The sequence below is a fragment of the Triticum dicoccoides genome, chromosome 7A (genome assembly GCF_002162155.2).
Source record: "Triticum dicoccoides isolate Atlit2015 ecotype Zavitan chromosome 7A, WEW_v2.0, whole genome shotgun sequence".
NCBI lineage: Eukaryota > Viridiplantae > Streptophyta > Magnoliopsida > Poales > Poaceae > Triticum > Triticum dicoccoides.
In genome coordinates, this window is record NC_041392.1 from 578,156,610 (window position 1) to 578,228,698 (window position 72,089).

The window sequence follows — 72,089 nt, forward strand, 5'->3', positions numbered from 1 at the left end:
TTGACGCCACTCCATGATAGCATGCCAAGTTTCATGAATTTTACACGAGTTTTGGATTTACTAGAATTTAAAAACCAGGTATCTCAATCTTTGCGGCCGAGTGAAGGTGGCAATGTGTTTGACATTCATTCCCATTTCTTGCATGGGACCTAATTAAGTAGGCAACCAAGGACACATATTTAAATTTTCAACTAATTTATATGCATTAGAGCATGTGCACGTAGTTCAAATTTGAATTATGCACATGAATGCACAGAAAACTCAGTTAATGTATAAAAATGTCCAAGCGAACCCCGAAAAATCCCAAAAGTTGACACAACACTCCTGTTGTTCTATGTTGACACTAGGAAAAAAATTGAAATCGAGAAGAGGCAACGGATATCGTTTCGTTCAGAAAGTTGAAATTTTCCCTACCGAAACCATCACACTTGTTGTGTGAGAAACTATGGTTTATGAGAATCTTATTCCCAAGCCTGCCCCAAATGGGATAAAAATTGTACCACGGCATGGTGACGCCGCTCCATAATAGCATGCCAAGTTTCATGAATTTTGGACGAAATTTGGATTTACTAGAATTACAAAAGCAAGTACGTCAACGTTTTTCGGAAAGCCACGGTGTCGTGGTGTTCAAATTTCATCCCCATTTCTTGCATGGGAGATAAGCATAAACCCATGGACACATATATGATTTGACAACCCATGTTGGTGCACCAAAGCATGTGCATGTAGTTTAATTTTGAATTGTGCACCGGAAATGGCTAGAAAACCAATTTAACGTATAAAATGTTCAAACAAACCCTGAATAATTCCAATTCTTTTACGACACACATATAGTTGCATGTTCACTCCAGATAAAAGGTCTAGCAATTCAAACACCATCCATTGTTGTTGTGACCCCAATATGTATTTCAAATCAAGTAGATCGCATACAGTTTGAGATGCAACACAAAATATCCTGGAGCACCGTCGGTGTATAGTACGCCTATGGCTTACGTGAGAAGGTGCGTCGGCTATAGTCGACAGCCGACGTCTCAAGCACACTAGCTCGCTCCCCAAAAATCATTTCACTGTTCAGTCCTCGCCGGTGAAAGATGGGCACCTGGACCCACGTCGTGAGGACAACGTCGGTGGCCAACTCTGGCGAGAGTGCGTCCACAGGCGCCATGCGCGTGCTAACAAGGTGCATGAGCGCGGTCGCAATCTGCGACCGGGCGGCCATGGCAGCCCAAACGGCCGCTGTTGCTTCTCATGTGGAGGCAGCAACATCTGGCTCAGGGATAACAACTGGCGAGAGCGGCACAGCAGCTGTCCGTTCCGCAGCGGCGACCTTAGCCCTGATGGAGGTTGCCCACAACCATGTCGAGGCCGCCCACGCCCAGCTCCTGGCGGTCACCGCACAAATCAAACGAAGCTTCTCCGACAACGTTCGGCAACCCACGGCCGAAGTGTTAGCAATCGCCGAGAGCGTTCGAGCAGCTGTCCGTTCCTCCGCCGCATACCTTGAGACGATGGAGCCCGTCCAAGCTTGTGGCGTCCTTTTCCAAAGAGACGACGGACGCGGATGGAGAGATGCTTGCCGAGTATGGTGCGATGGATGCCATGGAGCCCCTTCCCTGGGAGACCGTCGGGCGTGAGCTAGACATGGAGGCGGCGGCGGAAATCGACGAGCACCAGCCGTAGTAGTACTCTGTGTTTTGTTTAATTAAGAGCGATGGTCTATATTTTGTTAGAGTAATGTTTAGGTCAGCTAGCTCTATTTAATTGCTGAATTTCCTCAATTAAGAAGTTAGTCTCCTTTGTGTACCCAGATTATGCAATGACGTGGATGACCACTGTAACCAGGGAAATTTGAACCAAAATTTTTGACGTTCAGACTCATCACACACGGGTTAAGCTATCTGAATCATTTGTGATGTTCACATATCCTACATAGTTGTGAATAAGGGACCGTGTCTAATGACACTTTGCGCGCCAGTTTTTCGCTGAAGTGATTCCAAATTTTCGGCTTCCGCGGAAATATCTACCTCCCCGCCCCTCCCCCTTACCAAAAGCCACATTTCCCCTGTTTCCGCCTTCCTTTCCAAGTTGAAACCTTCACTCCTTGCTTGCAGCGTCGCTGCCTCCTCGCCTGCGACCCTCCTTCAGGCTGCTCGGCCTCGCCTATCCAGGCAGGTAATCCACACCCAACCCCCATCCTCCTCCTCCTTCCACATCCCACATGCCCCGACCGCCAGCGTGAGCGTGACACCTTCCGCCCAAATCACCAACCCCTCCACCAAATAAGCGCGTCCCTAAGCCATGATGCACGCAGTATAGCCAGGATCTCAAGGAGCATTTGGCAGTGGAGAAGCAAATCGCAGCTGCACGCGCAGATGAGGTCGCGATGGCTGCCATTCGTGCCGACCCCCAGATCTTGGAGGAGCACCTTGCCCTTTGCTAGCTATTCCGGTTAAACATGCTCGGTTTACCCATTGCATGTGCTGCTCCTACATTTCCCTCACAAATTCTAGTGAATTGTGCTATCTAATTTTACCATGCAATCTATTGCTGTAGTGTATATGTTCTATATGTCGTGCAGTGTGGTGCTCACTTATTAACTATTTTGTTAATTAGTTGTCGTCTTCAGTTAACTATTTGGTTCAATTCTGCAAATGTGATGTTCAATTCTTCAGGCTGCAATTTTGTATTGTCTTCCATGTGAGAAATAAATTGAATTTATCTTTACAAAATACATGAGAAACGAATACAATTGCTATATTTCCAAGTTGTCAAGCATGCTTGGTTTGGTTATACATTGTGCAATGTGGTGCTCAGTTAATGTTTGGTTCATTTGTGTTGTGGTGTTTAGTTAACTGTTTAGTTCAATTCTGCAAGGCGATGTTCAATTGCTGTGGCTGCATTCTGTTATTGTATACCATGTGAGGAATAAATCGAATTTGGCTGTACTAAATACATGAGAAACAGATACAATTGCTATATTTCCAAGTTGTTAAGCATGCTTGGTTTGGTTAACTATCTGATCTTCTATTAGGAGTATGTTATATATGCAATGTGGTGCTCAGTTAACGTTTGGTTCATTTGTTGTGGTGTTTAGTTAACTGCTTGGTTCAATTCTGCAATGCAATGTTCAATTGATGTGGCTGCATTCTGTTATTTTATACCATGTCAAGAATAAATCGAATTTGGCTGAACTCAATACATGAGAAACATATACAAGTGCTATATTTCCTAGTTCTTAATCATGATTGATTTGGATAAATGGGTTTTCCATGTGGCTTGAATTAATCTGATGAATCTGCAATGTGCTTATTTTTCATCAACATATTTTACTAATAGCATGTGAACCCTTACTTAACCTGATGACTAACTACCTTATATGTGTTGCAGGGAAACAATGGGAAGCATTGAGGTTTAAAATCGAGGTTAGGACGTGCATGGTCCGTTTTCTAATAGCACATTATTGTGCAATTGCAGGAACCATTCTAATATTTTGGTTTTTAACAATTTGGTCTTGCACATGTAGGTCCTGCTGTTAGAGGTTTTGACCCACTGTTCGACCCTTTTTGCATATGGAGAAATGAGTTGTCCATGAATATCAATCAAATCAAGAACTCAAAAAGATTGTTAGGATAAAGAAATTAGCGACCAAAAACAACAAGATCTTCGTCTGCACAATGAAGAAGACATCAGTTCACTACAAGATGGTACTAACTATTATACCTTGCCTTTTTTTATTCCTTTGCCCCATTTCTAATAAAGAGAAGATATTTATGCACATCCTTGTTATCAGGCCTTTCCAAAGCAGTTCACTGATGATTACCTCTCAACCCACCTCTATGGTTAGGAGGCGAGGAAGGTTTTCATACAACACCCATGGTTCAATATTGAAGTGTTCCTAAAGAGAACGAACGATGGACGGTCAATCATCCATAGGCACTGGCCTAAAATTGCAAGGACCTTCAACATGAATGAAGGCTCAGTATTCGCCTTCCGCTTCAGCAGTTTTCCAGATGAGATGCATCTGTCTATATACCGTCCATGATGCTAATTTCGAAAGGTTCTACATGTTGCATGTGTAACTTGGTGCTGGATTAGTTGTGTAATGGGGTAGCTGAGTGCTGAAGCTATATCATGTTGTACTCTGATGTATTTAAATTATGAAATTCTGCTTTCTTAATATGGAAATGAAATATATTATGTGCTTAATATGAATGTCAATTAGATTAATAAGTGGATTATTAATAATAGGGCAATTAGCCTGCTAATGGCGAATTAGCCTGCTAATTGGGTTTTGCTATTGCAAATGGTTGTTGAAAAAATACCGTGGGCGATGACCTCAGGCAACACATGCAGTTTATAGGAATAAACCGTGTTGGATAAATGAACAATCACACACGACTTTCTCTTGAAAAATGTTTGCGTTAGGACACCTTGCGCAAACGTTTACCACATAAAAACTGTGTGTGATGGACAACCTTTGCCACATAGTTTCTTGTATGGGTCGTGTGTGATACATTCAATAATGCAAATGATTTAATGGGGAAAATTGTGTGTGATGTACCTGTTAGCGGAAACGTTTTCCTTGGAGCGAATGTGTGGGATGTACATACGAACGGAAACATTTAGCGGGGACTAACTGTGTGGGATGTACTTGCGATCGGAAACAATTTTCCCATATAATTGTTTTTTAGCTCTACTGTACGTATTTCAATATTTGAGCGCTCGCCGGTCGCACACGACCTCATTTTGCCGAGCGTGTGTGCCAGGAGGGCATGTCCCCGACGGTTTTTGGGTCGTGTGGGAAGGACCGCCCTATCGCCCACACTCACTTGGCGACGGTTCCAAATGCCGTCGTGAAAAGGGGTTAAAACCGTTTGTTTAGGACCGACGCGTACCAGTGAATGGATAATTTTTTCTAGAGGTAGGTCATGATGTGGTGTAAAGAGATAAGTGAGGGGGGCCACGTGGGGACCACAACCCACCAGGGCGCGCCTAGGGGTCCTGGCATGCCCAGGTGGGTTGTGCCCACCTGGTGCACCTCCCTCTGATATTATTTGCACTAGAAATTTAGAAATATTCAGAAAATATCGTATTAAATTTTCAGAGCATTCTGAGAACTTTTATTTTTGGGTCATTTTTTTATTGCATGGGAAATTCAGAAAACAGACAAAACATGGCATTTTATTTATTTAACTAATAAAAACATAAAACAAAAAGTAGGGATAGAAGGTAGTGCTTACTAAATTCATCAACTTCATACCATTCAAAAATGATCCATTAATAAGGTTGGTCAAGTCTTATTAACAACCACTTTGATTAGAATGAAGCCGAAGAACTTTCGTAAATCACTAAGTTACCTGAACGGGGATATGAATGTCCCCAACAATAAGCATTTCATATTTCTTTTTGACAGTAGGTAGAGGTATTTGAAAACTTCCAATAGTGATTGTCGTAGATTTTTCAATAACATTAATACCATTCACTTGGAATTGTTTATTGGGAAAGTGCACCGTATGCTCATTACCATTGATATGAAAAGTGACATTGCTTTTATGGCAATCAATAACAACCCCTGCAGTATTCAAGAAGGGTCTACCAGGATAATCGACATGTTGTTGTCCTCGGGGATCTCAAGTATAACAAAGTCAGTCAAAATAGTAACATTAGCAACAATAATGGGCACATCCTCACAAATACCAATGGGTATGGCAGTTGATTTGTCAGCCATTTGCAAATATATTTCAGTAGGTGTGAGTTTATTCAAATCAAGTCCTTTATATAAACATAAAGGCATAACATTAACACCAGCTCCTAAATCAGACAAAGCAGTTTTCACATAATTCTTTTTGATAGAGCAAGGTATAGTTGGTATTCCCGGATCTCCAAGTTTTTTAGGTACTCCATATTTAAAAGTATAATTAGCAAGCATAGTGGATATTTCAGATACCGGTATTCTTCTCTTATTAGTGATGATGTCTTTCATATACTTTGCATAAGGAGGCATTTTCAAGATACCAGTCAAGCGAGTACGCAAAAAGACTGGCCTCAGCATTTCAGCAAAGCGTTCAAATTCTTCATCATCATTCTTTTTAGTTGACTTAGGTGGAAAAGGCATTGGTTTTTGAACTAGGGTTCTCTTTCTCTGCCATGTTTTCTAGCCACAAAGTCTTTTTATCATACCTTTTATTCTTAGGTTGTGGGTTATCAAGATCAACATGTGGTTCTAACTCAACATCATTCTCTGGTTCTTTATTATTTGGTTGAGAGTCTTCATGAACATCAACATTTTCTTTTTCATTATCACTAGGTGAGTGTTCACTATCAGGTTGAGTTTCAGCATCAGAGATTGAAGTTTCATTATCATTATCACGAGGTTTTTCTACTTCAGGTTCACTAGGAGCATGTAAAGTCCTATCAATTTTGTTTTTGTTTTTCTTTTTAGAAGAACTAGGTGCAATGGTGTTGTTCCTTTGTGAATCATGTTCTATTGTTTTTCGGTGTCTCTCGGGATAAAGTGGTTCCTCGGTCATTTTACCACCTCTAGTTGCAACTCTAACAACAAAGTCATGTATATTATTATTCATTTCATCACGCAATTCTCTTTGAGATTTAGCAACTTGTTCTAACTAGGTTTGAACCATAGATGCATGCTTTCCGACACCTCTAACATCATTTGACATTCTAAATAACAAGTCACTCAAGCGAGCAATCATATCAAAATTGTATTTCAATTGTTTCATAATATTTGCATTGAAGTGGTCGTGTTTTCTAATATAGTTTTCAAACACATAAAGACATTGGCTAGGGTGCATATTGTGAGGATTTTCATTATCATTCAACTTCATTAGAGAATTTACCTCTACCACCTTAGGCAGTGGTGGTGTATTAAGCCCATGTATTTCTTCAATATGAGGTAAAAAATTTACATCCTCACCTTTAATACCTTTTTCCTTCATAGATTTTTTTGCCTCTTGCATATCTTCAGGACTAAGATATAATATACCCCTCTTCTTCGGAGTGGGTTTAGGCAGTGGTTCAGGAAGAGTCCAATCATCGTAATTTTTCAATATATTATTCAATAATTCTTCAGCTTGCCCAAGAGTTCATTCCCTGAAAACACAACCAGCACAACTATCTAGGAAATCCCTAGAAGCATCGGTTAGTCCATTATAGAAGATATCAAGTATTTCATTTTTCTTATGAAGATGATTAGGCAAATCATTAAGTAACTGGCAAAGCCTCCTCCAAGCTTGTGGGAGACTCTCTTCTTTAATTTGAACAAATTTAAATATTTCCTGCAAGGCAGCTTATTTCTTATGAGTAGGGAAATATTTTTTAGAGAAGTAATAAATCATATCCTGGGGACAACGTACACAACCAGGAGAAAGAGTATTGTACCAAGCTTTAGCATCACCCTTTAATGAGAACAGAAATAATTTGAGAATAAGGAAATAGCGCATTTTCCCATCATGAGTAAAAAGGGTGGCTATGTCACTCAACTTAGTAAGATGTGCCACAATAGTTTTAGTTTCATAACCATCGAAAGGATCAGATTCAACCAAAGTAATTAACTCTGGGTCGATAGAGAATTCATAATCCTTATCATCAATAAAGATCGGTGAAGTAGCAAACTTAGGATCGTATTTCAATCTAGCATTCAGAGATTTTTCTTTATACTTGCATAATAATTTTTCTAGATCGTCTCTATCCTTACAAGCAAGAATATCTCTAGTTGTCTCCTCATTCATAACAAAACCTTCCGGTACCTTAGGCAATTCATATCTAGGAAGGCTAGTTCTAGTAGGTGTTTCAGGAGATTAAGTTTCAAGCTCATCATCAGATTCAACAACATCATGTTGTATTACTCTAGCAATTTGTTTATCAAGAAATTCACCAAGTGGCACATCATCATTATCAAGCAAGGTACTAGCATCATCATAAGCATTATCCATAGTAGAATTAGTGCTACCTCTTGAGCTTGCGTTGGTTTTCCCTTGAAGAGGAAAGGGTGATGCAGCAAAGTAGCATAAGTATTTCCCTCAGTTTTTGAGAACGAAGGTATCAGTCCAGTAGGAGACAACGCACAAGTCACCTAGTACCTGCACAAACAATCAAGAACCTCGCAACCAACGTGATAAAGGGGTTGTCAATCCCTTCACGGTCACTTGCTAAAGTGAGATCTGATAGAGATAATAAGATAAATATTTTTGGTATTTTGTTGTATAGATTGGAAAATAAACATTGCAAAATAGTAAATGAGATGCGATAATAAAAGAGATGCAATATAATAAGAAAGACACCCGGGGGCCATAGGTTTCACTAGTGGCTTCTCTCATTATAGCATGTATTACGGTGGGTGGACAAATTACTACCAAGCAACTGATAGAAAAGTGCATAGTTATGAAGATATCTAAGGCAATGATCATGAATATAGGCATCACGTCCGTGTCAAGTCGACCGTAATGATTCTGCATCTACTACTATTACTCCACACATCGACCTCTATCCAGCATGCATCTAGAGTATTAAGTTCATAAGAACAGAGTAACGCATTAAGCAAGATGACATGATGTAGAGGGATAAACTCAAGCAATATGACATAAACCTCATATTTTTATCCTCGATGGCAACAAGACAATACGTGCCTTGCTGACCCTACTGTCACTGGGAAAGGACACCGCAAGATTGAACCCAAAGCTAAGCACTTCTCCCATTGCAAGAAAGATCAATCTAGTTGGCCAAACTGAACCGATAATCGAAGAGACTTGTAAAGATATCAAATCATGCATATAAGAATTCAGAGAAGGGCCAAATAATATTCATAGATAATCAAGTTCATAAACCCACAATTCATCGGATCTCGGCAAACACACCGCAAAAGAGTATTACATCGAATAGATCTCCAAGAACATCGAGGAGAACTTTGTATTGAAGATCAAAGAGAGACAAGAAGCCATCTAGCTAATAACTATGGACCCGAAGGTATGTGGTAAACTACTCACGCTTCATCGGAGAGGCTATGGTGTTGATGTAGAAGCCCTTCGTGACCGATTCCCCCTCTGGCAGACCGCCGGAAAAGGTCCCCAGATGGGATCTCACGGATACAGAAGGTTGCGGCGGTGGAAAAGTGGTTTTGTGGCTCCCCCTGATGTTTTTAGGGTATAAGAGTATATATAGGCGAAAGAAATACATCGGTGGACCTCTGTGGGGCCCACAAGGGTGGGGGGCGCGCCCAGCCCCTGGGCATGCCCTCCTATCTCGTGGCCGCCTCACAGAGTTCCAGACTTCCACTCCAAGTCTCTTGGTTTGCTTTCAGTCCAAGAAAGATCATCGCGAAGGTTTCATTCCGTTTGGATTCCGTTTGGTATTCCTTTTCTACGAGACACCGAAATAGGCATGGAACAATCAAAAATAGCATGGAACAATCAAATACCAGAAACTGGCATTGGGCCTCCGCTTAATAGGTTAGTCCCAAAAATAATATAAATAGCATATTAAAGCCCCTTAAACATCCAAAATAGATAATATAATAGCATGGAACAATCAAAAATTATAGATACGTTGGAGACATATCAAGCATCCCCAAGCTTAATTCCTGCTTGTCCTCGAGTAGGTAAATGATAAAAATAGAATTTTTGATGTGGAATGCTACCTAACATATTTATCAATGTAATTTTCTTTATTGTGGCATGAATGTTCAGATCCAAAAGATTCAATACAAAAGTTTATTGACATAAAAATAATAATACTTCAAGCATACTAACAAAGTAATTATGTCCTCTCAAAATAACATGGCCAAATAAAGTTCATCTCTACAAAATCATATAGTTTGGTCATGCTCTATTCTTCGTCACACAAAATACTCAAATCATGCACAACCCTGATGACAAGACAAACAATTTTTCATACTTTAGTAATCTCAAACCTTTTCAACTTTCAAGCAATACATTAGCGCGAGACATGGACATAGCACTATAGGTGGAATAGACTGGTGGTTGTGGAGAGGACAAAAAGGAGGAAGATGGTCTCACATCAACTAGGCGTATCAATGGGCTATGGAGATGCCCATCAATAATGTCAATGTGAGTGAGTAGGGATTGCCATGCAACAGATGCACTAGAGCTATAAATGTATGAAAGCTCAACGAAAGAAACTAAGTGGGTGTGCATCCAACTTGTGTGTTCACGAAGACCTAGGGCATTTGGGGAATCCCATCGTTGGAATATGCAAGCCAAGTTCTAAAATGAAAATTTCCCACTAGTATATGAAAGTGACAAAATAAGAGACTCTCTATCATGAAGATCATGGTGCTACTTTGAAGCACAAGTGTGGAAAAAGGATAGTAGCATTGTCCCTTCTCTCTTTTTCTCTCATTTTTTTCTTTTGTCTCTTTTTGGGCCTTCTTTTTTTTGGCCTTTCTCCCCTTTTTTATTTCCTCACATGAGACAATGCTCTAATAATGATGATCATCACACTTCTATTTATTTACAACTCAAAGATTACAACTCGATACTTAGAACAAAAATATGACTCTATATGTGTGCCTCCGGCGGTGTGCCGGGATGTGCAATGAATCAAGAGTGACATGTATGAAAAATTATGAACGGTGGCTTTGCCACAAATACGATGTCAACTACATGATCATGCAAGACAATATGACAATGATGGATCGTGTCACAATAAACGGAACGGTGGAAAGTTGCATGGCAATATATCTCGGAATGGCTATGGAAATGCCATAATAGGTAGGTATGGTGGCTGTTTTGAGGAAGGTAAATGGTGGTTTTATGGTACCGGTGAAAGTTGCGTGTTACTAGAGAGGCTAGCAATGGTGGAAGGGTGAGAGTGTGTATAATCCATGGACTCAACATTGGTCATAATGAACTCACATACTTATTGCAAAAATCTACAAGTCATCAAATACCAAGCACTACGCGCATTCTCCTAGGGGGATAGATTGGTAGGAAAAGACCATCGCTCGTCCCCAACCGCCACTCATAAGGAAGACAATCAAAGAAATACCTCATGCTTCAAATTTGTTACACAACGGTTACCATACGTGCATGCTACGGGACTTGCAAACCTCAACACAAGTATTTTTAAAATTCACAATTACTCCACTAGCATGACTTTAATATCACCATCCTCATGTCTCAAAACAATCATCAAGTGTCAAACCTCTCTTAATATTCAACGTACTTTATATGAAAGTTTTTATTATACCCATCTTGGATGCCCATCATATTAGGACTAGTTTCATAACCAAAGCAAATTACCATGCTGTTCTAAAAGCCTCTCAAAATAATATAAGTGAATCATGAGAGACCAATAATTTTTATAAAATAAAACCACCACCGTGCCCTAAAAAGATATAAGTGAAGCACTAGAGCAAATTGTATAGTTCAAAAGATATAAGTGAAGCACATAGAGTATTCGAATAAATTCCGCTTCATGCGTGTCTCTCCCAAAAGGTGTGTATAGAAAGGATGATTGTGGTAAACTAAAAAGCAAAGACTCAAATAATACAACACACTCCAAGCAAAACACATATCATGTGGTGAATTAAAATATAGCCTCAAGTAAAGTTACCGATAGACGAAGACGAAAGAGGGGATGCCTTCCGGGGCATCCGCAAGCTTAGGCTTTTGATTGTCCTTGAATTTTAACTTGGGGTGCCTTGGGCATCCCCAAGCTTAGGCTCTTGGCACTCCTTGTTCCAAAATCCATCAAATCTTTACCCAAAAACTTGAAAACTTCACAACACAAAACTCAACAGAAAATCTCGTGAGCTCCATTAGTATAAGAAAATAAACCACCACTTTAAGGTACTGTAATCAACTCATTATTTATTTATATTGGTGTTAAACCTACTGTATTCCAACTTCTCTATGGTTCATACCCCCCGATACAAGCCATAGATGCATCAAAATAAGCAAACAACACGCAAAAAACAGAATCTGTCAAAAACATAACAGTCTGTAGAAATCTGGATGTTTTGAATACTTCTATAACTCCAAATATTCTGAAATATTAGGACGACCAGGAAAACTTGTATATTGATCTGCTGCATTTGGAATTGGTATTTTATCGCTCCCTGATAAAAAGTGAAAATTATTTTCGTGAGCGCATACTTTCTGTTTTTATCAGCAAGATCAAACAATAATCACCCAAGAAGATCCTAAAGCCTTTACTTGGCACAAACACTAATCAAAACATAAAAAATACAATATTAACAGAGTCTAGATAAATAATTTATTACTAAACAGGAACAAAAGGTAAAGAACAAGATTAAAACTGGGTTGCCTCGCAACAAGCGCTATCATTTTGTTGGGGAACGTAGTAATTTCAAAAAATTTCCTACGCACACGCAAGATCATGGTGAGGCATAGCAACGAGAGGGGAGAGTGTTGTCTACGTACCCTCGTAGACTGACAGCGGAAGCGTTATGACAACGCGGTTGATGTAGTCGTACGTCTTCATGGCCCGACCGATCAAGCACCGAAACTACGACACCTCCGAGTTTTAGCACACGTTCAGCTCGATGACGATCCCCGGACTCCGATCCAGCAAAGTGTCGGGGAAGAGTTCCGTCAGCACAACGGCGTGGTGACGATCTTGATATTCTACCGTCGCAGGGCTTCGCCTAAGCACCGCTACAATATTATCGAGGAGTATGGTGGAAGGGGGCACCGCACACGGCTAAGAAAACGATCACGAGGATCAACTTGTGTGTCTAGAGGTGCCCCCTGCCCCCGTATATAAGGGAGCAAGGGGGGAGGCTGACCGGCCCTTGGGTGCGCCAAGGAGGAGGAGTCCTCCTCCTAGTAGTAGTAGGACTCCCCTCTTTCCTACTCCTACTAGGAGGGGGAAAGGAAGGGGGAGAGGAAGAAGGAAAGGGGGGCGCCGCCCTCCCCCTCTCCTAGTCCAATTTGGACCAAAGGGGGAGGGGGAGCGTGGCCCACCCTGGCCGCCCCTCTCTCTCTCCACTAGGGCCCATAAGGCCCATTACTTCTCCCGGGGGGTTCCAGTAACCCTCCGGCGCTCCGGTTTTCTCCGAAATCACCCGGAACACTTCCGGTGTCCGAATATAGCCGTCCAATATATCAATCTTTATGTATCGATAAATTCGAGACTCCTCGTCATGTCCGTGATCATATCCGGGACTCCAAACAAACTTCGGTACATCAAAATATATAAACTCATAATGAAACTGTCATCGTAACGTTAAGCGTGCGGACCCTACGGGTTCGAGAACAATGTAGACATGACCGAGACATGTCTCCGGTAAATAACCAATAGCGGAACCTGGATGCTCATATTGGCTCCCACATATTCTACGAAGATCTTTATCGGTCAGACCGCATAACAACATACTTTGTTCCCTTTGTCATCGGTATGTTACTTGCCCGAGATTCGATCATCGGTATCTCAATACCTAGTTCAATCTCGTTACCGGCAAGTCTCTTTACTCGTTTCGTAATACATCATCTCGCAACTAACTCATTAGTTGCAATGCTTGCAAGGCTTATGTGATGTGCATTACCGAGAGGGCCCAGAGATACCTCTCCGACAATCGGAGTGACAAATCCTAATCTCGAAATACGCCAACCCAACATGTACCTTTGGAGACACCTGTAGAGCTCCTTTATAATCACCTAGTTATGTTGTGACGTTTGGTAGCACACAAAGTGTTCCTCCGGCAAACGGGAGATGCATAATCTCATAGTCATAGGAACATGTATAAGTCATGAAGAAAGCAATAGCAACATACTAAACGATCGGGTGCTAAGCTAATGGAATGGGTCATGTCAATCACATCATTCTCCTAATGATGTGATCTTGTTAATCAAATGACAAGACATGTCTATGGTTAGGAAACATAACCATCTTCGATTAACGAGCTAGTCAAGTAGAGGCACACTAGTGACGTTTAGTTTGTCTATGTATTCACACAAGTATTATGTCTCCGGATAATACAATTCTAGCATGAATAATAAACTTTTATCATGATATAAGGAAATAAATAATAACTTTATTATTGCCTCTAGGGCATACTTCCTTCACGTTTAACGCCCCTAGCTTGGCATAAAAGCAAAAATAGATCTACGTATTGCCATCTTTGGTATGCAATCCATAAGTGGCTCTCATAATAGATTCATAAGGTAATTCAATTTTCTTCCTAGGAAAGTGTTCCAAGCCTTTCCTTAACGGAAATTGGAATATAATATTTCCTTCTTTCATGTCAATAATTGCACCAATCATTCTAAGGAAAGGTCTACCAAGAATAATAGGACATGTAGGATTGCAATCTATATCAAGAACAATGAAATCTACGGGCACATAATTCCTATTTGCAACAATAAGAACATCGTTAATTCTTCCCATAGGTTTCTTAATGTTGGAATCTACAAGATGCAAATTTAAAGAACAATCATCAAATTCACGGAAACCTAGCACATCACACAAAGTTTTTGGAATCATGGAAACACTAGCACCCAAATCACATAAAACTTAGCATTCATAATCTTTAATCTTAATTTTACTAGTAGGTTCCCACTCATCATAAAGTTTTCTAGGGATAGAAACTTTAGTTCAAGCTTTTCTTCATAGGATGCATTAAAGCCTCAACGATATGTTTAGTAAAAGCTTTATTTTGATCATAAGCATGAGGATAATTTAACATGGATTGCAACAAGGAAATACAATCTATCAAAGAGCAATTATCATAATAAATTCCTTGAAATTCAAAATAGTGGATTCATTACTATGTAAAGTTTTGACCTCTTGAATCCCACTTTTATTAATTTTTGCATCAAGATCTAAAAACTCCAAATCATTGGGACGCCTTTTAACTAAAGTTGACTCATCTCCAGTCCCATCTCTTATCAACATTCCTATTGGAAAACAAAGATTTAATAGGAGGCACATCAATCACTTTTAGATCTTCATCATTATTATCAGGTGTCTTGCTTATCCGAAATTCGGCCCACTAAATTTTCAAGATGAGCAAACTGAGATTTCAAACCATAAAATTCTTTAGGCATATCATCAAGCTCTTTATTCATGTACTCCATAAAACTTTTTTGTTCTTTAAGCTCGTTTCTAAAGAAATTATTATGCTACAATTGCAAAGACATAAAGCTTCTAACGTTGTTTTCAATTTCTTCCAACCTTCTAAGGTGAATATCAACGCCTTTTGGCAGAGCCATCAAAGCAAACAAGCACACCAGAGGCAAGCGAAAAGAGGTGAATGGAAGATGAGCGAATAAAATGGCAAAGGTGAAGTGGGGGAGAGGAAAATGGCAAATAATGTAATGCGAGGGATAAGAGTTTATGATGGGTACTTGGTATGTCTTGACTTGGCGTAGATCTCCCCGGCAACGGCGCCGGAAATCCTTCTTGCTACCTTTTGAGCATGCGTTGGTTTTCCCTTGAAGAGGAAAGGGTGATGCAGCAAAGTAGCATAAGTATTTCCCTTAGTTTTTAGAACCAAGGTATCAATACAGTAGGAGACAACGCACAAGTCACCTAGTACATGCACAAAGAATCAAGAACCTCGCGACCAATGCGATAAAGGGGTTGTCAATCCCTTCACGGTCACTTGCGAAAGTGATATCTGATAGAGATAATAAGATAAATATTTTTGGTATTTTGTTGTATATATTGGAAAATAAAGATTGAAAAATAGTAAACGAGATGCGATAATAAAAGAGATGCAATATAATAAGAAAAAGATCCGGGGTCCATAGGTTTCACTAGTGGCTTCTCTCATGATAGCATGTATTATGGTGGGTGGATAAATTACTGCCGAGCAATTGATAGAAAGTGCATAGTTATGAAGATATCTAAGGCAATGATCATGAATATGGGCATCACGTCCGTGTCAAGTAGACCAAAACGATTCTGTATTTACTACTATTACTCCACATATCGACCGCTATCCAGCATGCATCTAGAGTATTAAGTTCATAAGAAGAGAGTAACGCATTAAGCAAGATGACATGATGTAGAGGGATAAACTCAAGCAATATGACATAAACCCCATCTTTTTATCCTCGGTGGCAACAATACAGTAAGTGCCTTGCTGCCCCTACTATCACTGGGAAAGGACACCGCAAGACTGAACCCAAAGCTAATCACTTCTCCCATTGCAAGAAAGATCAATCTAGTAAGCCAAACTGTACCGATAATCGAAGAGACTTGCAAAGATATCAAATCACGCATATAAGAATTTAGAGAAGGACCAAATAATATTCATAGATAATCAAGTTCATAAACACACAATTCATCGGATCTCGGCAAACACACCGCAAAAGAGTATTACATCGAATAGATCTCCAAGAACATCGAGGAGGACTTTGTATTGAAGATCAAAGAGAGAGAAGAAGCCATCTAGCTAATAACTATGGACCCGAAGGTCTGTGGTCAACTACTCACGCTTCATCGAAGAGGCTATGCTGTTGATGTAGAAGCCCAACGTGATCGATTTCCCCTCTGGCAGATCGCTAGAAAAGGTCCCCATATGGGATCTCACAGGTACAGAGGGTTGCGGCGGTGGAAAAGTGGTTTCGTGGCTCCCCCTAATGTTTTTAGGGTATAAGAGTATATATATAGGTGAAAGAGGTACGTCGGTGGAGCTTCGGGGGGCCCACGAGGGTGGGGGCGCGCATACCCCCCTAGGCGCACCCTCCTATCTCGTGGTCACCTCACAGAGTTCCAGGCTTCCACTCCAAGTCTCCTGGTTTGCGTTCGGTCCAAGAAAGATCATTGCAAAGGTTTCATTCCGTTTGGATTTCGTTTGGTATTACTTTTCTGCGAAACACAGAAATAGGCAAAAAAAACTAGCACTGGGCCTCCGATTAATAGTTCAGTCCCAAAAATAATATGAAAGAGCATATTAAAGCCCATTAAACATCCAAAATAGATAATATAATAGCATGGAACAATAAAAAATTATAGATACGTTGGAGACGTATCAAGTAGCATCATCAGTAACTTGCGACATATCAGAATTAATAACATGTGGTGATGTTGCAAGTTTACTTGTAACAGAAGGTGAATCTAAAGCAGAACTGGATGGCAGCTCCTTACCTCCCCTCGTCTTAGAGGGAAAAATCTTAGTCTTAGCATCCTTCAGATTCTTCATAGTGATAAATTGATAATAATCCCAAGTTAATCAACAAATATAGCTATGCTCCCCGGCAATGTCGGTGGGAAACGACGCCTATGGGGTCATTGGGATCCCTTCTACGGTTGGCGGGCGCGGGGTTGTGCAAAGAGCGGGTCTAGTGGTCAGTGCACAAATCCTTTACCCAGGTTCGGGCCGCGGAGACGTGTAAAACCCTAGTCCTGCTTTGATGTATTTTTAGGTGTTCTTGTGTTCTTGAACTAGTTCCGGTGGCTCTCTAGTCCAAAAGATCTGAATCCCCCTCCAGTACGCTTTGGGCCTCCTTTTATAGACAAAAGGGGTCGCCAAAGTGGCACACAGGAGGTGGAAAGGTGTACAGGGGCTGAGTCTATTCCCTGGCATCGTTGGACAAACGCATTTAATGCACTGCCGACGTGCCCCTCTTGCTTTATTGGGGACGGCAAAGAAGCTCGTCCCAGCTATTGTCGCCTCGCCTGGCTTCGACGTGCGTCCAAGCTGACGAGGCGTTGTAGCACCACATTGGCTAGCTGCTGGGCTGGCGCGGTGGTGGAGCCTTCACGAGGATCTGCATGCCACCACGCAGGTGCCTGGTGAGTTGGTGTAGAGGCCGCGCGCTGCCACGTAGATGCTTGCCCAGCTGGTCGAGCTGGCAGCTGTATGGGAGCGACGGTGGAGTCTTGGCGGATGCGGGTCCGGTTGTGGCCCTGCAGGCGTCCTCGGCAAGGGTCTTGCCGAAGTCCCAGCAAGGGTCTCGCTACGGCACCGCAGTGGTCCCCGACAAGCATCTTGCCGGGGGTCTCATGGATTTCCTTGGCAAGGATCTCACCAAGGATCGTCGTATTCTGGTTCTCATCTGATCTTGTGTATCTATGATCTCTACAAAGATCTGCATGCCACCATGGAGGTGCCTCCTGAGCCTTGGTTCCAATATGGTTGATGGTGTTGGAACCCCTTGGGCTCAAGGGTGGCGCGCTCTGCTGGCGTCAGGCAAGTTGCCCTGGCAAGGATCTTGCCGAGGCTGCGGAAGCCACCCCGACAAGGGTCTTGGGGGAGTCCACCTCGCCCTCTTGCTCTCTTTGTGTCTCTGGTCCTTGTGTTGCTTTGGCCGTCTGGCGCTCCGGCATCCCTCCTCTGCCTTGCTTAGTGTGGCCGTGGGCGCGACTCTGATTGCCCGTGCACAAGTAAAGGGGTGCAAAAGGAGAGCCCCTACTTTTGTACACCGACAGGAGCCCCCGGGCCTGGGCCACACATAAGCGCGACGCGTTATTGGGCTAGGCCCAGAACTGTGCGCGGGCAGGTGGGACGGATTTTTACCACAGTAACTTCTCCGTCCACTGCGCTTCCCCACGACCCGCGTTGAACGTGCGACATGGAGGGTCATGCGTGATGTGGGGGTCGTGCGTGGGGCGGTTTCCACACGGATGCGTCACATCGTGGTAAAGAGGCGGCTTGCGCCTTCCTCGTAAAAAGGAGTAACTGCGGGCGCGCTGCTCATTTACCCCCTATGCCTTCTCCAATCTCGGAACCGCCGTCCCCTTCTTCTTCCTCCTCAAGCCCTTGCTCTTGCTCGCCTCCGCCGCGTTTTCACTACCCTTTCTCCTCCTCCTCCCGCAGCCGCCATGGCACCCAAAACCAGCAAACTCAAAGAGTGGCCAAGGATGCCGGGGGGATGGAGCCGCCGGAGAGCGAGTCGGCGGCGCAGCGGACGCAGCTCGCCTACTCTCCCTCGACGGTTGACGCGGTCCACCTCTAGGACAACTTCAAGCCCCTTTGGGGGTGCAAGACGGGGGGAGAGTCGACGGGGCATCCGGCCACGCGCGTCATCCCCGCTGATTGTGCCAAGGCTGCCCTGAATTGGTACCCATTCTTTGTCAACTACTTTTCCTACAGCCTCTGCCCCCCTTTCTTTGATTTCTTCAATGACATCAAGCATACCTACGGCTTCCACCTTCTGGATTGCACTCCAAATGTCGTGGCATGCATGACTCTTTTTTCCCATCTCTGTGAGGGCTTCGCCGGAGTTCTCCCCAGCACGGTGCTCTTCCGCCACTACTTTTATCCTCGGATCCAGAAGGGAGGCGCCATCTCCGGTTGTATCACTTGGATCCCAAGGCCCCTTGAGAAGGGGACATATCTGGAGGGCGCTCAGAAGGAGAGGTGGGAGGAGTGGCGGAGCCGGTGGTGATGGATTGAGGAGAAGGACCCACAGGAATTTTGCCAAGTTCGCCAGACTCAGCTGGTTCGCAGAGATGATTGGGGCAATGTTGACGCCCAGGAGGGGAGGCTCACGGTCGCCGCCACCAGGATCCACCACCTTGCCGCTGCCAAGCTCACCCTGGAGACGATTGGGGCGGATTTCATCCACCGCCGAATCACTCCACTGCACAACAAGGGGAGGCCAGCCTGGCTTTTTAGCAATGCGGCTGATATGATGAGACTTCGCCCCGGCCTGAACCATAACTTCACGGTGATGGGGCATGCCCATTACTGCCAGCGGCTGTTCCAGCTCGACATGAGTCACGACGGCAGGGCCGAGAGGGCCTACAAGGCCGCGAAGGCCGGCAAGGTCGCCAAGGGGCCCTTGTTCAGGTTGCTGACGGGGGTGGTCCCGCTGAGCAACAACTCTCACCAAACCGACTTCAATGCGCATGGCCTTGACCTGAATTGGGTCGAGCCGGAGGAGGATCAGGTGCAGGAGTTGTTAGATACCTTGTTGGAGAAGTACGTCCGCGTGGAGCCGTGGCTCATCCAGGACACCACCCATGCGGAGCTGGACTACATCACCGCCAGGGCGGCGGAGGCGGAGCTCGCAAAGGAGGCCGGCAGCGCTGGCGGGGTGGAGGACGAGGCCGCGGTGGCCGCGGAGGAGAAGGAGCTCGCCCAATTAGCGGAATCCGCTGGGGAGGCCAGCAGCCCCGGCACCGGGGCCCCTCTCATCGAAGATGATGTTGATGAGTCATCCAGGGAGGAGGCCGAGGCTGTCAAGCCCCCGGCCACTGGGAGAGGGTGTGTCCTGCGACGGGTCGTCTCGGCGAGCCAGTCCGTCCCAACAGGACCGCACAACCACAACAACCTCTAGAGCGTCCATGCGTAATACGAGGGCCACAGCGGCGGGTAAGGCGGTGAAGGTAGCGGTGGTGAAGAAGAAAGCGGCTGCCCCTTCTCCGACCAAGCGTCCCCGAACTCCACCTGCTTCCCCTCCCCCCGCAGGTGACGTCACGGAGGTCTTCTTCGACCTTGGGTCTCTTAGCCCGAGGAGGAAGAGGAAGGCCGCGGAAGAAGATGCGGAGGATGAGTGAGTGTCTCGTCTTTTGTCATCTCCGTCCCCTCGGACCGTGCCACTTTTCTTGACTTGTCTTCATCTTCACAGGGATAGGGAGACGCTGGCCCATAGGGTGGTGAAGAGGGCCAAGGCCTCGGCGGGCACCTCGAGTACACTGCTGGTGGTGGTGGAGACCAGCCCGGAGAGCAGCCCCCGGCGTAGCCCCCAGCGTGCGTTCATCACTCAGTCCCCATCGACGTGTGCTGGGGCACGATTTCTTGGTGCTGACCTTGCCGTGGTCGCAGGAGGAAAACGGCAGCAGAGGAGCCACTGAGGGCCACCCCCAACACGCCGCCCCCATCGACCACGCCACCCCGAGGGGGGTCCTCGGCAAGGGCGCCAAGCACCGAGCCCATGCACATGGAGGAGGAGGAGGTGAACCCGGGCGCTGGCGGCTCCGTCCCGGCACCGAATATCGGTGGGGAGGGGGGCACTTCGTCCCATCTTGGCACAGGTGAGTTGTTTGCCTCCCATTCCCGCTCATTTTTCTTCTTTCAAATTTTGATCTTGGCTCCGCCTCATTCTCCTTCTCAGTACCCAGATCCTTCCTCGATGGACTAGGAGGACATGGACACCGTCATCGGAGAGCTCGCCAGAGAGGCCGCGGCCGAGGCCGACGAGATCGCCGCTGAGGAGGCCGCCACAGACGTTGCTGAGGATGCCGCTGAGGGGCCTACCGGGGTGGCCGGCGAGGGGCCTGCCGGGGAGGCCAGCAAGGCCGTTGCCGAGGAGGAGGTGGTCGACGACTAGCCTTCCTCCTCCGTCGCTTTTGGCTCAGGCAAATATCTGAAGGTGGGCGACAACTTGTTCGTCCACCTCCCATGAACGACAAGCACCATGTTGCCCGCCGAGGGGGAGGTGTTCGACGACGAGGTTCTTGCCGCCGCCGGGCTCGAGGTGGTTGATGGACCGAGCGTTGGTGGCGGCGGTTCCGAGGAAGAGCGGCTCCTCCAGAGCATGAGCGCCAACTTCCACAAGCTTCAGGCGCTTCACCGTGCCCGCCTGGACAAGGCCAAGTCCAGGATGGCAGCGGTAGACAAGGCAGAGGCGGACCTCAAAGGGCGCACTGCCGAGGCGTAGGCTTGGTTCCGCCAGGCCTGTGAGGAATTTAAGGCTGCCCAGGATCAGTTGGCCGAGCGCAAGCTGGAGCTTGTCATGAAGCAGACCGACATCGAGAAGGCCCAGGAGACGGTGAGTCAGTAGGCTGCCAAGGAGGAGGCCGCTCGGTGCCAGCAACAGGCCGAGCTGAACTTTGAGGAGGAGGACCTTGCCACTCGCGAGGAGAAGCTCACCGCGACACTCCGCGGCAAGGATGAGGAGGTCCAGGAGCTTGTCGTGCAGCGGACCCGAGAGCTAGAGCAGAGGCGCGAGGAGGCCCTCAATGCTCAGGTCCAGGCCCATGCCGGCAAGGTGAACGAGCTGGAGGTGCAGCGGGATGAGCTGAAGAAGCAGGTCCTGGAGCTGACAGGGGAGAGGGACACGGCCAAAGGCACTTTGGACGACGCGCAAGCCACGGTCCTCACCAAGGCCGAGCTGCTCTCCACGGCCAATGAGTCCATCAAGGACCTGAAGGTGAAGATGGAGGGCCTTGAGGGGATGCTCTCTGAGGTCAGGGCCCGGGAGGTGACCCTGACGAAGAATCTGGAGGAGGGGACGCAGCTGCGGAAGAACGATGCCGTCAGCCATGCGGATTTCGTGCCGGGCGAGAAGCTGTGGATCAGCCGCCTCGCCGATGACGCCGGCAGGATCACCACGCAGCTGGCTACCATGGGGATGCCAAATGTGAGGTACGTCCCGGAGCCGAAGGTCAGTCCTAATGCCAGGCCGAATCTATTCTTTGATGGTGTTCTCGGGGCCCTGGAGCGGTTCCACTCCAACAGGGCGGCCTCTCTGGCCGAAGAGGCCCGGAGGCTTTGCCGGGGTTCCATGACCAAGGTCCTCACCAAGATGGCGTACTAGAACCCTGACCTCGACTTCGAAGCTTCACTGGATAGCTTGACGGATGACGTGGACCTCGCGCCTCTCGAGGAGCGCATCGAGCCCGTCATCGGCCGCATTGACGGAGTTTGGAGGGTACAAGGCCAGCGCCGGGACTAGGCACCCCGTTTCTTATCGCCGCTGTAGGTTCATGACCAAGAAATTTTTTATCTTTAGTTCGAAGCACAGAAACAAATGATGTAATATAACCCTGCAGTACTTTCGAAACGATGCATGTTATTTTCCCGTTTGATCCCCCTTTGTATGTCCACCCTACGTTTAATCGGGAAGGTTCGCCGGTGCGGAAACCCAGGCGGCGCCTTGAGGACGGATCCTCAAGGGCCTGCTGGGTATGCTTGCTGCTGGGCAAACCACCTCACTGCTCTTGATGTAGCTGCTCGAGCTGTCGAGCGGACTCGAGACAGAACGAGAGTGCTTCCAATCGCAGAAGGTCACCCTGCCATTCTCGACGCAGCCGCTCGAACTGTTGAGCAGACTCGAAATAGAACGAGGGCGTTTCCAATAGTGGTAGGGCCCCATTGCATGCATGTTTTCCATACACAGGGCAAGATCGTTGAGGACGATAACCTTATATATAGAAAGGAATTACCCAAAGTTTTGCATGACTTAGCTTTTCTCCCGCTGCGTGGGCATTCGCCGCGTACACCGAGGACGCCATTTGTTCGGTCGTCTTCTTGCTTGAAGTGACGATCATGACGAAGCCTTTGCTTCAAACAGACCGAATTCTCACAACTGTGCACCACCTACCTGGCGCGACAGAGATGTCGTTGGGAAACGATACCTATGGGATCACCGGAATCCCTTCTACGGTTGGCGGGCACGAGGTCGTGCAAAGAGCGCGTCTACAGTCATCACGCAAATCGTTTAGCCAGGTTCGGGCCGCAGAGACGCGTAAAACCCTAGTCCTGCTTTGATGTATATTTAGGTGTTCTTGTGTTCTTGAACTAGCTGCGATGGCTCTCTATTCCAAAAGATCTGAATCCCCCTCCAGTATACCTCGAGCCTCCTTTTATAGACATAAAGGGGTCGCCATAGTGGCACACAGGAGGTGGAAAGGTGTATAGGGGCCGAGTCTATCCTCTGGCATCGTCGGACAAATGCATTTAATGCGCTGTCGACGTGCCCCTCTTGCTTTATTGGGGACGGCAAAGAAGCTCGTCCCAGCTGTCATCGCCTCTCCTGGCTCCGACGCGCGTCCAAGCTGACGAGGCATTGTAGCGCCACGTTGGCTGGCTATTGGGCTGGTGCGGTGGTGGAGCCTTCACGAAGATCTGCATGCCACCACGCAGGTGCTTGCTGAGTTGGTGTAGAGGCCGCACGCTGCCATGCAGATGCCTGCCCAGCTGGTCGAGCTGGCAGCTCTATGGGAGCGGCAGTGGAGTCTTGGCAGACGCGGGTCCGATTGCGGCCCCGCAAGCGTCCTCGACAAGGGTCTTGCCGAGGGCCCGGCAAGGGTCTCGCTGCGGCACCGTGGTTGTCCCCGACAAGGATCTTTCCGGGGGCTCGTGAATTTCCTTGGCAAGGATCTCGCCAAGGATCGCCGTCTTCTGGTTCTCATATGATCTTGTGTATCTACGATCTCTACAAAGATCTGTATGCCACCACGGAGGTGCCTCCCGAGTGTTGGTTCCAATATGGTTGATGGTGTTGGAACCCCTTGGGCTCAAGGGTGGGGCGCTCTGCTGGCGTCAGGCAAGTTGCCCCGGCAAGGATCTTGCCGAGGCTGCGGAAGCCACCTCGGCAAGGGTCTTGGGGGAGTCCACCTCGCCCTCTTGCTCTCTTTGCGTCTCTGGTCTTGGCGTTGCTTTGGCCGTCTTGCGGTCCTCCATCCCTCCTCTACCCTACTTAGTGTGGCCGTGGGCGCGGCTCTGACTGCCCGTGCACAAGTAAAGGGGTGCAAAGGAGAGCCCCTACTTTTGTACACTGACAGGCAATGGCGCCAAAAAAGGTCTTGATAACCCACAACTATAGGGGATCACAACCGTTTTTGAGGGTAGAGTATTCAACCCGAATTTATAGATTCGACACAAGGGGAGCCAAAGAATATTTGAAGGTATTAGCAGCTAAGTTTTCAATTCAACCACACCTGGAGATTAATTATCTGAAGCAACATGATCAAAAGCAAAGTAATATGATAGTTTCGATAATAGTAGCAGTAGCAATGGTAACAGTAACAGTGACAACAATAGTTTTGTAGCAAGTGCAACAATAACGATAGCAGTAGTTACTTAGCAAGAAAAATAGAAGATAAATTCGTAGGCATTGGATCGGTGACTTGTTGGATGATATTCATCATGAGACAGTTGTAACCTAGGGCGATATGGCACTAGCTCCAGTTCATCAATATAATGTAGGCATGTATTCCGTAAATAGTCATACGTGCTTATGGAAAGAACTTGCATGCCATCTTTTGTCTTACCCTCCTGTGGCAGCGGGGTCCTATCGGAAACTAAGGCATATTAAGGCCTCCTTTTAATAGAGAACTGAAACAAAGCATTAACACACGACGAATACATGAACTCCTCAAACTACGGACATCATCGAGAGTGGTCCCGACTATTGTCACTCTGGGGTTGCCGGATCATAACACATAGTAGGTGACTATAACTTGCAAGATCGGATCTAGAACCTAGATATAATGGTGATAACATAAACGGTTCAGTTCTGAAATCATGGCACCCAGGCCCAAAGTGACAATCATTAAGCATGGCAAAGTCATAGCAACATCAATCTTAGAACATAGGGGATACTAGGGATCAAGCCCTAACAAAACTAACTCGATTACATGATTAATCTCATCCAACTCCTCACCGACCAGCGAGCCTACGAAGGAATTACTCACTCCCGGTGGGGAGCATCATGGAATTGGTGATGGAGAAGGGTTGGTGATGACGAAGAACGAAGATCCCCCTCTCCTGAGCCCCAAACGGACTCCAGGTCTGGCCTCCCGATGAAGAACAGGAGGCGACAGCGGCTCCGTCTCGTGGATCGTGATAATTCTTTCTCCCTGATTTTTTTTGGAAAAATAGGATTTTATAGCATCGGTTTCAGGGTCTATGGGGCCACCAGGTGGGGACAACCCACTTGGGCGCGCTAGGAGGAGGGGCACCCTGGTGGGTTGTGCCCACCCAGGTGCCCCCCTCCGGTGGATCTTGGCTCCAGAAATTCTTGTTTATTGTATAAAAAATCCTCGCAAAGTTTCGTTCCATTCCGAGAACTTTTATTTCTGCACAAAAAGAACATCATGGTAGTTTTGCTGAAAACAACATCAGTCCGGGGTTAGTTTCATTCAAATCATGCAAATTAGAGTCCAAAACAAGAGGAAAAACATTAGGAAAATTAGATACGTTGGAGATGTATCAATGAGAACTTACTTGATGTATCTTGCTCAATTCCTAGGTAGGTTTGGTGGACTCTTGAAAGAAGATTTGGGTTTAAGGATTTTTGGATGCACAAGTAGTATCTCTACTTAGTGCGGAATTTTTGGCTAGCAAAGATAGGGGGCAAGCACCACATGTTAAATGATTCATGACAATATGACTTCTATGTGAATATAAAAAAACATAAACCATTAGGTTGTCTTCCTTGTCCAATGTCACAAAAGATTTCTAGGATAGTATATTTATATGTGAATCTTCTCTTCCCTTATTAACTCTTTCATGAGTTGCATCATTGACTAATGCTATGCTTGTCAATCTCTAACAAAAATTTCTACTTATACTTTTCCTGATGTGGTGTCATCACCTACCATAATATTATCATATGATCTTTTTAATTTATTTCCTTTCTTTTATTTATTTATCTCCTATCTTTTTAATTGCAACATGAAAGTAAAGAAAGGAAAAACTCAAACTAAACTTTATTATATATCTTGCACATGATTACAAGGATAGATCACTAAGCAAACTCTCGAAAAGAAAGCATCGAACTAAAATAAGTAAAGGCAAAAGATAGTGGGGGATGATACGATACCGGGGCACCTCCCCAAAGCTTGGCGGAAGCCAAGGGGAGAGCCCATACCCGATACTTAGTTCTCTTTTGGTGATGAAGAAGAAGGTGGTGCTGGTGAAGAAATCCTGTCCTTGAGGATCAGGAGATTCTCCGGTCGACGGATGATGCTCCGGAGGTGGATGATGTGGTCTTGATGCAGAATATTTTCATGGGTGAAATACTTATTTTGCACACGATCCGTTTCAATGATGCGAAAGGCTTCAATCTCAGTAGGAGTAAGATGAGCATAGTAAGGTTTAAGGACATCTTCCTCTTCCTCCTCGCCTGGCAGTGCTTGCTCGAAGACTGAATGTTGATCTATGGTAACCTCCTTGCTCTTGTCTCCCTTGACGGCTTCTGCGGGCTCTTCTCTCTTCAGCTCAATCTTCATAAACCAAGCATCCTCTTCCACGTTGTTGGAGGAAGAAGAAGACATTATGCCTGACTCGATAGATTTGACCGAAAATAGCAAGAAAAGAGAACAAAGGATTTATCCGCAATACGGTGGTCAATAGGTTCGGGCGGTATATAAAGATTTTTTTATCTTGGGAAACAAGCAAGCTATAGAAAAACGGAGTCCGGAAGGTACCCCAGGTGGGCACAATCCACTTGGGCGCGCCTGGTGTCTTGTGCCCACCAGGGTACGCTTCCTGGAAGTTTATTATTTTCCCATTTTTCTAAATATTCCAAAACTGACAAAAAATATAAACTAACAAAAAATATTTTAGCGCATTTTTCAGAGTTCGTTTACTTACCGTATCACGTACCTCCTTATTTTCACGATCCTGGAGTGTTTAGGAATGACTCTTTTATGTGTTCTTCCGGTGTCATAGTTTGGATAATATTACTTTCAACATTAATGGGTGTACCTGAGATATAATGTTTTATTCGTTGCCCGTTAAGAACCTTCGGGTTAGTACCTTTGGCATTATTTATTTTGATAGCTCCAGAACGATAAACCTCCTCGATGACATATGGGCCTTTCCATTTGAGAAGAGTTTTCCTGCAAAGAATCTGAAACAAGAGTTGTATAAAAGAACATATTCTCCTACTTTAAACTAACGCTTTTGGATTCTCTTATCATGCCACCTTTTGACTTTTTCTTTAAACAACTTGGCATTTTCATAAGCTTGGGTTCTCCATTCATCTAATGAGCTAATATCAAATAACCTCTTTTCACCGGCATGTTTGAAATCATAGTTGAGTTCTTTGATTGCCCAATATGATTTATGTTCTAATTCAAAATGCAAATGGCAAGCTTTTCCGTAAACCATTTTATTATGAGACATACCCATGGGATTTTTATATGTTGTTCTATAAGCCCAAAGTGCATCATCTAATTTCTTAGACCAATTCTTCCTAGCACTATTGATAGTCTTTTGCAAGATTAGTTTTATTATTGCCAAGTTCAACTTGACCACTAGACTGAGGATGATAAGGTGACGCAATTCTATGGTTAACCTCATACTTGGCAAGCATTTTACAGAAAGCACCATGAATAAAGTGTGAACCACCATCAGTCATTAAATATCTAGGGACTCCAAACCTTGGGAAAATAACTTCCTTAAGCATTTTAATAGAGGTGTTGTGATTGATACATCTCCAACGTATCTACTTTTCCAAACACATTTGCCCGTATTTTGGACTCTAACTTACATGATTTAAATAGAACTAACCCGGACTGACACTGTTTTCAGCAGAATTGCCATGGTGTTAATTTTGTGCAGAAATAGAAGTTATCGGAATGACCTGAAACTTGACAGAGAATATTTTTTGAATATATAAAAAATACTGGCGAAAGAATCAAGGCCAGGGGGCCCACACCCTGTCCACGAGGGTGGGGGCGCGCTTGCCCCCTGGGTGCGCCCCCTGCCTCGTGGGCCCCCTGGAGCTCCACCGACCTCAACTCCAACTCTATATATTCACGTTCAGGGAGAAAAAAATTAGAGAGAAGGATTCATCACGTTTTACCATACGGATCCGATGCTAGGCCCTAATCTCTCTCGGGAGGGCTGATATGGAGTCCGTTCGGGGCTCCAGAGAGGGGAATCCGTCGCCATCGTCATCATCAACCTTCCTCCATCACCAATTTCATGATGCTCACTGCCGTGCGTGAGTAATTCCATCGAAGGCTTGCTGGACGGTGATGGGTTGGATGAGATTTATCATGTAATCGAGTTAGTTTTGTTAGGTTTGATCCCTAGTATCCATTATGTTCTGAGATTGATGTTGCTATGACTTTGCTATGCTTAATGCTTGTCACTAGGGCCCGAGTGCAATGATTTCTGATCTAAACCCACCCATTATGTTTTCATGAATATATGTGAGTTCTTGATCCTATCTTGCAAGTCTATAGTCACCTGTTGTGTGTCATGATCCGTTAACCCCGAAGTGACAATAATCGGGATACTGATGATCGTAGTTTGAGGAGTTCGTGTATTCACTAAGTGTTAATGCTTTGGTCTGGTACTCTTTAAAAGGAGGCCTTAATATCCCTTTGAAAGTGCGTTATATGGACTAGAGGGGGGTGAATAGGTGATTTTTATGAAATTCTTCACTGACGAATTTGCCGGTGAGGAAATTCCTTAGCGAAGAACTACTAGCAGCGGAATAAGTACTCAAAAGTAAATATAACAGAATACTAGCATAGTCATCATGATGAAATGAAGACAGGCACAAAGTACATGAAGCGTAAGCACAGGATAACACAGGATGAAGACAAACAGACTGAAGAAATTGAACTGAGGAAATTGAGAAAGTCTTCAGTCAAAGTCTTCAAACACAGATATGAATAAGCACACAACACAGTTATGAGGAAATGAAAGAGTTGAGGAAATAGAACCAAGAAGCTTGGTGAAGACAACGATTTGGTATACCAGTTCCAACTGCTGTCTCAGTTTTACGTCTGGTTGGAGCGGCTGAGTATTTAAACTCGAGGACACACAATCCCGGACACCCAGTCCTTAGCACGCAGCTCCGGACACCAAGTCCTCACCGTATTCTCCTTGAGCTAAGGTCACACAGACCTCACCCAATCACTCGTGGTAAGTCTTCAGGTGACTTCCGAACCTTCACAAACTTGGTCACTCGGCGATCCACAATTCCTCTTGGATGCTCTAGACCATGATGCCTAACCGTTTGGAAAAAGCACAGTCTTCAAAGGTGACAAGCGTCAGATCCACGCAGGATCAATCTCTTTAGTGATGCTCAATCACTTGGTGTTTGTAGGTGTTTGGGTTTGGGTTTTTCCTCACTTGATGATTTTCTCTCAAAGTCCTCGGAGGATGGGTTGCTCTCAAATGACAAGTTTCAGTTTCTCTCGGAGCAGCCAACCAGCTAGTGGTTGTAGGGGGTGGCTATTTATAGCCTAGGGAGCAGCCCGACATGATAAGACAAAAATGCCCTTCAATGATATGACCGTTAGGTGGATAGATATTTTGGGACAGCTGGCGCATAGCACAGCAACGGTCAGAATTTTGAGTAGCAAAATCCTCAGGGCTACCATGTTCCTCACTGTGTAGGCAATTCGCACTAGCGAATTCCTAACTCCTAAGTCAGAACAAATTCCTCAGAGACCAGAAGAGCTTCGTCTCTGTCACTTAAGAATATGACTAGACTGTATGAGATTTCCAATGGCTTCACTCGAAGGGATTGGTAGGTGTCGGATTTTGAGTTGAGCATCACATGGAAATTTTTCCTTAGTATTTCCTCGACCCCCTTTAACAGTACGGTGTTTCCTATGACTCAAGAAAGAGAAAATGAAACTACGAAAACAAAAGTCTTCACGCTTCATGGTCCTTGAATGAATACCAAGTCTTCAAGGTCACACCAATTTCTTCAATTTCAAAGTCTTCAGAAATCCAAAGTCTTCAGTCGAAGAACTTCATTTTTAGGGGTCGACTTTCTCTGTAAATATCAAACTCCTCATGGACTTATAGACCTGTGTACACTCACAAACTCATTAGTCCCTTAACCTATAAGTCTTCAATACGCCAAAATCACTAAGGGGCACTAGATGCACTTACAATCTCCCCCTTTTTGGTTATTGATGACAATATAGGTTAAGTTTTCAACGGGGATAAACATATGAAGTGTAAATACTGATATTGAGCAATTTGATTGCAAGATATAGAAGATCTCCCCCTGAATATGTGCATAGTGAGGAATTTGCTTTTGAAGCAATGCACACTTGAAGAGTTGAATCATGGAGATTTCCCCCTATATCTTGTATCTCATTTGGCATACAATAGTGAAGAATTTGAAATGCATGATGAAATATGGTGACTGATGTAATTCAGCATGCGTGCATTAGCATATATGAGGAATAAGCATGCATAAAAACATAACAAAAGTATCAGAGCACCATCGGGTTTAAGTTTACAACTCGATCCAATAAAGTCTCAGAAGAATGGGAGTTGTAACTTGAAAAAAATGCCCATATAGAAAGACCCGCTTGAAGACTAACTCAAAATTCTCCCCCTTTGTCATCAAATGACCAAAAGGGTTGAATATGAGGACTAACGCCCCTGAAGAATATCAAGTTGATGAAGGAGCGCCAGCGTTGTTGGGGTCGTTTGTCATAGTAGGGCCTGCCGCAGTGTCGTCCAAGTATTCATTCTCATCAGTGTCGTGCGATGAAGAATATGAGCTGGCCACCAAGGAAGGAACCTTGACCTTCTTGAATTTCTTCGGTGGAGGTGCAGACCAGTCAAAATCTTCCTTGAGACCCATTTACTTCAGGTCTTCTTCACCATACAGATGTGACAGTATTGCCCAGGCGCGACCGAATACTTCATGGAGGAAGTAATGGTTTTTCTTCACTACATTTTGTGTAGCAGTCATGTTGTGAAGAAATGAACCAAACTGACACTTAACCCACTTATGATTTCGATCCACCTTCTGGTGAAGACTAAGCAGAAGCTCACGATCAGTCAACACACGAGGAGCAGTGGCTTGAGGAGTAGACTTGGGTGCATTGGCAGATTCATGTGTGGCAGAGTCATCATTGGTGGAGTACGAGGCAGTGTTGGTGTCAAAACCAGCGGATCTCGGGTAGGGGGTCCCGAACTGTGCGTCTAGGCCAGATGGTAACAGGAGGCAGGGAACACGATGTTTTACCCAGGTTCGGGCCCTCTTGATGGAGGTAAAACCCTACGTCGTGCTTGATTAATATTGATGATATGGGTAGTACAAGAGTAGATCTACCACGAGATCAAGGAGGCTAAACCCTAGAAGCTAGCCTATGGTATGATTGTTGTATATGGAGTTGATTGCCTACAGACTACAACCCTCAGGTTTATATAGACACCGGATAGGGTTAGGGTTACACAGAGTCGGTTACAATGGTAGGAGATCTTGAATATCCGCATCGCCAAGCTTGCCTTCCACGCCAAGGAAAGTCCCATCCGGACACGGGACAAAGTCTTCAATCTTGTATCTTCATAGTCCAGGAGTCCGGCTGAAGGTATAGTCTGGCTACCCGAACACCCCCTAATCTAGGACTCCCTCAGTAGCCCCTGAACCAGGCTTCAATGACGACGAGTCCGGCGCGCAAATTGTCTTCGGCATTGCAAGGTGGGTTCCTTCGCCAAGTCCTTCATAGAAGATTGTAAACACCAAGAGTAGTGTCTGGCTCTGCAAAATAAGCTTCCACATATCGCCATAGGGAGAATAATATTAACACAAATCAAATCTGCTGACGTATTCCGCAGTGCGTCATCACACTATAGCCAAGTCCTTCACTCGAATCGTTTTCAGTTTTCCAACTCAGCATGTTTTGCGAGGCGGTTTTCTTGGCATGTCTTGTCAAAGCAAAGATCGTGTGCCCCCCTTTTACGGGATTCTCATCAATACGGACGTGGGTAACCCAATCGTGCCCGTTAGCATGTTTTCTCGATTAGAGGCGAGTCCCAAACGGTTACGGGGAGGGCTCCTGGTATTCAACCTCTTATAAAGAGACCAGGGCCTTACTCCTTTTCTCCAATCCCAAAACAAGTTTGCCCGTCACCTCGAGTTCCAACACCCTAGGCTCCAGATTCCGGGCGCCTCAGACCTTCGACAATGTCCGGTTCGGACCTTCAAGGCCGATGGATGCCCTCCTCCGTCACGGAGGAGGACGTGCTAAAGTTGAGAGAGGCTAAGTTCTTGACCGCCGAAATTCTGCATAGGTTGCCTGCTCAAAGGCAGGCTATCCCCAGTCCCCAGCCCGGTGAGAGCGTAGTGTTCATGTCTCACTTCCTTCGGGGGTTAGGCTTCCCGATGGATCCCTTTGTGAGGGGACTATTGTTTTATTACAGGCTGGAATTCCATGACTTAGCTCCGGAGTCCATCCTCCATATCTCCTCGTTTATCGTTGTATGCGAAGCGTTCCTCCATGTTACCCCTCACTTCGGATTATGGCTCAAGACTTTCAAAGTGGAGCCGAAGATGATCAAGGGATGGCACGCAGAGTGCGGAGGCGCTGTTATAAGCAAAAATGCTGATGCTCCATGGCCCGAGGGCTCTTTTCAAGAGGAGCTGGGCTTGCGGCAACGAGAGTGGTTTTATATCACCGCTCCCCGGAGCGCCAAGTGCGTGGCGCTTCCTGCCTTTCGCTCGGGTCCCCCACCACGACTAGCGTCATGGGTTAACAGAGGGTTAGATTGGGGTTTGCCCAAAGACATGCCCTTGTTATAGGGCCGAATTAAGGATCTCTTGGAAGGAGACCTCAGCTTGGTCAAGATGATGTAGGTCATGCTGATTCGCCGAATATTTCCCGACAAACGTCGCCCCCTTCGCCTGTGGGAGTTTAATCTAGAGGGACCGCGAGCTCTCCAGAACTTTATGGGTGCAACACCCGTGGAGATGTATAGACTATTCTTCGGATCACAAGAGATGTGTCCGGATTTAACCGAGGACGCAGGCCTAAGCTGCAATCGCCCGGATACTCAAGTAAGCAACCTTGTGCCCGGACCTTCTATCCGTATAATTGTCATAAACTTGCCCCTAAAAGAGCCGTCCTTTTAAACAGGAGTGGATAGAGAAGGAAAAGCTGATCAGGTGTCCGGCTCCCCTTCCTGAAACCAGGCCGGATCTCGTGCTGGTCAGGATGCTGGGGATAATGCCTTTGGAGGGTGAGGACAAGGAAGCTATGGCCTCCTCGAAGGAGGCTGCTCCGAAGGGAGGAACCGACAATTCCTCTCCTAAGGGGAAGAAGAGAGCCGCCTCTGACGACCCAGAAACCATGGCCTCGAAGCGGGGGAGAAAATCCTCGTCAGAGGGTCCGACGCCGGGGAGTTCCTCGGCCGGACTACGCCCTCAAGGGGATCAGCCCTCCAGCGAGCCGTAAGTGGAGAAAGATTTTCCTTTTGAGGGATGAGGGAAATCCTTGATTTATATTTGAGAAGATTAACCAAACCTTTACCTTGTAGCTCGGACCTCAGCCCTTCTCAGCAGAGCTCGTCTTCGGGGGATCTCCTTCCGGAGATGATGGAGAGCGGGACGCCTCCCCCTGCCGTGCCGCCTAGCAAGGCGGGCAACCCTGAGGTGTCGTCGCGGAGGGTTTCTCCGAATCCGGCAGGGGCGGAAGGTAGCTATGCGGCCCCCCGAGGTTCTCCGTGTCCGGTCTTCGAAAGAGGTCATGGGACGAGCCCGGCACCATCTGTTGCTCGGCCGGAGGAGCTAAAGATTCTGCTGGGGCGAGCTTCTATCTCAGAGGAGCACCGCGCATTGATGGGCACGGTGATTGAAAGGATTTCATCCACAGAGAGGGGATTGTATGAGGCCATCAAAAGTTTACTAACGGGTTTACATTAGATAATGTATACTTTTGTCAGTTGCGCATGAATAAGATGTGCCCTGTGTAGATAGTAGCCCCTGAGACTCTGCGCGTCGTCAGGAAATGACGGCACGCGGAGGATCATAATCCCAGGTCTAAGATGCCGCCTTTGTATGTAGGCGGCAGGGTGTCCGGAATCGAGCCGAACTGACGATTTTGCCGAACTAATGCGGCAACTGGACGTGGCAGATGCCGACATCACGCTTGTCAATAAGCGGCTTGATGAGGTTCAAGGTACGTAATTCCTCGGGCGGCATCAGGTAAGAACAGTTTTATGCCTGTGTCTTACGATATGTGTGCTTGACGCAGATGGTGCGGCCGCCGTGGAGAGTCTTAGGGCAGAACTTGCCCGAGCTAAAGAACAAGCCATCGAAAGTGATGCGGCCACCAGGAAAGCCCTTGAAGAGCTGAGAGCTGAACAGGCTGCTCATTGCCGAAGCAAGGAAGAGATGGCCGAAAAGTTAAAAAACGCTACAGACCATTGCAGACTTCTTGAAAAAGAAGACCAGGCGAAACAGACGGACTTAAAGAAGGCCATTGCCAATGCCAAGGACGCGCGCTCTGCGATGAGAGCTGCGAAGGAGGAGCTGCGTCAGGCCGAACAGATTGCGGCTGGAAAGCCCTTTATGCTGTGAAGGAAATTTTGCGATCCGAAGTTTGCTCCGGTGGACCGGATGTGGAGTGTGGAGGATACCTATCTGGACTTGGCAGCGAGTACTGCTGATGCGACCGAACACTTTCGAGATCAGAAAGATCGCGAAGTGGAGAAGCTTTTCTGGTCGCAGTTTCACAATCCAGAGCGTCCACTGGCAGTGGATGATCGTTTGGCTCAATGGGCCGAACTGAATAGGTTGTCTGGACTCACCATGAAGTACGTCATGGGTCACCTGTGGCTGGGGAGATCGGAGCCGAAGAGTTATTTCAGCTTAATGCAGCAATTCCTTGACGCGGTGCCGCGTATAAATGCAATGAAAAGGTCAGCATGCATAGAGGGCGCTAGGATGGCTCTTCCCCGTGTTAAGACATACTGGGAAGAGATGGAGACCACCGTTGTTGCGTCCCGAGATTTAGACAAAAGCCGAGTACCTTCTGAGCACTATTTTCAGGAAGTTCTTGAAGGCGCTCGTGTAATAGAGACGCAGTGCCCGAAAGATGCTATGTTATGATAGCATATGTAATTATAAAGTAATATTTTTATAAACTGTAGTGGCCTTTTTTATACTTGTGCCTCCAAGTATTGGGAACACCTCCTGTGCGGCCATTTTAAGATATATATATATATATATATATATATATATATATATATATATATATATATATATATACAAAATCTGAAAGATGGCAGTCGTTGGCTTCAGCCCCCACGCACATAGTGCGGGGGTGCTCGCAGAAGACGCATTTTCACACTTAACCCAACGTCTTGGTCCTACAAAGGAGGTGATAGCGCAGCGGGCCAGGCAACCGGACTATAATGCTTTAACACTTTCACTTAGCCATAGGAGTTTGATAGTGAGACTATTTAGGTAGCTCCTTGGTGGCAACTGCGCTCGTCCGAGTTCGGGGCGCGTATGTGCCTGACCGGGAAGCGGCCCTTCGTTAAAGCGGAGGAATCCAATAGATTCCGATAGGTCATCGAGTGGCTGACCAGTCTCACGCTACATCATGATAGTCAGTTTTCGGCTTTCTCTACTGAGGTGCTCGCCCGGCCGAACCGGGGCACAATCGCACTAGTTCTCCTGGTGCTACCTTAGCCGATAGAGCGGAACGTAAGGTAGCCGAACTCAGGAGCCGGGCAACCCAACATTTGACCAAAGACATGATTCGGAGCTGATGCATATAATGCCAAAACTCGCAACGCTGAACACTCCCTAAGGTGTTCGGTATTTATGAGTGCGGGCGAAACAACACTCTTTTATTAAAAAAGAAGGCCCCTAGTGTCCAGGTACGTGCAAAAATTCTGACGTGGCCACATGCCAAGACGCCAGCCTCCTCCTTGGTTATACCAGAAAAAACCAGGGGATGTCTAGCAACAAGGGACAATAAAAAAGGTTTACGCAGGGTCTTAATCTAAAAAGAATCCTTTAGGACGGGTCCCTACTGCACGTCTGCGCCTGTGTCTCCTTTGTGCCGTATCCTGGACGGGCGCTGCACGACATTCATCTGTAAAAGAGAGGAACTGAGTTGAAAACAGGTCGTGCCGAAAAAGTTTAAAATAAACAAAGTATAAAGTGAAATATATAAGATTGAGCTTTATTGTCTCTTATGCGTGGAGCCCCTAGTGCGGGGGTATATGGCTTCTAGGCCTGCATCAATGATGATTTTGCACCGAACTCATCTATCCGCGTTTGTGGTCTTGAATGACCTATTTCGAAGTTTTTTGGCCGGTGAGGCCATTTTGCTGTGGGGCTGTCAAAGCGGCCGCACAGTCCTCCGCTTGGGGAGGCGCACTTTAGTGCTTCCCCTTCAAAGAGATGATGCCTCGTGGACCGGGCATCTTAAGCATAAGAGATGCATAATGTGGTATTGCGTTAAAGCGAGTGAAAGCTTCGCGTCCCAGTACTGCTTGATAGCGACTTGAGAACAGGACGATATGGAAGGTCAGCTTTTCGCGGCGGAAGTTATCGGCAGAGCCGAATATGACTTCGAGCCGGAGAAAACCCATACAATGGATGTCCGGACTAGGTATTACCCCTTGAAAGGAGGTTTTGCTGCGGCGGATTCTTGCTGGGTTTATCCCCATGTGCTGGATTGTATCCTGATATATCAGGTTTAGTCCACTGCCGCCGTCCACAAGGACATTTGAAAATTGGAGCCCGCCAATTATTGCATCGAGTATCAAGGCAGTCTAGCCTACATTCTTGATATTTCTAGAATAATCTAGCTGATCGAAGATGATCGGTTTTGACAACCAGTGGCAGGACCCTTTGGGGATGGGCCGTCTGGTGCGTACCTTTACGGCCGCCGCATGTTTTGTTATGTGAAGTGAGTTCATTGTTTTTACTTCTTGTGGGAAGTTCTTTTGTTTCCTGGTGCTCTGCTTTTGGGGTTCGTCCTCGTCTTCGCTTGGTGTGTCGAGCCCCTTGTGTTCGGCATTGAGTCTGTCGGATTGTTTGAAAACCCAATAGTCTTTGTGGGCATGGTTAGCAGGCTTCCCGGGAGTACTGTGTATCTGACATATCCTGTCCAGGATTTTATTTAGATTGGATGGATCGTCCCTGTTATCCTGTGGGGGTGATTTTGCCTGATTTTGTCGTGAGCCTTTGAATCCGGCATTAACTGCCGTGCTCTTCGGACTGTTGTCCTTGGCGACGGTCCTTGTTGCGTCACAGTTTTCCGTTTCCATCCCTAGTTTCAGATGTACTTGGATCGCTGGGGCTGCGCCTTGCCAACCAGTTGTCTTCCCCTGCACAAAAGCGGGTCATGAGGCTTGTTAGTGCGGCCATTGTTCTTGGCTTTTCTTGGCCGAGGTGTCTGGCGAGCCATTCGTCTCGGACGTTATGCCTGAAAGCTGATAAGGCTTCGGCGTCCGGACAGTCGACTATCTGATTCTCTTTAGTGAGGAATCTATTCCAGAACTGCCGAGCTGATTCTCCGGATTGTTGAGTTATGTCACTAAGATTTGCATCCGGAGGGCGGACATAGGTCCCTTGAAAGTTTGCTCGGAAAGTATCCTCGAGCTCTTCCCAGCTTCGAATTGTGTTTTCGGGAAGGCTTTTAAGCCAATGCCGGGCTGGCCCTTTAAGCTTAAGGGGTAAATATTTTATGGCATGGAGATCATCTCCTCTAGCCATGTGTATGTGGTGGATATAATCCTCGATCCAAACTCCAGGGTCTGTTGTTCCATCGTATGCCTCTATGTTTACGGGTTTGAATCCCTCTGGAAATTCATAGTCCAGGACCTCATCGGTGAAACATAGGGGGTGTGCGGCGCCTCTGTATTTGGGTGTGCCGGATTCTAATGATGGCTTCATAGCGTTGCTTACGAGAGCTTGCTTTCTTGGCCCATAAATGGACCTGACTGGGCCCTGATGCGAATCCTTGAGTGGGTCGCATGCCGATTTAGGTGCGGCACCGCTTGCCGCTTTATGGGGTCGTCTATCCGACCGTGTGGCTTTCTCATTTTTTGAATGCGAGGGCTCTTGGGCCTCTTCATCGAATTCAGGCAGTAGCTTTCTTTTCAGATAGCTTTTAGTGCGGCGACTGTCCCCATATTTATCTGCGGTATTGATTACTTTGCTCCATCTAATCCGGAGTGCATCTTCCGCTGTTTTTAGCTTCCGCTTCTGCTTTTTTAGGCTGCGTGCAGTTGCAACGAGCCTCTCGTGGAGATTCTTCTGCTCCATAGGTTTATCCGGCGTGAGGTCGTCCGGAATATCGTTTTCGCCAGAGGCGGGATGTTCGGTTTCTCTATCCGTGTTGCCCTGTTCGGACGATTGCTCTAAGGCCTGCTCGTCGTCTACCGGCTTGTCCTGCTCTATGGCTGGGTTTTTGTCGAGGTGGGGCTTGGGTCGGCGTTTACACCGACGCTTTGATTGTTTTTCGGGGGGTCGATCTCCCGTCCCATCCCCTTTTTCCTCGTTGTCGCTTCCTTTAGGGGTATCCACCATGTACACATCGTGAGATGAGGTGGCTGTCCAATGCCCTATGGGCGTTGGTTCATCGGTATCTCCTGCATCATCATCCATGCTGTCGATGTCTCTGGAGTCGAAGTTGAGTACGTCGTTTAAATTGTCGACAGTGGCTACCAAGTGGGTGGTGGGTGGGCTTTCAATTTCTTCATCGTCCGTATCCCATCCTCGCTGACCGTAGTTCGGCCAGGGCTCTCCTGATAAGGAGAGAGACTTGAGAGAGTTCAGGATATCGCCACAAGGCAAGTGCTGAAAGATGTCTGCGGCGGTGAACTCCATTATCGGCACCCAATCAGATTCGATCGGCAGGGGCGCGGGGGGTTCGGAGTTTGAAAAGGAGTCCGGATCCTCGGAGTCACGGATCGTGCAGAGTGCGGGGCTAGCGTTCGGCTCGATCACTTTTGGGATCGCAGCCCCCAAGGTGACGTCCAACCGCTCATCCTCGATTGGCGCAATAGGCTCCGAGTTAGGGGTCGGAACTGATGCGTGTGCGGCCTCCAGGACACTGTCCGGGGGCAGAGCTAGATCATACCCCTCGAGATAGTGCAGCGCGCTTGGCCGTGGCTCGAACCCGTCGAAGATCAAGTCTCCGCGGATGTCAGCCGTGTAGTTTAAGCTTCCAAGCCTGACTTGATGTCCAGGGGCGTAGCTTTCGATCTGCTACAGGTGGCCGAGCGAATCGGCCCGCAGAGCGAAGCCACCGAAGACGAAGATCTGTCCGGGGAGAAAAGTCTCACCCTGGACCACATCGTTGTTGATGATCAAAGGAGCCATCGGGCCTAAAGGCGACGACACAGAGGAACTCTCAATGAAAGCACCAATGTCGGTGTCAAAACCGGCGGATCTCGGGTAGGGGGTCCCGAACTGTGCGTCTAGGCCGGATGGTAACAGGAGGCAGGGAACACGATGTTTTACCCAGGTTCGGGCCCTCTTGATGGAGGTAAAACCCTACGTCCTGCTCGATTAATATTGATGATATGGGTAGTACAAGAGTAGATCTACCACGAGATCAAGGAGGCTAAACCCTAGAAGCTAGCCTATGGTATGATTGTTGTATATGGAGTTGATTGCCTACGGACTACAACCCTCCGGTTTATATAGACACCGGATAGGGTTAGGGTTACACAGAGTCGGTTACAATGGTAGGAGATCTTGAATATCCGCATCTCCAAGCTTGCCTTCCATGCCAAGGAAAGTCCCATCCGGACACGAGACGAAGTCTTCAATCTTGTATCTTCATAGTCCAGGAGTCCGGCTGAAGGTATAGTCCAGCTACCCGAACACCCCCTAATCCAGGACTCCCTCATGCAGCTTTGCGAAACTGACCATCCAATGGACGAATGCCTTCATCTATAACAGCTGATGCCTTGCCCTTTTCATCAACCAAGGAATAGGTCTGCTTAAGGACTTCAATTGGGGGCAAGTAGCTGAGGTGATTCTGAAAATCAGCTTTGTAGTTGAGTGAAGACCTTGTCTTGAGGAATCTCATAATCCAAGGTGTATAAGGCTTCAGCTCAAACGGAGACAGTGCAACATTTGCCACAGTCCTCGTGAATAAATCGTGATAACTGACAAGAATGCCATGAACGATGTTGAATACCAGATTCTTCATGATGCCAACAATTTCCTCATCATATGAGTCGTGGCCTTTGGTAGGACTCATTGTCCTCATAAGAATACGATAGACAGTTCTGGGCACATAAAGTAATTCCTTCACGAGGAATTTGGTTCGTGGGGCCTGGCCTGGCTTCAAAGATTTCATCAGAACCTGCATGTAGTGATTTATAAGCTCAGGTTCACTGTAGATGCAACGAGCTTCTTCAAGGGGAGGTTTGAGTGGTAAGGCATGAAGCAATTCAGTAGATGGTGCTGTGTAGTGAGTGTTTTCAGACATCCAGTCTAGCACCCATGAATTCACATCTTCAGAATCTCCTGTGATGTGCAGCGTCGCATAAAATTGAAGAATCAGTTCTTCATTCCAATCACAGATGTTAGAGCAAAATTTTAACAGTCCAGCGTCGTGAAGAACACTGAGGACTGGCACAAAACACGGCAGAGATTCCATATCCACGTGAGGAATGTGGTCATGGTAGAAGATTTTCTCTTTGTTGAACAACACTGAGGAATAGAAATTTGCTTGACTAGCAGTCCAGAAACGCCTCTTCCTTATACGAGCAGAATCATATGGCTTGTAGTCTTCATAGAATACGTGCTCACCGAAGAAATCATCAGCCTTAAACTTTTGCTTGCGTGAGAATGGATCCTTTGGCTTGGGCAGAGGAGTGTCAGTGAGTTACATCACGACCTCAGGAATCGCAATCTCAGGTTCTTTAGGCTGAGGAATTTCTGGTTCCTCTTCAGTGGTAGTTTGTGTCTTCAGATGTTTAGGAGCAGCAGTTTCTTCAGCACTAGTGACTAGAATTTCCTCATGTACAGATAAAGTGGGGTGAGTTTCTTTAGAGCCCATTTGAACAGTTTGTGCAGGTGACTGACGTATTTGCTGCTACGGTGTGAACATTGGAGAGTTTGGATGCTGACTTTCCCAGAATTCATCACTCATCACTAGTGTGGAACAACCAACGTCCACATCTTCATCTTCCATTTCTTCAACTCTAGCCTCTTCAGCTGTGAACTGAGGCATGGGCGAGGAGATGATAGGTGTTGAAGGGATCGTATCCACTTCAATTTCTTCATCCAACTGCTCAGACCAAGCAGTAGAAGGAGTTTCTTCATCAGATCCGCAGGGGATCACATATTCTTCATCAAAAGGAACAAGGTCCTTCGATGGCATGGTTGAGGTTGGAACAACATCAATGGGATTAGCAGATGAACTAATCAAAGGCTTCATCTTCTTCGGAGCTGAAGAATCTGAAGTAACTGATGCTTTCCTTTTCTTCACCGATGCACACTCTGCAGCCTTGGTTTTCTTCACATCTGATGTAGATGGAAGGATCAGAGTTGGTGTTGGCGCGGGAGGAGCAGAGGAATCTGGTTGATTTTCTTCAGGCACAACTGATCCAGTTGCCTTGATTTCTTCAGTTTCTTCAGGCGCACCACTAGTGGATGCCCTGGCAATTTCTTCAGCGGCTGGAATGCAGTCATCAGCCCTGGAACTCACATTTTCTTCAGTAGCATGATTTTCATCAGCGGTGCTGGCATGTTCTTCAGTCGGCTGAGCAGATGCTTCAGCCTGAGGAACTTCCTTTTGCGTTGGGGCTACAACATTTGAGGTGAAGTTATCAGCGAGTCTCACAAAACGAACTTTGGCTCCAAGCCAATCAGCATGGTATGCGTCAAATTCATCACTGAGTTTCTTGATCTCAGATTGAGTAGTGACAAGTTCTTCAGTTGTCATAGAGACAATGTTTTTCTTCAGATAGCGCTCCTTCTTGTACTGCGCTTTCTTGATCTGCTTGGCATTCTCAAATTTCCATTTTTCTTCTTGAGTGATTGAGTCAGCATGTGACTTTGGCCAGGAGTCAGCTTGAAACCAGGCATGGGAGTGTTGGGGTCCTTGTGGCAAACGTCAATGTATTCGAGGATCAACTTGGGATCCAAAAGCAGTGGCACATTTGTTCCCTTGGCTCTAGCGGCCCTGACTTGCCTATCTCTGATGATTTCAGCAAGTTCATCATCATCAGCTTCATCTTCTTCAGACGGCACTTGGAAGGCGACCTGCTTCTTCTGAGGACTAGGGCGAGGACCTCGTCTAGCAGTGGCCTTTGTCTTCAGTGGAGAGGGTCCCGTTGAGGAATTTGGTGCAGCTAAGGAACTAGTTGAAGCTCCTGAGGCAATTGAGATGCCAGTAGTCCTTTGGCACGTGGCGAGATGCACAGGTGCAGAGGGCTTTGTCGAAACAGCCGAGGGCTTTGGAGGAGCTGAGGATTTTGAAGGAGCAAGAGCAGCATGAGGAATTGGCCGTGGGGGCCTTGAGGATTCTGGCCGTGAGGGCATTGCTGAGGAACTTGGCCTTGAGGGCACTGTTGGTGAAGCATTTGGCTTAAGCACAGGCTTCTTTGACATAGCCTTCTTCGGCTTGACAGCAGAGGCAGCAGCAGCAGCAGCAGAGTCTTCATTGAATTTCCTTAGTGCTTCTCTGGCTTGCTTAGCCAACTTCGCTTGGCGCTTGGCCCATTCATCAGGATAGTCCTCACCGCACTTGAGGCTGGTGGGATCAGCTATTTGGCCAGGTGCCAATGGAGGTCTTGGGCATGGAGGATTGAGTGAGAATTTCTTCATGTATTTGGGAGTGACATATCTGTACTCCCTCCACTCTCTTACCCATCTCCTTTCTATCCTCTGTATGCGCACCTTGCGCTGATTTTTGTCCTCTTTTCCAAACTTGGCCTCATCAGGAGTGTAGTAATCCTCGTATATGTCATCAGGGATTTCAAACACTGTGTTGACCTCAGCCCTCTTTCCTCCTTTCTGTGGCTTCTTACCGTCATCCATTTTCTTCAGTTGAGGAATTTGAACAATTGAATTCTCTGAAGAAGTGTGCAACTTTTCTTCGAGGAACGCTACAAATGAGTTATGTTCATGAGAACCTAGTGATTCAGCAGCTCACATGAGTACCTGTGAGTAGAGTATAGTTGTGAGGAATTTGGAGAGGTCTTATGCGTTCTCAGAAGGTTTTGTAAAAAGAACAAGTTTGAGGAATTTGACCAGATGAGTCTTGAAGAATTTCACTAAGCGTTCTTTGTCTTAGGTTCCAGAGATGTGTAGATCAAAAATCCACACATTTGAGGAATCTTGAAGAAAAACATAGCTTAGAGAAACGAATCAAGAACAGATGATATGTGAGGTGTTTTAGTGTGTGAAGATATGAAGAAAAACACATTTTAAGATTTTGTAGATAATCATTCGAATCAACAAGGGCAGTAAAAGTAACTTTTAATTACCCTGGATGAAGAACACGACGAACAGTGTGGTGGAGAGGTGAAGTTCATCTGTGTAGATATTCCACGCCCTAACTTGGCAGAGGAAGACGGCTACGACAGTGGTGGAGTGAAGATTTCCGCGGCCGGCGCGAGTATGGCGGTGACGAGGTCGAGGCAGTGAATCTCTTCCTCACCGGCGATGATGAAGTAGCAGTGGCGCTAGGGTTTGAGAAGCTCGAGCTGGAGAGAGGTCGAGCAGAGTAAAAGAAGTGAGGAAGGGGAAGAGGGGTATTTATAGCCACGGTGAAAAACTGTTCGCCCGAAGAAATTGGACGAACGTGCCCCTGACCCTTCTCATTCGCATGACATGTGTCACCCACGTACTGAGAGGTGGAGATCGTGTGCGATCGTGGGTGAAAGGATAAGTGTATCGTGGGATGCGGAATGGTTTGAGCAGCAAAGCCGAAAATTTAGATAAGATAGGTTTTAAAGTTCCGTTTGCAATTTCTTCAGCTGACAAGACACAGTGAAGATTTTGAACGAGTTTCAAATAGAACGCACATGAAGAATTTGTGAATAGATTGGGTTGGGTATAGCATAGATGGGGAAGGGTCCGATCACATTCACTTAGCAGAAAAACCAACTTGAAGAATTAGCAGTAAGTGAATGTTGTAGAGGACATAAACTCATATATATATAGTCAATGAAGAAAAACAACGGAAACAGTGAAGACAATGCAAAGTTGAAGATTATGAACAACTGAGGAATTTTAACTTTTGGTGCTGGCGTGACCCACCATATAAGAATGATGATTTCAGACATCGCGTATAATTATCGTAGGGTTCTGAGAATAAAATTCTTCATTAATTTCTTCACACTAAGAGTGTTATTCTTCATTGATTGAGGAAAAATGTTTCTTCATGTGTTGCACATCTAAGTCATCAATTTTGCATAAGTGTTAGGATGAGTGTCCTTTTCAAAGAACATTCGAAGATTCTAGGATATTTAGCTCACACCGCAACTTGCTAAATCTCTTCTCATCCAAGGGCTTTGTGAAGATATCGGCTAGCTGTTCTTCAGTCTTCACATGCTCAATAGAAATGTCAGCCTTCAACACATGATCACGAAGAAAATGATGACGAATCTGAATGTGCTTAGTCTTCGAGTGCTGAACTGGGTTGTGAGCAATCTTGATGGCACTCTCATTGTCACAGAAGAGAGGCACATTCTTCATGTTGACGCCGTAGTCCTTGAGAGTTTGCTTCATCCATAGCAATTGAGCACAACAAGAACCAGTGGCAATGTACTCAGCTTCAGCAGTAGATAGTGATACGCAGTTTTGTTTCTTTGAGGACCAATAGACCAAAGATCGTTCGAGGAAATGACATGTACCAGATGTTGACTTGCGATCCACACGATCACCAGCATAGTCAGAGTTAGAATATCCAATGAGATCAAAAGCCGAGCCCTTGGGGTACCATAATCCAAGTGTTGGTGTGTGAGCTAGATATTGAAGAATATGCTTCACAACCTTATAGTGTGATTCCTTCGGTGTAGCTTGAAATTGGGCACACATGCAAACACTAAGCATTATATCTGGCGTAGATGCACATAAGTACAATAAAGAACCAATCATGGAGCGGTATACCTTATGATCGAAGTCAATACCATTTTCATCAGTGCACAGATGGCCATTCGTGGGCATAGGAATTTTGACACCTTTGCAATCTTGCATGCCGAATTTCCTCAGTACATCCTTGAGGTATTTCTCCTGAGATATGAATATGCCATTGCGTTGTTGATGAATTTGAAGACCTAAGAAGAATTTCAACTCTCCCATCATAGACATTTGATATTCTTCACTCATCATATAGGCAAATTCATCACTATAACGTTCGTCAGTACAGCCAAAGATAATATCATCAACATATATTTGGCACACAAACAATTCACCATCATAAGATTTAGTGAAAAGAGTAGGGTCGAGTGAACCGGGTTTGAAGCCTTTCTTCATGAAGAATTCCTTCAAGGTATCATACCACGCCCGAGGGGCCTGCTTGAGGCCATAGAGGGCCTTGTTGAGTCTGAAGACTTTGTCAGGATTCTTTGGATCTTCAAAACCTGGGGGTTGAGCAACATATACTTCTTCCTCAAGCTTACCATTGAGGAATGCACTTTTCACATCCATTTGATATAAAGTGATATCATGATGGTTAGCATAAGCAAGTAATATGCGAGTAGCCTCAAGTCTAGCAACAGGTGCAAAAGTTTCATCAAAATCAATTCCTTCAACCTGTGTGTAGCCTTGAGCTACAAGCCGTGCCTTATTCCTCACCACAACGCCATTTTCATCTTGCTTGGTGCGGTAGATCCACTTTGTGCCAATGATATTGTGCTTGTGAGGATCTGGACGTTTGACCAGTTCCCAAACATTGTTGAGCTCGAACTGATGTAGTTCTTCTTGCATGGCCTGAATCCACTCAGGATCCAGAAATGCTTCATCTACCTTAGTGGGCTCTGTGATAGAGACAAAAGCATAGTGCCCACAAAAGTTAGATAAATGTGAAGCTTTCGAGCGTGTGAGAGGACCTGGCGCTTTAATGTCATTGATGATCTTTTCAACTTGCACTTCTTTTGCAATGCGAGGATGAGCTGGTTGTCGTTGAGGAATTTGATCAGCATTCTCTTCAGCACCATTTTTTTCAGCATTTTCTTCGAGGGCATTAGCTCGACATTCTTCATGTTCTGGAATGAATTCTTCAGTAGATTCTTCAGTAGGAATGACATCCTCAGTAGCCTTGAACTTGATAGTTTCCTCAGGTGCTGGTTCATCTATCACAGTAGGTAGGTGCTCTCTTTGCGAGCCATTAATTTCATCGAACCGCACATCTACAGTTTCAACAAACTTGTGAAGAACGTTGTTGAAGACTCTGTAGGTGTGCGAGTCCTTTCCGTAACCAAGCATAAAACCTTCATGTGCTTTCGGTGCAAATTTAGAGTTGTGATGAGGATTTCTAATCCAACATTTAGCACCGAAGACTTTGAAATAACTTACATTGGGTTTCTTATCAGTGAGGAGTTCATAGGCAGTCTTCTTGAAGAATTTGTGAAGATATACTCTGTTGATGATGTGGCACGCAGTATCAATTGCCTCAGTCCAGAAACGACGAGGCGTTTTGTATTCATCAAGCATTGTGCGATCCATCTCAGCAAGAGTCCTGTTCTTGCGCTCCATGACGCCGCTCTGCTGAGGAGTATAAGGAGCAGATAACTCATGCGTAATACCAAGTTCATCAAGATAGTCATCGAGACCAGAATTCTTGAACTCAGTGCCAATGTTGGTTGAAGTCCTCGAGGAAAATCGTTTGAAGACTTCCTGCACTTCATGTTTGTAAGTAACAATGTGTACCCATGTGTATCGAGAGTAATCATCAACAATAACAAAGCCATATTGAGATGCATCATTTGAAATAGCAGAATAATGATTAGGACCGAAGAGATCCATGTGAAGCAATTCAAATGGGCGAGTAGTGGTCATGATAGTCTTCGCTGGATGCTTGGCCTTTGTCATCTTTCCAGCTTCACAGGCTCCGCATAGGTGATCCTTAAGGAATTTGACATTCTCGATGCCAATGACATGCTTCTTCTTCGCAAGCGTGTGCAAATTCCTCATGCCTGCATGACCAAGTCGTCGATGCTAGAGCCAGCCTTCTGAAGCTTTTGCAAGTAGGCACATGGCTGGTTGTGGTCCTGTAGAGAAATCAATAATATACAGGTCTCCTCTCCTAAAGCCTTCGAAGACTTTGGAATTGCCAGCTTCCATAACCACCACACAACAGTACTTGCCAAAGAAAACAACCATATCAAGATCACAAAGCATTGAGACAAACATAAGGTTGTATCCTAAGGACTCAACGAGCATGACTTTGTCCATGTGTCGATCCTTTGTGATCGCAACCTTACCTACACCCAATACCTGACTTTTGCCTTCGTCGGCCAAGATGATATGCTTCAGATGCGACGGAGATAATGGAGCATCCATCAATAGATTCTTGTCACCAGTAATGTGATTTGTACATCCACTATCGAGGACCCACTCAGTGGCTTTGGGTTGGTCATCCTGCAGATGAATTAGTGCAGCTTACAAACTCATATACTTCATCAGTGAAGAATATGACATCAATTCATCAGATCAATTTCATCAAGCAGAAGAACAGATAAAGCAGTATGAGGACATGAGAAATGAAAGTTCATTTCTTCATGATTAGCCCGCGTCCTTTCAGGCATACTCAGGTCTCCGGAAAATTCTTCACACGATTATGCATGTCTGGAGACCTGACCCTGCAGAAGATATTAGTTGTTTTTCTTCACCACCCACATCTGAAGGGGTGGCAAAGAGTTCATCATTCTGCGAGCTCCATAAGAGAAAGGTGGCATAGATGCTAGTCCATTTCGTTTCACATAAGAGGGGTTAGAGTAAGCATAAGAGTAAGTAGAGAAATTCTTTGAGGACTTATGGACATAATGATTTGAAGAATAATGCACATATCCATAATCCTTAGATCTTCCCTGTGAAACAGACGGGTTAGCACGATGATGTTCATATGAGGACTTTGATCCTTTTGAGGAATATGACCCATGTGAAGAGTTTGGTCCATATGAGGACTTGGATCCATATGAAGAATTTGATCTGGGGTTCCTATTCTTCACAGGTGGCGTCATGATGACATTCACCTAAAGATTTTCAAGGCATCTTTGGGAACCCACATTTTCTTCATAGGAGGACCATTCCTGCAGTTAGTGCCAACATATCTAGCAAATACTTCACCATTCTGATTTTTGAACAGTTTATAGTTGGCGTCAAATGACTCATCATCAGAACGAGGAGATTCACATGCAAATCCAGATAAGTTAGATGGATCAACTGGAGGCCCCTTTGCAGCAACTCATGTAGTTTTGGGGTACTGCTTAGGCTTCCAATATGTACCATCAGCATTGAGTTTCCTCTCAAAAGCAATACCCTCTTTCCTAGGGTTCTTGTTGAGGATCTGCTTTTTAAGCACATCACAAAGAGTCTGATGCCCTTTGAGGCTTTTGTACATGCCTGTCATGTACAATTCCTTCAGCCCTGCATCGTCAGTGATACTAGCAATGTCCTTAGATGAGGAATTAGTGATAGCAGAGGCATGTGAAGAATTTGAAACATTAGCAGCATTTGAACATTCAGGTGAAGAATTAGCAGATTCATGTTCAATGCACTTCAAGCATGGAGGAACAAATTCTTCCTGAGAAGCGCTGATTTGTTGAGCAAGTAATGAATCGCGCTCCTTCTGAAGATCTTTATAACTCACTCTTAGCTTCCCAAGGTCTTGCTTTCTTTGGAGAAATTCATAAGAAAGCTTCCCATGATCAGATAAGAGAGTGTTATGATGACCTTGAAGATTGTCAAACCTAGTCTGAAGTCTCTGAAGATTTTCAGTCAAGGCTTTAGTGCGATCCATTTCTTCACCCAACATATCATCACTTTTGTCTAGCATGTTTTGAACCTTTTCAAGAGCCCTTTGTTGTTTTACAGCAATCTTATCAAGTTTAGAATAGTTGGGCTTAAGGTTTCCAACAGATTCATTCTCACTTGATTCAGAGGAGGTATATTTGAGTACCTTGGCACCCTTTGCCATGAAGCAATAGGTGGGAGCGTAGTGATCATCGCCTTCATCAGCCTTGTTGGTGAGGTTATTTTCTTCAGTGTTGAAGATAGACTTGCTGACGAATGCAGTAGCGAGAGCTAGGCTCGCCACTCCGGATTCGGACTCCTCAGATGCCTCCTCTTCCTCATTTTCTTCAGATTCAGCCTCAGAGTCCATTTCCTTGCCAATGAATGCCCTAGCCTTCTTGGAGCTGCTCTTCTTGTGATATGAGGGCTTTGAGGATTTTGATGATGAAGATTTTGTGGATTTCTTCTTTTTCTTCGCATCATCAGAACTATAATCCTTGTATTTCTTCTTCTTTGATTCATTTTCCCACTGAGGACAATCTTGAATGTAATGCCCAAGTTTCTTGCATTTGTGACAGGGCCTCCTCTTGTAGTCACTGGATGAAGAATCATTGCTCCTTGTGGGTCTTCCAAAGCAACCACATCTTGAGAACTTTTGGAACTTCTTCATGAGCAGAGCTAGATCATGGCTTAGTTCTTCAGGATCACCAAGGCTGCTACCAGAGTCTTCATCTTCGGACTCAGATACTTCCTTGGCCTTCAGTGCACATGATCTGCCATAGCTCAAACCATAGAGATCTCTTTTTCAGCAAGTTGGAACTCATGAGTATTTAGCCTCTCGAAAATTTCAGCGGGATCAAGTGACTTGTAATCAGCATGTTCTTGTATCATCAATGCCAGAGTGTCAAATGAGGAATCAACCGATCTCAGCAATTTCTTCACCACCTAATGGCCGGTGATGTCAGTGGCACCAAGTGCTTGAAGCTCATTTGAGATGTCATTGAGGCGATCGAAGGTTTGTTGAATATTTTCATTGTCGAGTCTTTTGAAGCGCTTGAAGAGATTGCGAAGAACATCAACTCGAGAGTCACGCTGTGTTGAGACTCCTTCATTCACTTTGGACAACCTGTCCCAGATAAGCTTCGCTGTCTCCAAAGCACTCACTCTGTCGTACTGTCCTTTGCTCAGATGGCCACATATGCTATTCTTCGCTTGAGAGTCGAGTTGCTTGAATATCTTCACATCAGTAGCATTCAGAGAAGGTGTGACTGAGGGAACACCATTTTCCACAACATACCAGAGATCGTTATCGTTTGCCTCAAGATGTATTCGCATCTTATTCTTCCAGTAGGGGTAGTCTGTCCCATCGAAGGTAGGACACCCAGGAGAGACCTTGATCATACCTGCGGTCGACATAACTAAAACTCCAGGCGGTAAAACCAAAATCACACAGAACAAGGGAGTACCTTGCTCTGATACCAATTGAAAGTGTGTTATATCGACTAGAGGGGGTGAATAGGCGATTTTTATGAAATTCTTCACTGAGGAATTTGCCGATGAGGAAATTCCTTAGTGAAGAACTATTAGCAGTGGAATAAGTACTCAAAAGTAAACATAATAGAATACAAGCATAGTCATCATGATGAAATGAAGACAGGCACAGTGTACTGGAAGCGTAAGCACAGGATAACACAGGATGAAGACAAACATACTGAAGAAATTGAACTGAGGAAATTGAGAAAGTCTTCAGTCAAAGTCTTCAAACACAGATATGAACAAGCACACAACACAGTTGTGAGGAAATGAAAGAGTTGAGGAAATAGAACCAGTAAGCTTGGTGAAGACAACGATTTGGTAGACCAGTTCCAACTGCTGTCTCAGTTGTACGTCTGGTTGGAGCGGCTGAGTATTTAAACTTGAGCACACATAGTCCCGGACACCCAATCCTGAGCACGCAGCTCAGGACACCAAGTCCTCACCATATTCTCCTTGAGCTGAGGTCACACAGACCTCGCCCAATCACTCGTGGTAAGTCTTCAGGTGACTTCCGAACCTTCACACACTTGGTCACTGGGCGATCCACAATTTATCTTGGATGCTCTAGACCATGACGCCTAACCGTCTGGAAGAAGCACAGTATTCAAAGGTAACAAGCATCGGATCCACATAGGTTCAATCTCTTCAGTGATGCTCAGTCACTTGGGGTTTGTAGGTGTTTGGGTTTGGGTTTTTGCTCACTTGATGATTTTCTCTGAAAGTCCTCGGAGGATGGGTTGCTCTCAAATGACAAGTGCCAGTTTCTCTCGGAGCAGCCAACCAGCTAGTGGTTGTAGGGGGCGGCTATTTATAGCCTAGGGAACAGCCCGACATGATAAGACATAAATGCGCTTCAATGATATGACCGTTAGGTGGATAGATATTTTGGGACAGCTGGCGCATAGCACAACAACGGTCGGAATTTTGAGTAGCAAAATCCTTAGGGATATCATGTTCCTCACTGTGTAGGCAATCCGCACTGGTGAATTCCTAACTCCTCAGTCAGAACAAATTCCTCAGAGACTAGAAGAGCTTCGTCTCTGTCACTGAAAAATATGACTGGACTTGAGATTTCCAATGGCTTCACTCGAAGGGATTGGTAGGTGTAGGATTTTGAGGTGAGCATCACATGGAAATTTTTCCTTAGTATTTCCTCGACCCCCTTTAACAGTACGGTGTTTCCTATGACTCAAGAAAGAGAAAATGAAACTACGAAAACAAAAGTATTCATGCTTCATGTTCCTCGAATGAATACCAAGTCTTCAAGGTCACACCAATTTCTTCACTTTCAAAGTCTTCAGAAAGTCTTCAAAAATCCAAAGTCTTCAGTCGAAGAACTTCATTTTTAGGGCTCAACTTTCTCTGTAAATATCAAACTCCTCATGGACTTATAGACCTGTGTACACTCACAAACTCATTAGTCCCTTAACCTATATGTCTTCAATACACCAAAATCACTAAGGGGCACTAGATGCACTTACACCCTTACTTTCGAATAGGACCCCGCTGCCATGGGAGGGTAGGACAAAAGATGTCATGCAAGTTCTTTTCCATAAGCATGTATGACTATATTCGGAATACATGCCTACATTACATTGATGAATTGGAGCTAGTTCTGTGTCACCCTATGTTATAACTATTGCATGAGGAATTCCATCTAACATAATTATCCATCACTGATCCATTGCCTACAAGCTTTTCACATATTGATCTCTGCTTGGTTACTTTTCCGTTGCCACTATTACAATCACTACAAAAACTATTACTATTAACTTTGCCATCGTTACCTTTACTTCCATATTACTTTGCTACTAAATAGTTTGCTACAAATATTAAGTCTTTCAGGTGCGGTTGAATTGACAACTCAACTATTAATACTTGAGAATATTATTTGGCTCCCCTTGTGTCGTATCGATAAATTTGGGTTGAATACTCTACCCTCGAAAACTGTTGCGATCCCCTATACTTGTGGGTTATCAAGACTATTTTCTGGCACCGTTGCCGGGGAGCATAGCTCTATTCTTTAAGTCACTTGGGATTTATATCTGTTGATCACTATGAAGAACTTGAAAGATGAAAGAACCAAGATTTTTCCGTCAACTACGAGGGGAGGTAAGGAACTGCCATCTAGCTCTGCACTTGATTCACCTTCTGTTTTGAGTAAACTTGCGACACCTACACCTGCTATTCATTCTGATATGTCGCATATTATTGATGATGCCACTTCTGATTTGCATGATACTTATGATGAAACTACTTCTATGCTTGATAATACTGTGCCACTAGGTAAATTTCTTGATGAACAACTTGCTAGGGTTAGAGAGAATGAAATTGTTGAAACTGATAATATTGATGAAAGTGATGATGAAGATTCTCCCCCTAGATATGAATTTCCTGTTGGGCCTGAGGGTTATGTTATGGATGAAGAAACTGCTAGAGAATTTTTAGCTTGCAATGATAGATATGATCTTAAGAAATTATTAGCTAAGCTTAAATAAAAATCTTTGAATGCTAGAATGAAATATGACCCTACTTTAGCTACTTCACCTATCTGTATTTCCGATAAGGATTATGATTTCTCTGTAGATCCTGAGATAATTACTTTGGTTGAATCTGATCCTTTCTATGGCTATGAATCTAAAACTGTTGTGGCACATCTTACTAAATTAAATGATATAGACACCATATTCACTAATGATGAGAAAACTCGCTACTATTATATCCTTAAGTTATTTCCGTTCTCATTAAAGGGTGATGCTAAAACATGGTTTAATTCTCTTTATCCTGGTTGTGTGCATAGTCCCCAGGATATGATTTATTACTTCTCTGCTAAATATTTCCCCGCTCATAAGAAACAAGCTGCCTTAAGGGAAATATATAACTTTGTGAAAATTGAAGAAGAGAGTCTCCCACAAGCTTGGGGGAGGTTTCTTCGATTACTTAATGCTTTGCCTGATCATCCTCTCAAGAAAAATGAAATACTTGATATCTTTTATAATGGACTAACCGATGCTTCCATAGACCACCTGGATAGTTGTGTTGGTTGTGTTTTCAGGGAAAGAACTGTTGATCAAGCTGAATTGCTGTTGAATAATATGTTGAGTAATGAAAATGATTGGACACTTCCTGAACCAACTCCTAAGCCAACTTCAAATAAAAGGGGTAATATATTTCTCAGTCCTGAAGATATGCAAGAGACAAAGAAATCTATGAAAGAAAAAGGTATTAAAGTTGAAGATGTTAAGAATTTACCACCTATTGAAGAAATACATGGTCTTGATAACCCGACACAGGTAGTAAAGGTAAATTCTCTCTATAGATTTGATGAAGGTGATATTCCTCGTAATAAGTCTGCTAGCCAATGCTTAGATGAGTTTGATAATTTTATTGTTGAGCAAGAAAACTTAAATGCTTATGTTGGTAGACAATTGAAACGCAATGCTTATATGATTGAACACTTGAGTGATTATATGTCTATAGTTAAAGGTGAACTTAAACTTACTAGTAACATGCTTCTATGGTTACCACTCAAGTAGAACAAGTACTTACAACTCAAAATGATTTGCTCAATGAATTAAATAATAAGGAAAATGATAATGTTGTTAGAGTTGTGACTAGAGGGGATAAAATGACTCAGGAACCTTTGTATCCCGAGGGCCACCCTAAGAGAATTGAGAAAGATACTCAAACAACTAATATTGATGCACCTAGTTCTTCTAAGAAGAAGGAAAAAGAAAAATGATAGGACTTTGCATGCTTCTAGTCAACCTGTTATTGACACACCTGAGAATCCTAATGATATCTCTATTTCTGATGCTGAAACACAATATGGTAATGAGCATGAACCTAGTGATAATGTTGATAATGATGTTCATGTTGATGCTCAACCTAGTAATGACAATGAAGTAGAGATTGAACCTGCTGTTGATCTTGTTAACTCACAATCAAGGAATCAACATTATACTAAGAGAGACTTTGTTGCTAGGAAGCACGGTAAAGAAAGAGAACCATGGGTTCAGAAACCCATGTCTTTTCCTCCTAAACCATCCAAGAAAAAGGATGATGAGGATTTTGAGTGCTTTTCTGAAATGATTAGACCTATCTTTTTGCGTATGCGTTTGACTAATATGCTTAAAATGAATCCTTATGCTAAGTACATGAAAGATATTGTTACAAATAAGAAAGATACTGGAAGTTGAAATTTCCACCATGCTTGCTAATTATACTTTTAAAGGTGGAATACCAAAGAAACTAGAAGATCCCGGAGTACCAACTATACCATGCTCCATTAAAACTGCTTTATGTGATCTTGGAGTCGGTGTTAGTGTTATGCCTCTCTCTTTATATAGTAGACTTGATTTGAATAAGTTGACACCTATTGAAATATCTTTGCAAATGGCTGATAAATCAACTTCTATACCTATCGGTATTTGTGAGGATGTGCCTGTTGTGGTTGCAAACGTTACTATTTTAACGGACTTTGTTATTCTTGATATTCCTGAGGACGATAGTATGTCCATTATTCTTGGAAGACCCTTTTTGCATACTGCAGGGGCTGTTATTGATTGCAACAAAGGCAATGTCACTTTTCATGGTAATGGTAATGAGCATACGATACACTTTCTGAGGAAACAACCTCAAGTCAACAATATCAATATTGTTGGAAAAATCCAACAATTACTATTGGAGGTTTTGAATTTCCTCTTCCTACTGTCAAGAAGAAATATGATATTCTTATTGTTGGGGATGTGCATATCCCCATTGAGGTAACCTAGTGTTATTCAAAAATTCTTCGGTTTCATGTTATTCAGAAAGAGTTTGTTAACAAGACTTGATCAACCTTGTTAGTGGATTCCTTTTGATGAGCATGAGATGGATGAAGTTAGAAAGCACAACTCTTTGTACCCTCTTTTTACTTTCTGTTATTTAGATAAAATAAGGCAAAAATAGTATTTTCTGTCTGTTTTCTGAATTATCCTTGCAATAAAAAATACCCCGAAAATAAAAGTTCTCCAAATGTCATGAAAATTTAATATGTTTTTTCTAGAATATTTAAGAATATTTGGCACTAAGAACACACCTGGGGGACCCACCATGTGCCCACGAGGGTGGAGGGCGCTCCTACCCCCTGGGGCGCGCCCTCCTCCCTCGTGGACCCCACATGGCCCCCCTCCACTTATTCCTGCACCCACACACTTCGTCTTCCTCCAGAAAAAAGTCCTCCACCAGCTCAAACCTGAGTTCTAGCTCATCTTGCTGCCATTTTCGATCTCCTTGCTCAAAGCTCCATTCACAAAACTGCTTTGGGGGATTGTTCTTCGGTATGTGACTCCTCCAATGGTCCAATTAGTTTTTGTTCTAGTGCTTTATTTATTGCAAATTTTTGCTGCTTAGGTGACCTTGTTCTTGAGCTTGCATGCCAAATTTATGTGGTCAAAAGTAGTTTTAATGCATGATATGGCCTCTAGGCACTTGTAGGAGTAGTTGCTATCAATCTTGTTGAGTTTGATTAACTTTCATTTTGAGTCACTAAAAATTTCAGAAATTATTTAGAGGAAGAAATATGTTTAGGAAAATGTACCAATGTGGTTCCTCAAGGAAGCAAGGCCCAAGACCCGCGATACGTGAGCCGGACAATATACTACCAAGGGCAGCTCAAGTGCGGCCTTGTGAATGGCCGTCAGAGGAGTTTATGGTCCGGGCAGACATCAAGGAAGAATTTGACGCATATGTGCATAATGCTGATCTTGAGAGCTTCATGTCAGATAAGTGCCGGCAATACCTCTATCTAACTGATTCCTTTGTTAGAAGGTTTAAATTTACATCCTCGCACAATTCTCACACCGTTTTATTCGATCTTTATGATAAATCATATACCATGGACCTAGATGATTTTAATACTGCTTGTAAACTCCCGCACTGGGGAAATGTTAGTGAACCTCGCAAGTCTGAATATAAAGACTTTCTTGCTAGTATTACTGTGGGGGAATCTAGGGAAATCACACAAGCTACCATAGGGAGCATTAATTTTCCTGCCACATGTGCGTTCCAGGTCTTAGTGTCCTCATACTTTTTACTATGGGGGAATATAAACACTATTTTGCTCTCTTCGTGGGTAGATGCATTAATGGTAAAGATGAGGCTTGCCACATGTGCGTTCCAGATCTTAGTGTCCTCAAGAGTGCGGTATTGGGTGATAAACAATATAACTTGGGGGCTATTGTTGCACGTAGGTTGCATCTTAATAGTTTAAGTGGAGACTTGATTGGTGGAATTTATGCAACTCGTGTAGCTTTTCTTGAGATACCCATACATAAGAATGATATTGAATTGCCTCTTGCTTATCTAGATTATAATGCTATGGTTCGTCATCAGTTTGTTGAGAGGAACAATCAGTTCCTCCAGTACTGACTAATCTTTGACAGACAGCGCACTGTCCATGTTGCTCTCCCCGCTCCTACTTTCTTTGACTTTCAGGCAAAAAGGAGATATGTTATAACCATGGAGGAGGCGAACGAGTACGAGAGGAGGATGGAAGCAGCTCGCCTCTAATTGCAGCTCTTCAGGCAGTAGCAGCTGCATCTCAGTATGACCCCAGCTTCAACTTCGGATATCCACCAGGCCAGCCATGGCCATAGACCAGCTTAGGCCAAAAGCCTAAGTTTGGGGGAGTACGTATTTGTCACCAACATTACATTCATGTACACACTCATGCCAGTTGTCGGTGCTCATACTTTTTCATTGTACTATCCATGCTAGTTTATTTTCTTTTAAGCTTTCTTCTTGTGTGTTTGAGAAACCTTAAGAAAAACCGAAAAAATTAGTTGTAGATTTTAGCTGGTTTACTTTCCATGCCTATAGTAGTAATAGTTAAAAGAAAACCCAAAAAGATTTCTCGTTCTTCTTTTGTTTGTTGGGAGCTTTCCCGTGTAAATAGTTTTGTTTATTTTCTTTTCTTTGGGGTCTAGAGGAGAAGACATGATGAAAATGTTGAAGTGTCTATCATATGCATTATTGTTGATTTAACCAAGAGCCCATATTACCATGTCTTCTCCCTTGTATTGAATGCTTGCAGATTCTAGCTTAGTCCAATGGACGTGCACTATTATTATTATCCACACCGTTCGGTTGTGCAAGTGAAAGGCAATAATGACGATATATGATGAACTAATTGAGATGAGAAAAGCTGGAATGAACTCGACCTATCTTTTTTTTTGGAAATATGATTAGTTCATCGTTCCTGATTCAGCCTATTATGAATGAAACATGTTTGCAATGACAATGAGAGATAATAGTTGCTCATGCCATGCTTAAGTAGCTAGGAGTTTATAATGGTTTAACTTGCGTGCCAACATGCTATTAAAATGGTTGTGATATGGTATGATAGGGTGGTATCCTCCTTTGAACGATATTTATGTTCATGGTGAATTATATCCTACTCATGCTTGCATTCAGTGTTGATTAATTTTAATGCATGTTCATGACTGTAGTCACTCTCTAGCTGGTCGCTTCCCAGTCTCTTTTTAGCCTTCACTTGTACTAAGCGGGAATACTACTTGCGCATCCACTTCCATAAACCCCACAAGTTATTCCATATGAGTCCACCATACCTTCCTATATGCGGTATCTACCTACCATTTCAAGTAAATTTGTATATGCCAAACTCTAAACCTTCAAATGAAAATTTGTTTTGTATGCTCGAATAGCTCATGTATCAACTAGGGCTATGTATATCTTCCATGCTAGGTGGGTTATTCTCAAGAGGAGTGGACTCCGCTCCTCACTCACGAGAAAATGGCTGGTAACTGGGATGCCCAGTCCCTTGCTCAAATCAAATCAAAATAATTGCAAACAAAACTCCCCCAGGATTGTTGTTAGTTGGAGGCACCCGTTGTTTCGGACAAGCCATGGATTGATGTTTGTTAGTGGTAGGGGGAGTATAAACTTTACCATTCTGCTTGGGAACCGCCTATAATGTGTGTAGCATGGAAGATATCGAGATCTCTCGGTTGTTATGTTGACAATGAAAGTACACCACTCAAAATATTATTCATCTCTATTTCAAAACCGAGCTCTGGCACCTGTACAAATCCCCGCTTCCCTCTACGAAGGGTCTATCTATTTATTTTTATGTTGAGTCATCATCTTCTTATTAAAAAGCACTAGTTGGAGAGCACCGTTGTCATTTGCATGTATTATTATTAGTTTACATTGAGTATGACTGTGACTGGATCTCTTTTACCATGAATTCCAATGTTTAGTCAGTCCTTGAACCTCAAAGGTGCTCTGCATTTATGTTTTGCGGTCTTAGAAAGGGCTAGCGAGATACCATCTTGTTATATCATATTATGATTGTTTTGAGAAAGTGTTGTCATCCGAGATTTACTATTATTGCTCTCTAGTTGATTATGCCAATGATATGAGTAAACATGAGACCTACGTGTTATTATGAATATGGTTAGTTCATAATATTTGTCGAAATCTTGAATGCTGCTTTACATATTTGCAACAACAAGAGCAAACAGAGTTTGTAGAAGTTTTTCTTTATCACTTTCAGTTAGTCAATTGAATTGCTTGAGGACAAGCAAAGGTTTAAGCTTGGGGGAGTTGAGACGTCTCCAACGTATCTACTTTTCCAAACACTGTTGCCCTTGTTTTGGACTCTAACTTGCATGATTTGAATAGAACTAACCCGGACTGACGCTGTATTCAGCAGAATTGCCATGGTGTTATTTTTGTGCGGAAATAAAAGTTCTCGGAATGATCTGAAACTTCACGGAGAATATTTTTCGAATATATAAAAAATACTGGCAAAATAATCAAGGCCAGGGGGGCCAGACCCTGTCCACGAGGGTGGGGGGGCGCCCCCTGCCTTGTGGGCCCCCTGGAGCTCCACCGACCTCAACTCCAACTCTATATATTCACGTTCGGGGAGAAAAAATCAGAGAGAAGGATTCATTGCGTTTTACGATACGGAGCTGCCGCCAAGTCCTAATCTCTCTCGGGAGGGCTGATCTGGAGTCCGTTCGAGGCTCCGGAGAGGGGAATCCGTCGCCATCATCATCATCAACCTTCCTCCATCACCAATTTCATGATGCTCACCGCCGTGCGTGAGTAATTCCATCGTAGGCTTGCTGGACGGTGATGGGTTGGATGAGATTTATCATGTAATCGAGCTAGTTTTGTTAGGGTTTGATCCCTAATATCCATTATGTTCTGAGATTGATGTTGCTATGACTTTGCTATGCTTAATGCTTGTCACTATGGTCTGAGTGCCATGATTTCAGATCTGGACCCATTAAGTTTTCATGAATATATGTGAGTTCTTGATCCTATCTTGCAAGTCTATAGTCACCTATTATGTGTTATGATCCGTTAACCCCGAAGTGACAATAATCGGGATACTTACCAGTGATGACCGTAGTTTGAGGAGTACATGTATTCACCAAGTGTTAATGCTTTGGTTCGGTACTCTTTTAAAAGGAGGCCTTAATATCCCTTAGTTTCCAATAGGACCCCACTGCCACGGGAGGGTAGGACAAAAGATGTCATGCAAGTTCTTTTCCATAAGCACGTATGACTATATTCGGAATACATGCCTACATTACATTGATGAATTGGAGCTAGTTCTGTGTCACCCTATGTTATAACTGTTGCATGAGGAATCGCATCCGACATAATTATACATCACCGATCCATTGCCTACGAGCTTCTCACATATTGATCTCTGCTTGGTTACTTTTCCGTTTCCACTGTTACAATCACTACAAAAACTATTACTATTACCTTTGCCATCGTTATTGTTACTTCCATATTACTTTGCTACTAAAAACTTTGCTGCAGATATTAAGTCTTTTAGGTGCGGTTGAATTGACAACTCAACTGTTAATACTTGAAAATATTATTTGGCTCCCCTTGTGTCGAATCAATAAATTTGGGTTGAATACTCTACCCTCGAAAACTGTTGCAATCCCCTATACTTGTGGGTAATCAGTGATCAGCACTACTGGTTGGAATAGCTTCTAGCCAGTTAGTAACATAATCTACAGCAACCAAAATATGTGTATACCCATTAGAGGAAGGAAAAGATCCCTTGTAATCAAATCCCGAAACATCAAATGGTTCAACAGCAAGTGAATAATTCATAGGCTTTTCTTGACGCTTACCGATATTACCTATTCTTTGGCATTCATCACAAGATAAGACGAACTTACGGGCATCCTTGAAGAGAGTAGGCCAATAAAATCTAGATTGCAATACCTTGTGAGCAGTTCTATCTTCAGCATTATGCCCTCCATAAGCTTCGGAGTGACATTTCCGTAGGATTTGTCCCGATTCATGCTCGGGTACACAACGTCTAATAATACCATCTATTCCTTTATAAAGATGTGGGTCATCCCAAAAGTAGTGTATTAAATCATAGAAGAATTTTTTTTCTTTTGTTGATATGTAAAACTAGGTGGTAAATATGTAGCAACAATGTAATTAGCATAGTCAGCATACCAAGGAGTGTTATGAGAAACATTTATTGCGCTTAACTTCTCATCGGGAAAACTAACATCAATAGGTAGTGGGTCATCAGGCACATTTTCAAGCCTCGACAAGTTATCCGCTACGGGGTTCTTAGCTCATTTTCTATCAGTGATATGTAAATCAAATTCTTGTAGCAAGAGAACCCATCGAATAAGTCTAGGTTTAGCATCTTTCTTTTCCATAAGACATTTAATAGCAGCATGATCAATGTGAACAATTACTTTTGAATCAACAATGTAAGGTCTGAATTTATCACAAGTAAACACCACTGCTAAGAATTCTTTTTCAGTAGTAGCATAATTTCGTTGAGGATTGTCTAGAGTTTTACTAGCATAATGAATAACATTTAGTTTCTTATCAACTCTTTGTCCTAGAACCGCACCAACAACATAATCACTAGCATCACACATAATTTTAAAAGGCAAGTTCCAATCAGGTGGTTGAACAATAGGTGCATAAATTATGGCTTTGTTGAGTGTTTCAAAGGATTCTAAACAATCATCATCAAAAACAAAAGGAATATCCTTTTGCAAAAGATTCGTAATAGGCCTAGAAATTTTAGAAAAGTCTTTGATAAATCTCCTATAGAAACCAGCATGACCTACGAAACTACGAATACCTTTGATATCTTTAGGACATGGCATTTTCTCAATTGCATCAACCTTAGCTTTGTCCACTTTAGTACCTCTTTCAGAAATTTTATGACCCAAGACAATGCCTTCATTAAACATAAAGTGGCACTTTTCCCAATTCAAGACAAGACTTGTTTGCTCGCATCTTTGGAATACTCGGTCAAGATTGCTTAAACAATCATCAAAAGACTTCGCATAACAGAAAAAACTATCCATGAAAACCTCAACAATCTATTCACAAAAGTCAAAGAATATAGCGGCCATACATATTTGAAAGGTAGCAGGTGCATTGCATAAACCAAAAGGCATATGTCTATAAGCATAAGTCCCAAAGGGACAAGTAAAAGTGGTCTTTTCTTGATCAGGTTGAGAAACAGGTATTTGTGAAAAACCAGAATATCCATCAAGGAAGCAAGAATGTGTGTGCTTAGATAATCTTTCTAGCATTTGATCGATAAAAGGCAGGCGGTAATGATCTTTTCTAGTTGCTTTATTTAATTTTCTAAAATCAATTACCATTCTATAACCTGTAACAATTCTTTGTGGAATAAGTTCATTCTTATCATTAGGAACAACAGTAATACCTCCCTTCTTAGGGACACAATGAACAAGACTTACCCATCTACTATCATCTATGGGATAAATTATACCTACTTCCAGAAGTTTTAATATTTCCATTCTTACCACTTCTTTCATCTTCGGATTTAACCGACGTTGGTGATCAACAATGGGTTTAGCATCAAGTTCCATATTAATCTTCTACTGACGTAGAGTGGGACTAATGCCCTTTAAATAATCAAGAGTATATCCAATAGCAGTTGGGTGCTTCCTTAGAACTTTCAATAATCTTTCTTCCTCATGTTCTGAAAGTTTAGCACTAATAATAACAGGATATATGTTCTTTTCATCAAGATAAGCATATTTCAAAGTGTCTGGCAATTGTTTTAATTTGAACACGGGATCACCTTTAGGTGGAGGAGGACATCCTAGAGTTTAAATAGGCAAATTGTGTTTAAGCAGAGGATGTTGTTCAAAGGAAATCTTATCTATTTCATTTCTTTCATACATATGTAAATCCTTTTCATGGTCTAGCAAATATTGTTGTAGTGGATTAGTAGGAGGCACAGCAATAGAATCAAGACCAATTAATTCATCTTTACTAGGTAAATCTTTTTCATGAAGTTTTCTACTAAACTTGGAAAAATTAAACTCATGAGACTCGTCACCGAAACTAACACTGACAATTTGTTTCTCACAGTCTATTCTAGCATTAGTGGTGTTCAAGAAAGGTCTACCAAAGATAATGGGATAGAAGTCATCTTTGTTGGGGAACACAGTATTTCAAAAAAATTCCTATGATCACACAAGATCTATCTAGGAGATGCATAACAACAAGACGGGGAGAGTGTGTCCACGTACCCACGTAGACCGAAAGCGGAAGCGTTTAGTAACATGGTTGATGTAGTCGAGTGTCTTCACAATACAACCGATCCAAGTACCGAAAGTACAGCACCTCCGTGTTCATTACATGTTTAGCACGATGACGCCCCTCGAGTTCTTGATCTAGTTGAGGACGAAGGAGAGTTCCGTCAGCACGACAGCATGGTGACGTTGATGATGAAGTTAACTGCGCAGGGCTTTGCCTAAGCACAACGACGATATGACTGAGGTGTTAAACCATGGAGGGGGCACCTCACATGGCTAAGAGATTGTCAGTTGTGCTTTGGGGTGCCCCCAGCCCATGTATATGAAGGAGGGGGTAGGAGGAGGCCGGCCTTAGGGGGGCGCGCCATAGGGGTGTCCAACAAGGATTACCAATCCTAGTTAGAGTCCCCTTCCTTTTCCAAGAGGGGGAGAGAGGGAAGGAGGAGGAAAGTGATAAGGAAAGAGGGGGGTGCTGATGTCTACTACGCAACTTTATTCTTGTAGACACGTGTTGGGCCTCCAAGCGTAGAGTTTTGTAGGATAGTAGCAATTTTCCCTCAAGTGGCTGACCTAAGGTTTATCAATCCGTGACAGGTGTAGGATGAAGATGGTCTCTCTCAAATGACCCTGCAACCAAATAGAAGAAATCTCTTGTGTCCCCAACACACCCAATACAAAGGGAAATTGTATAGGTGCACTAGTTCGGTGAAGAGATGGTGATAAAAGTGTAATATGGATGGTAGAAATATATTTTTATAATCTGAATAAATAAAAACATCAATGTAGCAAATAGTAAACGGGCACAGAACAGTGTTGCAACGCTTAAAATCAGGCCTAGGGTCCGTACTTTCACCAGTGCAACCTCTCAATAATGCTAACATAGTTGGATCATATGATTATCCCTCAAAGTGCAATAAAGAATCACTCCCGAGTTCATATTAGCGTAGAACAAAATATAGGAATTGTTTGTAGGGTACGAAACCACCTCAAAGCTATTCTTTCCGTTCGATCTATTCAAGAGTTCGTACTAGAATAACACAAAGCTATTCTTTTCGTTCGATCTATCCTAGAGTTTGTACTAAAATAACACCAAAGCAAATTCATATTCATAATACTCAATCCAACACAAAGAACTACAAGCGGACCCCAAAGTTTCTATCGGTGAAAAGATAATAACAACATGCATCAACCCCTATGCATAGATTACCCCAATGTCACCGCGGGAATCCGCAAGTTGAATGCCAAAACACATATTAAGTGAATCAATATGATACCTCATTGTCACCTCAAGTATTCATACCGCAAGACATATATCATGTGTTCTCATATCTGAATATTCAATCCGACAAGACAAAACTTCAAAGGGTAAAGATTCAATTCATCACAACAAGGGTATAGAGGGGAGAAACATCATATGATCCGACTATATTAACAAAGACCATAATATAGATCACAAGAGAGAGAGAGAGAGATCAAACACATAACTAATGGTACAAACCCTCAGCCCCGAGGGTGGACTACTCCCTCCTCATCGTGGTGGCCGCCGAGATGATGAAGATGGCCACCGAAGATGATTCCCCCCTCTGGCAGGGTGCCGGAAAGGGTCTACATTGGTTTTCGGTGGCTACAGAGCCTTGCGGCAGTGGAACTTCTGATCTAGCTAGATTAACCCCGAAGCTCGAAGGGTTTCGAATATTTTGGAATTTATAGTGCAAAGAAGGGGTACTTGAGGCCACCGAGGTGGGCACAACCCACCTGTGCACGCCAGGGGGCCCTGGCGCGCCCTGGTGGGTTGTGCCTCCCTGGGGGCACGCCCTAGGTGCTGCTTTGGCCCATCGGGAGTCTTCTGGCCCAGAAAAAATCCACAAAAAGTTTTGCGGTGTTTGGACTCCATTTGATATTGATTTTCTGCGATATAAAAAACAAGCAAAAACAGCAACTGACACTGGGCACTGGGTTAATAGGTATTCCCAAAAAATGATATAAAGTTGCTATAAAATGATTGTAAAACATCCAAGAATGATAATATAACGGCATGAATACTTCATAAATTATAGATACGTTGGAGACGTATCAGCATCCCCAAGCTGAATTCCCACTCGTCCTCGAGTAGGTAAATGATAAAAGAAATAATTTATGAAGTGTGAATGCTAGCAAAGTGCACAAGTTTAATCAATGATAACTTCAATCACTTTTCCTAGCATCACGACAGTAATTCTTTCTTATGAAACTTCCCATGTTATCGTGGCAACCAATTCACATGTTAAGGTTCAAACAGTGAATTCTCTTGAAACCGAACAACCTATGTTCTTAGTCACCAAGCAATTGCAATTCAACTTATTCAACAGAGTTTAAGTAAGAGCTCCACATGCTCAACCATCATATAGTCTTCTATGATTGCTAACACTCACTACATACACATGAGCAAAATGTTTCAACCAGACACATAGAAAGATAGGGGCTCATTGTTTTGCCTCCCAACGTATTCACCTCAAGGGTGATGTCAACAATAATAACTCATGCTACCCATATTCAACTGGACATATGTGCCTAGATCTTTCCTCACCACATGGTGCTTACTAAAATAGAAAATAAAAAGGAATAGAGAGGAATACTTTGACTCTTTGCATAAAAGTAAATACTGAAAAGTAAAAGATAGGCCCTTCATAGAGGGAAGCAGAGGTTGCCATGTGCTTATTTGTTTGTATGCTCAATCCCTTAGTGCAAAAGAACGTCATGTTATATTACCCCTTGTGATAGCAACCTTTATTATGCAGTCTGTCACTTTTATTGCTTTACCATCACAAGTTCGTACAATGCTCAACTTTCTCTTACACTAAATGATCTTACACTTTTAGAAGCAATTTTTATTGCCTTATTGCACCGATGAGAACTTACTTGAAGGATCTTGCTCAATCCTTAGGTAGGTATGGTGGACTCTTGAAAATAAAATCTGGGTTTAAGGGTTTTTGGATGCACAAGTAGTATCTCTACCGGGTGCGGTATTTTTGTCTAGCAAAGATGGGGGGCAAACACCACATGTTGAAGGATCTATGACAATATAACTTCTATGTGAATATGAGCAAACATAAACCATTACGTTGTCTTCCTTGTCCAACGTCAACAATTTTGGCATATAATTATTATTTTGATGGGGTGTCACAATCACAAAAAGATTTACATGATAGTGTATTTGCATGTGAAAGTTTTCTTCCTGATACTAATTATTCATGAATTGCTTGTATGACCAATATTGTGATTGTCAAGCCTCAAAAGATTTCACTTTCTAGACCCAATGTGAAGCTACCACTAGGCATGATATGATTTAAACTTCGTGACATTCAATTTATTCAACAATTTGGTCATAGTATATAAGTGAAGCACAAGAGTAAATGACATAGAAAAGAGCTTCATTGATGGAATATGAATGCCGCTTACTTAGCCTCCTTGACAACTATTTGAGGACTCTATTTTATTTAAAAGCTTCAGATCTAAGCATTTTATTAAAACAGAAAGCAAACCAAAGCAAAATGACATCTTAAGAATAGCACAACTCATGTGAAGAAGCAAAAACTTAGGCTCAACCGATACTAACCGATAATTGTTGAAGAGGAAAGGTGGGATGCCTACCGGGGCATCCCCAAGCTTAGATGCTTAAGACTTCTTGAAATATTATCTTGGGGTGCCTTGGTCATTCCCAATCTTGAGCTTTTGTGTCTCCTTAATTCTTCTTATATCATGGTTTTCCTAAATCTCAAAAGCTTCATCCACACAAAACTCAACAAGGACTTGTGAGATAAGTTAGTATAAACCAATGAAAAAATCTTATCATTTTCTACTGTAGAAAATCACTAAATTTATTATTCAACATTGCATAATAAATGCCTCTGCATATTTAATACTCCTATCCTCAAGTAGAATCATTAAACAAGCAAACATATGCAAACAATGCAAACATATGCAAACAATGCAAACATAACAGCAATCTTCCAAAACAGTATAGTCTGTAAAGAATGCAAGAGTATCAATAGTTCCATAACTCCAAAAGTTATTAAAATTTACCATACTGTAGAAAATTTATCAGAGCTCAATTTTCAAAAAGTTTCAACATTTTATCACATTCTGACTTTTCTAGGGAATTTTTGCAACATCGGTAAACTTTCTGTTTTCAAACAGCAACATGTATACTTGCAAAATAAGCATAGTAAAGGCTATACATGCCACTTTTATTGAAATAAAATATGCAAAACATTATTATAAATAAAATCAAGCAAGTCCTAACAAAATAAATTGACGCTCCAAGAAAAACACATATCATGCAACAAATGAAAACGTAGCTCCAAGTGAGGTTACCGATAATGTTGAAGACGAAAGAGGGGGTGCCTTCCAGGGCATCCCCAAGCTTAGTTGCTTTGATATTAACTTGGGGTGACTTGGGAATCCCCAAGCTTAGGTTCTTTTCACTCCTTATTCCTATCATATCGATATCTCACCCAAAACTTGAAAACTTCAATCACACAAAACTTAACAGAATTTCGTAAGATAGGTTAGTATGATAAAGAGAAAACCATTTCACTTTGGTACTGTCAAAGACAAGATTCATAATTGTTTCCACACAATGCCTACTATAGAATATCATTTCCACAATTTATATTGAGCAAATAAGCCATGGAAACTAGAAAACAAGCAAACTATGCATTGAAAACAGAATCTGTCAAAAACAGAACAATCTGTAGTAATCTGTACTCAAACCATTGTTATGCTACTCCAAAAATTCAGAAAAATTAGGACAGCCTGAGAAATTTATCGGTTTATCTTCTTAAAGAAGAATCAGCATTTTATCACGCTTTTGTTAAAAATGAGAATTGTTTCCCTAAGCACAAAAGGTTCTGTTTTTCAGCAAGATCAAATCTACTATCACTGTAAGCCATCCCAAAGGTCTTACTTGGCACTTTATTGAAACAAAAGCAATAAAACATGATTACTACAGTAGACTAATCATCCTATCACACAAAAACAGTAGGTAAAAGTGTTGGGTTGTCTCCCAAGAAGTGCTTTTCTTTAATGCCTTTTAGCTAGGCATGATGATTCCAATGATGCTCGCATAAAAGATAAGAATTGAAACATGAAGAGAGCATCATGAAGCATATGACTAGCACATTTAGGTCTAACCCACTTCCTATGCATAGGGATTTGGTGAGCAAACAACTTATGGGAAGAAGAATCAACTAGCATAGGAAGGCAAAACAAGTGCAACTTCAAAACAATCAACACATAGAGAAGAAACTTGATATTATTGAGATATGTAAGAGCATAAGTTCCTTTCTGATAATAATTTTTAGAAACATCATGAATGTATTCAACAATATAACTATCACATACAACACTCTTTTGATGATGCACAAGCATAGAAGATTTATTACTCTTTATGGCATACATGTCATCATAATAATCATCATAGGTAGCAACTTTATTGTCATAGTCAATTGTAACCTCTTCCAAAATAGTGGATGTATCACTAAATAAAGCAATGACCTCTCCAAATCCACTTTCATCAATATTGTAATAAGATTCAACACCCTCCAAAATAGTGGGATCACTACTACCTAGAGTTAACACTCTTCCAAACCCACTTTCATTAATGCAATCATCATAAATAGGAGGCATGCTATCATCATAATAAATTTTCTTATCGAAAGTAGAAGGAATCAAAGGATCATATTCATTAAGCAAAGCATCACCAAGCTTAGGACAAGCATTATTTCTAGAAAATAAATCTTCAAATATATCATACTCATTAAACATAGCATCCCCAAGCTTGTGGTTTTGCATATCATCACAGTCATTCTTATCAATAGCATGAATGACACCAATAGTATAGCAATCATTATTATCATATTCTTCCAAGCAAGTGCTAAAAAGATTTTCAAGATCACAATGGATATCGTTGTCTTCCCAATAATAATCATTACAACAAGTAGTAGGTATCACAAAATCATACTCAATATCATCATCCTCCATAGACATATTTGATTCACTTTCATGAGGCACAATGGTGATAGGAGCAACATTATTTGGGAGAGACACCTTTTTTCCTTTATTCTTTCTTCTTTTCTTCTTCTTCACCACATCATGTGTGGCTTTAATTAATTTTTTCATGCTTCTTGTTGAAGAGATTGATTGGATAGGAAGCTCCTGCTCGTTACCTGATTCATCATAATAAACACTAGGAGGGTATTGGGAAACATTTTCCCTTTCATTAGTACTCTCTTCATATTCCATTTGTTTTCTTGACTTTAGATATTTGGCAATATAAGGATTCTCAATGCAATTTACCACACAAAACATATGAGTTTCCTCTAGATCAAAATCAAGAAATCTCTCGAGATTAAATTTTGGAATACCCTTAGTTATAAGTTTCATTTCTTCATACCCAAAAATAAGACTAAGCTCTTTATGATGCTCAAGACTAATCAAGTTATCACAAATTTTGGACACGATTTGATCATGAAAGAATTTGCATTGGAGATTTAAGTGACCATGTTCATCGCAAAGTTCACAAGGATGGTGAAAAAAATTAAATCTTTCAGCACAATCATCTAGCCTCTCTTGTAACTTTCTCGTTTCTAAATATCTATGCTACTTACAAAATCTATCTTCCATTTTTGGTGCGTAATTACACTCCCAATTCACTCCGCAAAAAGTGACATGCTTAGAAGAAACATTTTTGTCATGGCTTGTGCAATCATGATTAGACTTTTGGATATTCAAAGAATTCATACTAACAACATTGCAATCATGCTCATCATTCCAATATTTTGTGCCAGGAATTTTATTGACTTCTTCTTCTAACAACTAAAGCACAATTTTTCGAACCATCATTTTCAATAAAGACATTATAAAGATGATCAATAATATGATGCAACCTAAATTCCATTTTTGTAGTTTTCTTTTTATAAAACAAACTAGTGATAAAACAAGAAACTAAAAGATTCAATTGCAAGATCTAAAGATATACCTTCAAGCACTCACCTCCCCGACAATGGTGCCAGAAAAGAGCTTGATGTCTACAACGCAACTTTATTCTTGTAGACACGTGTTGGGCCTCCAAACACAGAGTTTTGTAGGACATTAGCAATTTCCCCTCAAGTGGATGACCTAAGGTTTATCAATACGTGAGAGATGTAGGATGAAGATAGTCTCGCTCAAATGACCCTGCAACCAAATATAAGAAATCTCTTGTGTCCCCAACACACCCAATACAATGGCAAATTGTATAGGTGCACTAGTCCAGCGAAGAGATGGTGATAAAAGTGTAATATCGATGGTCGAAATATATTTTTATAATCTAAATAAATAAAAACAGCAAGGTTGCAAACAGTAAACAGGAACAAAAACGGTATTCCAATGCTTGAAAATCAGGCCTAGGGTCCGTACTTTCACTAGTGCAACCTCTCAACAATGCTAACATAGTTGGGTCATATGATTAGCCCTCAAAGTGCAATAAAGAATCACTCCCGAGTTCCTGTTAGCAGAGAACAAAAGATAGGAATTGTTTGTAGGGCACGAAACCACCTCAAAGCTATTATTTCCGTTCGATCTATTCAAGAGTTCGTACTAGAATAACACAAAGCTATTCTTTCTGTTCGATCTATCCTAGAGTTCGTACTAAAATAACACCAAAGCAAATTCATATTCATAATACTCAATCCAACACAAAGAACTACAAGGGGACCCCAAACTTTCTATTGAAGAAAAGATAATAAAAACATGCATCAACCCCTATGCATAGATTACCCCAATGTCACCGCTGGAATCCGCGAGTAGAATGCCAAAACACATATCAAGTGAATCAATATGATACCTCATTGTCACCTCAACTATTCATACCGCAAGACATATATCATGTGTTCTCATATCTTGATATTCAATCCGACAAGACAAAACTTCAAAGGGTAAAGATTCAATTCATCACAACAAGGGTATAGAGGGGAGAAACATCACATGATCCGACAAGATTAACAAAGCCCATGATATAGATCATGAGAGAAAGAGAGATCAAACACATAGCTACTGGTACAAACCCTTAGCCCCGAGGGTGGACTACTCCCTCCTCATCGTGGTGGCCGCTGGGATGATGAAGATGGCCACCGGAGATGATTCCCCCTCCGGCAGGGTGCCAGAAAGGGTCTAGATTGGTTTTCGATGGCTACAGAGCCTTGCGGCGGCGGAACTTCTGATCTAGGTTAACCCCGAAGCCCGAAGGGTTTCAAAATATTTGGGAATTTATAGTGCAAAGAAGGGGTACGGGAGGCCACCGAGGTGGGCACAACCCACCTGTGCGTGCCAGGGGGCCCCGGCGCGCCCTGGTGGGTTGTGCCCCCCTCAGGGCACCCCCAGGTGCTGCTTTGGCCCATCGGGAGTGTTCTGGCCCATAAAAATCCACAAAAATTTTCGCGGTGTTTGGACTCCGTTTGATATTGATTGTCTGCTATGTAAAAAACAAGCAAAAAACAGCAACTGGCACTGGGCACTGGGTCAATAGGTAAGTCCCAAAAAATGATATATAGTTGCTATAAAATGATTATAAAACATCAAAGAATGATAATATAAGGGCTTGAATAATTCATAAATTATAGATACCTTGGAGACATATCAGGCGCCGCCCCCTCCCTAGTCCAATTTG